General features: G+C 36.1%; 6 protein-coding genes and 1 pseudogene across 11 annotated transcripts in view; 4 read left to right on the top strand and 3 right to left on the bottom strand.

Moving 5' to 3' along the window:
* Positions 1-1,748, top strand: part of LOC129874085 (uncharacterized) — a 1,957-nt gene extending 209 nt beyond the window's left edge. The window contains exon 2 of the mRNA XM_055949310.1: positions 392-1,748. Within this exon, the coding sequence (XP_055805285.1) occupies positions 421-1,536 (1,116 nt within the window). The 5' untranslated portion in view covers positions 392-420 and the 3' untranslated portion in view covers positions 1,537-1,748. The remainder of the gene's footprint in view (positions 1-391) is intronic.
* A 2,138-nt stretch (positions 1,749-3,886) lies between these two features.
* Positions 3,887-10,357, top strand: LOC129872970 (DNA mismatch repair protein MLH3-like). Of its 6 annotated transcripts, XM_055947937.1 has the most exons (10): positions 3,887-4,246; positions 5,073-5,108; positions 5,216-5,263; positions 5,841-5,995; positions 6,083-6,137; positions 6,221-6,278; positions 6,563-6,710; positions 6,939-7,166; positions 7,679-7,724; positions 8,290-10,357. In XM_055947937.1, the coding sequence occupies exons 3-10, from the start codon at positions 5,248-5,250 to the stop codon at positions 8,346-8,348; spliced, it is 765 nt and encodes a 254-aa protein (XP_055803912.1). In that variant the 5' UTR covers positions 3,887-4,246; positions 5,073-5,108; positions 5,216-5,247; the 3' UTR covers positions 8,349-10,357. The 6 variants fall into 6 exon arrangements, 5 of the variants coding, with proteins under 5 accessions (XP_055803912.1, XP_055803910.1, XP_055803911.1 ...); XR_008762624.1 differs by having other exon boundaries at positions 3,887-5,263; positions 7,626-7,724; positions 8,290-8,341; XM_055947935.1 differs by lacking the exon at positions 7,679-7,724 and having other exon boundaries at positions 3,887-5,263.
* A 2,123-nt stretch (positions 10,358-12,480) lies between these two features.
* On the top strand, positions 12,481-21,082 carry LOC129873272 (DNA mismatch repair protein MLH3-like). The gene is made up of 12 exons (XM_055948333.1): positions 12,481-13,095; positions 13,191-13,560; positions 15,043-15,180; positions 16,328-16,495; positions 16,703-18,215; positions 18,314-18,362; positions 18,445-18,503; positions 18,613-18,686; positions 18,762-18,898; positions 19,010-19,025; positions 19,151-19,916; positions 20,452-21,082. Exons 5-11 carry the CDS (start codon positions 17,859-17,861, stop codon positions 19,188-19,190), a joined length of 732 nt encoding a protein of 243 aa, XP_055804308.1. The 5' UTR covers positions 12,481-13,095; positions 13,191-13,560; positions 15,043-15,180; positions 16,328-16,495; positions 16,703-17,858; the 3' UTR covers positions 19,191-19,916; positions 20,452-21,082.
* A 463-nt stretch (positions 21,083-21,545) lies between these two features.
* On the bottom strand, positions 21,546-25,132 carry LOC129874785 (uncharacterized). The gene is made up of 4 exons (XM_055950141.1): positions 24,694-25,132; positions 22,954-23,742; positions 22,654-22,701; positions 21,546-22,564 (listed from the first exon to the last, which is right to left on the bottom strand). Exons 1-4 carry the CDS (start codon positions 24,877-24,879, stop codon positions 22,244-22,246), a joined length of 1,344 nt encoding a protein of 447 aa, XP_055806116.1. The 5' UTR covers positions 24,880-25,132; the 3' UTR covers positions 21,546-22,243.
* Positions 25,133-26,685: 1,553 nt separating this feature from the next.
* LOC129872255 (uncharacterized) lies at positions 26,686-39,663 on the top strand. Its single transcript, XM_055947173.1, has 14 exons — positions 26,686-27,073; positions 28,819-29,935; positions 31,556-31,774; positions 34,850-35,076; positions 35,728-35,802; positions 35,984-36,055; positions 36,129-36,227; positions 36,354-36,422; positions 36,500-36,614; positions 37,369-37,437; positions 37,601-37,946; positions 38,033-38,074; positions 38,247-38,367; positions 38,563-39,663. The coding sequence occupies exons 1-14, from the start codon at positions 26,927-26,929 to the stop codon at positions 39,463-39,465; spliced, it is 3,621 nt and encodes a 1,206-aa protein (XP_055803148.1). The 5' UTR covers positions 26,686-26,926; the 3' UTR covers positions 39,466-39,663.
* Positions 39,664-39,891: 228 nt separating this feature from the next.
* LOC129872257 (amino acid transporter AVT3B-like) lies at positions 39,892-42,758 on the bottom strand (annotated as a pseudogene).
* A 3,946-nt stretch (positions 42,759-46,704) lies between these two features.
* On the bottom strand, positions 46,705-48,475 carry LOC129872256 (amino acid transporter AVT3C-like). Its single transcript, XM_055947174.1, has one exon. The coding sequence runs from the start codon at positions 48,212-48,214 to the stop codon at positions 46,937-46,939; it is 1,278 nt and encodes a 425-aa protein (XP_055803149.1). The 5' UTR covers positions 48,215-48,475; the 3' UTR covers positions 46,705-46,936.
* Positions 48,476-64,505: the final 16,030 nt, after the last annotated feature.

Raw genomic sequence — 64,505 nt, 5'->3', positions numbered from 1 at the left:
TCTAAGGAGCTAAGTTCAATTAGATTTGCATAATTCTCTTGAATCAACAGCTAATTATCCTTGATTATGGTGAATTATGTACAAATCCTCTGTTTCTGATATTGGAAGGTTGAATAATCTTGAACTGACCTGAATTGATTCATTTTTATGTCTGTTGGGTTATTTTTCTGCTTCTTGTTTGTGGGTTTGGATTGAATTTTGGATTTTCTGTTTGATTTGGATTGAATTGAATGAAGCAATTGAGTTTTTGGTAGTTTAGGGATAATAGCATGTGAATCTAATGTAGGGTTTGGAAATAACAAGCTGCCAGCTGTTACGAGGATGGAGTTTTTTTTTTTTTTTTTTAGCTTTGTGTTAATAAAGGTGTGATTTTTAATGTTGTTTTTTGTAGTTTGAAAGTGTGTAGATGTAGAAAAAAAGATGGAAGCTAATGTATGTGATATCAATCACTTGGATGCCGATGTGCTTTTGCCTCCGCGTAAGCGGCTTCTTGCTGGATTGAAGAAGCAGAATTCCGATGTTTACTCATCTACCCCATCCCCTCCAACTGTGGGTAGTCCTGGGTGTGATTTTGATATGCGTCTTAATAATCTATTGAAGTTTCATTTTGGAGACTCTAATCGATCGAATGAGGATATTGCTGAGGCCTCAAGATTGGCAGCTCTAGAAGCTGTGAAGGCTGCAAAAGCGGCAAGAGCCATTGCAGAAGAGAAGGCTGCGAAAGCAGCAAAGGCTGTGGCTGCTGCTAAGTGCGCTCTAGAATTGGTTGCTACTCTCTCTGATGAAGGAACCAGTAGGGAAAAACATTTGAAGAGGAATAAGATGAAAAAGCATGTTCCTGTTCAGATGTTGTACAGTAAGAATAAGAGAACTGATAATTGTAGAACAGATGAAGAGTTAGCTCGGACATTGCATAGGGCCATAAATAGCTCTCCAAGAATTTTGAAGAACTCAACCTCTGACTCGACAAATCAAAAACACAAGAGGCTGAAGAGGTCTTCTCCTTCTGAAAAGACTAAGCTTCAGAATGGAAGTACATCCATGGAAGGAAGCTGTCCTTCCACGAGTAATGGGAATGGTTTTACTAGAGAAAGAGAGTCAGATAGGCCTATCTCGGAGAAAGACCTTGTTAGAATAGATTTAAACACAAAATTCAATAAATCTGACCACACAAAGATGGAAAATGGGGAAGCATCACAATCTAGTAAAGCTGACTCTGTAAATACGGATAACAAGGAAAGAGAATCAATTATGTCAAAGGAAAAATTTGGGGATTCTGTAAATGATAGTTGCAGCATTGGGAAAAAGAAAGGAAGGCTTAAGCAGAAAAAGTTGCCCCTCAGCATTTGCAGCTTCAGGGATCAAGCAAGTCCTAAAGAGGATTTGAAATCTAAGAGTTCATTATCATTCAATGAGAACATCAGCAAAGGTACTACAAGTAATAATCCCATGTTTCCGCTTGAGAGGACAATGTGGAAGTGTCAAGCATTCAAGGCACCTACATGTGTTGAACAAAATAAGGTGATGCAGTCATAGTCTTGGTATTTTCGTTTCAAGAAGTGCGGCTACCATAATGGGACTTGTAGTCTGAGGTAGTGTCATGTATGTTTTCTTTCCTTCCTTTTCGAGTTAAGGCCTCTTCCGTTCAGTTTCATTTTTCCTTGTTATGGGCATTGTAATGTTTTGAACATACCATCGTGTATATTTTTGATATTTAATTGCTTAGCTATTCTGTATTGCACATGAAAGATGCCCACCTATACTTTTGTCTAGCAAGTGGCGGCACAAAAATAAGATGGAGAGACAATTCAGAATTTTCAGACAGCTTCCTGTTTACTCAAGTCATGTGTGAAAAAAGTCATCGAAGGGCCATGCGTTGTTTTAACCTTGTGTTAAAAGATGGCTAAAATAATCAGGGATGGCCTGGAAGAACTCTAGAAACCAACTTGACTTGTCATATGATATTGGATCTATCACCATCCAGATTACACATGTCCCCATAGCTACTTCCTAATTTTATGTTTTAGGGTCTCACTTTGACTCGAGAGTTTTGGTTGATGAATGAAATCAGATTTTTCTTTCATCACATTTTTGTCACAATTACAGAATGTTGGCGTCTTATTGAATGTCATTCCAGGTACTTGCTGTCACTGATGAATGTTTGGAGCCATCATCAGTAACTCTGTTTTTCTTGTTGCTTTTAGGACTTTGGTTAGTAAATTATCAACCAGTCCATTCGGCACTACATTGCATGCATAATGCCTTGAATTTTGTTTCAATTTGTTCAAAATTATAGAGTGGTTGAGATGTGTTGACCAAGCAAAACCATTATGAAAATGGCTAAATTTGGAGTACGTGAAAATTTTGCGCGTGATTGTTGGTCACGTATATTTACATACTTGTGTTTTCCCTGTTGAAAGTTTGGTCGTCTGTAATTCCTCTTCATCAGATCATTTGAATCCATAGAATGACTGTTCTGCTTCATGTATTTGGTTGAAGGAGTTACTCTAAGGTTAGGGGACTTGGACTTTGAGTTTTTCTGTTATTTTGCTAAGATAGTAAGATACCCCTGTCTTCACCTCTTTCAAAATGCACGGGATTAGGTGCAGAGTCTGTTTGGTCTTTTCTGTACATTCCAAATTTACTTGCCTTAGTTTCATTTTTTTTCCTTCAAAGTTGCTCATTTTAGGTGAATTGAACTTGCTCTTTGGTCAATTTAGTTGCTGTTTCTCATGTAAAAAGGATGCTAATCTTAAAAGGTCGTTATAATTAATTAACGTTCCCAACCATGTCTTCTTATCTGCCTAAGTGTTGGTAGCCATAATCACTCGATGTCTATGTTGGTAGGAGGTAGCAGGTAAAGGAGGTGCATGCAACTGTCCGGGTGCCACCCTTACAAAAAATTGAGAAATTCAGATATTTCTAGGGTTCAAATTCCAAAGTCCCAAGGTCTCATTCCCACCTTGAAAAAATATTGTTCTCACCCTTTTTCACTAAGCCTTTATGTCCTTTTAACGTTATTTTCATCAGTTCAATCTCCAGAGGGAAAGCAGGGAGAACTTAACAGTGGACAGAAAAAAGACTGGGCCAATTCAAATTGACTAAACAAATTTATATCTAAACAAATTGACAAATAGGATTCGAAACACAACAGCTTTGGCTTAAATTTATATCTTATTTTAAGAATTCTATTTAGTGTGTATAAAATATTAATTTATAACATTGTAATTTAGAATTAAAATTTCAAATCAAACCATAAATTTCATATTTTGAATCAACCTATGATAATTGCATAAGTTAAATAATTTAAGTTATATACGATGATAACATAACAAATTTCATATTATCAATGGTATAATTTAGTACTCTCTCCATTCCATATTAAGTGAATTTGTGAGACAGTGCACACATATTAAGAAAAACATTCAAGGACATAATTTGAATCATACTTTCTACTATTGCTCTTTGTAAAATCATAAATATAACTGTGCAAGTAGTGTGATTTATCTCTTAGAAAATATAAAACTTCAATAAATAAAAGGGCAAATATGACAAAAGTTTCAAACATTTATTTTGAGCTTTAAACAATTTAATTATTTTGAATAATAAAAAATTCCTTAAAAATTTACTTAATATGAAATGGAGGGAGTAGTTATTTGGATTGATTTATTTTAAGTGATTTTTGACTTCAAAACTTTTATTAATTTTCGAAGTGTTTGAAAAACAAAAAAGTGCTTTTAAGTGATTTCATTTATGATTTTTTTTCCCGCGTGTATTAACCAGTTTTTTTTCTCTTTATTTTCCGCGTGTATATTTTTTTTCGGCGTGGATTTATTGACACCTATAAAAGTAACACCCACTCGTTCATTATAGAACTTACCACTATCATCATACACAACCGGCGCAAATTGGACTATGTCTCTCCCGGTGACGATCAATCTGCCCAAGTAATGCTTCCCATTGTCTTGGTATTCTTCCATCCGTTAAGAAAGAACGAAGTAAAATTCTTGGAACTCGTTGAAGTTGATATTCTTGGAATTGTCAGATTAACTTGGAATTCTTTTTTAATCAAGAACTTGTAGTTACATTGCTATTCTTAAATTCATATTTTTTTTTAAGGAAATCAAAGAAATTGTAGTTTTCATACGCTACCGGCGCATCTTAGAGTACTCCACCGGATTGCTGCTCTTAACTGTCCCGGTGACGATGTCCGATCAAAACCCTAAACCCTAAATCAATTATCTTGGTATTCTACTGCTCTTCCCATTATCTTGGTATTTAATATTGTCAGATTTTCTTGCAATTCTTGCGTGCATTCTCTTTAAGAAATATTACCCTTTCAAATTTTCAGTACTCTCTATGATTTTACTAGGTATTGAATGGAAAGACGTTGAGTTGTTCTTGAAGGCCCCACTCGCACAACTCTAAAAAGATTTAAGTATTGTAATTTGTAGTATTTTGAATGAAGTCGCCCCACTCAATTGGACAAACTTTTGTAAACGCCCTCACTGACAATTTTCCTTTACATGGTCTAGACTCTAGACCTTTTTTCTGTTGTTGATAAAGCACATGGTCTAGACTTTCTGACTTTGATTGCTTCATAAAAATGGAAAATAGTGCCATGTAAGAGAATGGAGAATTATATGGTTCATCTTTTCTGATTTTGTTAATGTTTTCACTTGAGGATCAATAGAGGTGGGCTGCTGAAAACATCATAGTTAAGTGACTAACGATGGCAAGTCGTGCTTTCATGCAGTTTTAATCATTTAGACTAATTGCACCTGCAAATTTGTGTGTTGCTTGCACAAAAGGCAGTGACCGGTGAGGCTCTTCAATGAGTTCTTATGTTCCTTTGTTTGCTACTTCTGATGACGAGGGCATATGCTTTATACAAAAATTGATATTATTTTTTCTCCTCTTAGTATGATGCTCCATTCTAGAATCATCATTTTTTTCCAAATGGATATTCTTATATCACAATTCTATTTTCTTTTCCATGAGATTTACTTCCTTATAGGACTGTTCTTTTTATGTTTGTTATTCCACTTTCCACCTGGTATCTGTTGTTATAGGCATTGGGACCTGCTATTTTAAGGTGGATGACAATGGTAAGTATTAGTTTCTTTGACATTGATCTAATGCACTTTGATGTGCAGAAAGTTCTGCTCAATTTATTATTTTACTTCATCACCTGAAGTTGTACTTTCTTTTGAAGGATATGGTATCTCACGAGATGGACTGGTGCTGATGGGAGAAAGATATGGTAATCTTTTTGCAAAATGCTGGACCGACATCATCTTTTCTATTGTATTGATGCTGCTGTACATAATTTATTTAGCCTGATGTAGGATATTCATAACTAGGAATGGTTGTTGTAGTCTATAGGATTGCATGCATTACTCAACTGATAAGTTGTTTGACAGTTTGTGTTCATTAGTATCTTTTAACAGATGTTCTTTTATTTATTCTTTTGTGGTTTTGCTTGTTATTGGGAAAACTGGTATGCCTGTACACAATACAAAATATTAATGCTTACATTCGTTTTGCTTTTGTTGTAAAATGTTTATGTACATCGCATTCTTGGTGCTTCATTTACAATAAAATACTTTCTTTTCATGTACTGCATCCCAAAAATATATTTTTTGTTGATCACTATTGTATGTTGAGTTATTTTGATTATTTATTCTAGCTGAAGTTGAGTTGGAACATACATATAGGTGCTTAGGTACTTATAGCACAGCTTATGGGACAGTATATGTGTCTGTTTCTTTCATCTTCTGTTATGCTTCATTTTGGTCGTGCCATCTTAACTATGGTTGCGTATGCTTGCTTTACACCAGCGGCATCAAAATACTGCTATTCAGGCGATATGCATGCTTTCCCAGCAAGCTTTGGCCTAAAAGGAGAGGCTCTGAGCTCTACTTCTGACGTTTCTTTGTTCGAAATTGTTACTAAAACTCATGGGAGGCCAATTGGATATTGTAAGCTTTTGAAGGTAAAGTTCTTTTGAGTTTTAGTTGGCAGGACCATTAGGATAGGTATAAAACTACTAACTGGTCTTTGTTCTTGCTATTGTTTATAGCGGAAGTGTTTGCACCTTGGAATTGATGATTGTAGACAAGATGTTGGTACAACAGGTAATTCTGTATAATCCTACCTGATACAACAGTTGACTATTGTTTGCTAATAGTGAATTTTTTTTGGATTTTTCTTTTTGCAGTCATTGTTCGTGAAGTATTTTACAACCAACCAGTTCGTATGAAGCAAATGCACTCCAAGTACTTCTAGTTTTCTCACAATTTAAACAAATAAAAAATATTGATTTACATACTTTACTTCTAAAGCTGTACTCTGTCCTGATTGATCTTTTGATTTTGCATATATAATCTGGAAGCCCACAGAGGGTCTTGCATTCTCTTTAAGAGTCTCGCCTAAGAACCGCCTTTGTGCATCACAGTGTCTCCTTCAAAATTATTGATATTGATAGGTCCGTATTTGTTATACCAGCTAACTTAAGGATATTTCTTGTCTGGTTTCTTCGATTTTGTTCGTTTGTGTGCAGTGAGGATGACCTGTTTTGCACAAGTGCTTCTCCTTCTCCATTGCTGCTATTGTCCTGTGGGTTTGGCATTCATTTGAGTTCCCTTAACAAATTGAATGCAAGTGATGGTTCATTCAAGCTCTCAGGTCCTGATGTTTACACAGTGAAGGTATACAGGCCCATATTGATGTATAAGAGTGTGATCAGTTATCTTTTCTTCACATTGTTTCCCTAAAACCACTGTTCTATTTGCTGGTCCTTCAATATTTATGTATCCACTTATTTCAGTATATTTTCCTGAACAAAGATAACGTAAAACCAATCTTTGGTTAGCATTTACTATATTGGGTGCTTGTTTTTACGGTGTTTTTGTTTTCCTTGACCCTTCATAGTGCAGATACCAGTTCAAGATTCGTTTCTTGCAGATACCTGTTCAAGATTTGTTTCCAAAGGACCAAGACATAAATTGCCTAATAACATAACGATGAGTTTTGACAGTGCTTTTGACATTGAGCAGCGAAGTAGATCTCAGATATATCCACTGTTTTTGTTGAACCTAAACTGCCCGATATCTTTATATGATTTGGCTTTGTTGGAGCCTTCAAAGACATCTGTGGAATCTAAGGTGAGATTTTTTGTTGGCATTTGTTATTTAGTTGCTTTGGGGTTGGGAAAGGAGTGTGAGCCTTTCGATTTATTTTTGTAGAATTGAGTTTGTGTTAGGGCTTGTTTTGTGAGAATTGGTTTGGGTTTTTTTCTGTCAAAAATATTTCAAAATACCTAATCATTTCTTGAAACTTTAATGTTATTGAAATAAATATTACTAGTAGTATAGGATTTTAAAGTATTAAAAAGGACCCCCTGACAGGCAAGGCCCTTGCGTCACAGTTGTTCCCGGAGAACAAAATAATCTCCCTTTTGTTATGGGTGAACAATGCTAACCCACATTTCTAGCTTCTTTTGGTTGCAAAACCAAACATGCCAATGGTAACAATGACATGTCATACATAGTTATTTTACTGTGGAGTGTTGTATTTCTTAATTACACTGTGTTTACTGCTTCTAAGACTAACAATTCTTCCAGTTTGAACTTATCTCCTGGTTTTTGCTTACCCAATCATTCCTGACCTGAATAAGAGCATGGGAGTCAAAAGAAGTACATGCGATGGGGAGTCAAAAGAAGGTAAACCATTCCTGCCATTTGTTCCTGACCTGAATGACAGCTGAATGTTTCTAGTGCATATTTCAGTTAATTAGTTTCATTTCTTTCACCCACTTTTCAAGATTATCTTAGATTGCATTCTTATTAATCAGGAAAGCACTAGAGATTACAATGTATCAAAAGGTATCAACTTACCTCCTTTAGGTTAGAGTTACTGAGTATCTTTTCTCCTGATTAAAGTAATAAAAGAGAGAAATATATTAATGACTTTGATCTTAGAGTAAGTAACTTAACTTGAACATTTAACACTACCCTAATGTTCTAACAGTTGTAGTAGATATCATTAATTAGAATGAGGGGATTAAGGAAAAGAATGAGGAAGCGACAAAATTCTCTTTTTTCTTTGATGAGTGGAGGAAGTGCGAACACATGTAATCAGAGGACTGCTTTTGGTTCCTCTTAGTTTCCGACTGCAGACCATGGACCAGTTCAAACTTGAGAACTGTTGCACTTTTTAGGATCAACTGATTATATTGTCTGATTCTGTAGACATTATTAATGACTGCAGTATCTTTGCATTTGTTAGTTTGCTCATGGGCAACCAACCGACTACTGTCCCTTTCGTCAACTTGGATGCTAAGTTAGGTTCGTGGAGTAGGAGTTGCTCCGAGGCATGGCATGGATTACATTGCCATGGAATCAACCTAGAACGTGCAGCACAGCGACTAAGATCAGCCGTATCCTAGTGTCGAAAGGTTTTTTGGACTCTGTTTTTCCATTTTTTTGGACTCTGTTTTTCCATCATCTACAACAACAAATTTTACCATCGAAATACACAAAACTTCATCTGAAAAAGGGAAAGATTCAAAGGCTCTCTAGGTCCTTGAGTTATCGGGAACCCGAGGTTTAGTTTTCTTTTGAGTTTCGGTGTCGATTCTCTGCTTCTCGAGTCGAGCCAGTCGTGGTGGAAGCTAGTCACAGTTGTCGTTCCGGTTCGCTGCCCAGAAAAAGGTAAACTCTCCTACTTAACTTTCTGTTTAATTCCCAGCTTTTCTTTACTGCTTTTGTCTAGCTGTTCCTAAGGATGAATGCTTAATCTTCGTATGTTAAAATTTGTTTGTAGCTAGATATTTTTCCATTATATCTACTTAGTTTCTTTATTATAAGTTTTCTTTATTTTAGCTTCCTTAATTTATTCTTGTTAAAATGTTGAAGATCTGAAGGCTTCGAATCATGAATAGCCATCTCGTTTCTGTTTTTGACATGTCTTCTACCTAATGATTCCCGAATTGGTCTCAATATCGACTTTAGCTACTGGCTTGTTGCTCTGCTGATTTTAAATCAACCTCGTTAATGCTGCAGCCTGAGTTTTCTTTTTGGATATTCATTTGATGGATGTTTTAGTTCAAATCTGAAATGGTGTTGCTAACTCTTTCCATTTTGTATTTTTCAAATCAGCCATTGTATTGCACCTATCTAGCTCATCAGATTCTCATGGCTTACCGCTTTGTTATAGTTTGAATTTATCTAAGTGCTAATTCCGGTGAGTGATTTTTACTACTTCTACTATGCTGCTTTGCTATCATTTATGTGAGCCTATGGTTGGGCATGTCATTTGTTTGTCTCTAAATTGGCCTAATTTCCTCTTGTTCATCCTTAGAGTTTAAAATAGTAATATGGCAAAGATGGCATTAAGCTCCTCCCTGCTCTTGGGATTTCCTAAAAAATGAGATTTAACTTAAATTTCTACGCTACTAAAATAAGTAAGTTTTAAACTTCTTGTGATACTCGTGTTATTATCTTAGTGACGTGTTTATTTGTTTGTTGTTGCTGCTCTATAAGTTCTTAGCAACACGTTATGATATGACATAATAACTTGAATACGGCTATAGCTACTGTTTTCCTTCTCCTTTGTTGATTGTTGTGCCATCGAGCTTGCCATACTGTCATTTTTAACTCATGATTCAGTGAATACTCCACTAATGTTTAAAAGGGATCATTTGGTTATGGAGGATTTTGTCCCATTTATGGGTATATTATTTGATAGTTCCAGAATCTAGAATTAAATGCTAGCTTTGCTTAATCATGCCATGCTTTTAAATATAATCTGAGCTGCAAGAATAGTTAGGATGCATTCTGGGTACATTTAAAATCAAGATTGTGCCTCTATTATAATTCTCATCTTTATTTTCTTCGTATGAACTCTCCATTTCGAGTTCATTTTTGGGACTCTTCCGGGTTGGGTTGAAACCCAACAACTCTCGAGTCAGCCTCGTCCGGAAATCAGATAAATGGAAGCTGATATACAAAGCAAAGGAAGCAAGCATACAGATCTTGGGAGCAAAAACGAGGCTGAATACACAGCTAGTATACAGAAACTATACAAGAATATACACTTATATACAGTGTGTATACATCCAGTATATACAAAATCAAAATTGGGCCGAAGCCCAATATGCAGCAGCAGAAAGAGCCCAAAAATCAGTTCAGACACACATAACCCGATTTTGGGTCCAAAATAATCCACTTTGGACATTTTTTAAATTTAGATATTTCTTTCTTTCTTTGTTTAATTGTTATTTGTCCAATTCTAGCTTTAGCTTTGGTTTAATTATTTTTCAAATGATTTTCACTCAATCAATCCTTTTGGCTAAGTTTATCTCATTTTCAACAATTTTCAATTGTCCAAGTTAACTTCCCTTTTCAAATATCTCAAAAACGCTTTTCCTTTATCTTAAATTATTTTCCAAAAAAGTTAGTCATAAAGTTTTCAAATCATCAATTAACCGCATTTTAGCGAACATTTCAAGTGCGTAAAACTTTCTTGAGATGGAAATAAGAATTTCGTATCTCGATGATAATTAATTTAGCTAATAATTTAAGATTATAAATTGTACAAAACAATCAAAGTTATGGGGGTTTCAGACACGTGTTTTGAAGGCTAATTTTTTTCATTTCTATGCTTTTTCTCATCCTACTACAAGGTCACTATGCAAAATCTCTAATGATTTTTAGAATTTCAAATATAAAGTGTGAGTTAATCTTTGTTTATTTTATGTATTAAGACATTTTTTGCGCCATTCCGTAATTATAGTGATGATAACTTATTCTATAATGATTTGATCTGGTTGTATGTATATCTACTTTGTGGTGTATTTGGAATGATTCATTTATTTGGACTCAAATTAGTCATATATAACATTTGGATGTTTATTAATTACTACCCAAAGTTAAAAAAATAAAGTACTTGGATGCTTAAAAGAAATTAATTTGAAACATTAAAATACATCCTATTATTTTGTGTTTCCCTTTTTGCATTAAAAAAATTATTTGTAACTGTTACAAAATATTACTCATCTTGTACATGTTTTTATAGAATATTAATCATTCTAACGAGTTTATAAAAAAATATATGGGACATATTTGCAACACACGTGCTTAGAAATTAATTGTTTTATATAAATTACATAACATTAAAGTGATTGTAATACTCAAATATACAAAAGATATTTAATTTGTTGCCGTTCAATATTAAATATTTTAAAGGAGATTACAGTCACTAGAAATAGATGTATAGTTCAACTATGAATTTGAAATACAGTTGGACTAAATCTATATTTAATTAAGAAATATATTTAATATGTATAAAATATTAATTTATAAACTTATAACTTAGGATTAAAATTTTGAACCACAAATTTTATATTCTGAATCAAACTATAAAAATTATACAAAGTTAAATAATTTTAAGTTGTACATGATGATAAGAATTTTCACATTATAAATGCAATAAACACTTTTTATTTTTAATAAAAATTTACAACAAGTTATATATTTTGTATTAGCTAATTTTTTCTTTTTTCCGCGTGTATTAACTAGAAAACTATAAAAGAGTACGCTTATAACATACGTTAACGGCGCATCTTAGAATAAGTTTATTAACTATTTTTTTTCGGGCGTTCAATACCTACAAAAGCGATACCACCTGCGCGACTTAGAACTCACCACCATAAATATACACGATGACAAGAAATTTCACATTATCAATACCATAAACTCCTCATATTTTTAACTACACAAAATAGACCAAAGAAGTAAATTATTTATTTAAACTGAACCTATCTCAACTTAATTATCTTGATTGGACCAAAGGCCCAAAGTAATTAAAGCACTGTCTCGTTCCTTCTTTGCCCATGTCTATTTTCGCGTGACCTTCATGATATTGTCAAAGTATATATATATTATGATGGTATCAAAAAATAATTAAGCAGTATTTTTACTGCAATGTTTTCTCTTTATGATACAATCAGAATATATATACATTTATATATACTCTGGTGTTATCAAGAATTAATTGGATATTTTATTCAGTGATTAGTTATTTTTTGCTCCTTGATAACAACACAGTATATATATATTTTAAAGTATCAAGGACAGTTAAGCATTTTAACTGCAGTGTTATTTAGATTTTGATACATTCAAGATATTGTCAGAGTATATATATATTATGATAATATTAAGATATAATTGAGCTGTATTTTTTTCTTTATGATATTAAGAAAACGCGCGAACTTCTTTTTGGGGCATGAAAGTAATAAAATATCTAATGATAAATAGTTTATCTTTTTAGAGTATAACAATAATTATTTCACTACAACAAATAATATATTTTGTATTAACTAATGTTTTCTTTTTCCGCATGTATTAACTAGAAAACTATATAAGAGTCCGCTTTATCATATACGGACTCTTAATTATATAACAATAGTTATTTCAATACAACAAAGAAAACTATTTTTTTCCGCGTGTACAAAAAGCTATAATAGCGACACCACCTGCGCATTTTAGAACTCACCACCATCACATAAGCTACCGGCATCTTAGAGTATGCCACCGGATTGTTCCGGTGACGATGTCCGATGAAAACCCTAAACCAATTTTCCCGGCGATCAATCTGCTCAAGTAATGCTACTTCTCTTCCCATTATCTTGCTATTCTTCCATCCATTAGAAAAATCGAGAAATCAGATTATCTTGGAATTCTTGTATGCATATTTGAAGGAAATTCAAGAAATTTTCTAAAGAAAATTATTCTTGCGGTGTTAAGAATATGATTTCTTGAATTTTCTTAATCTATGGACCTTAATAGACAATGTGCAGAAATGGCACTTGAAAGGCTTAAACCCTCAAAAATCCTTCTTGCTTTCAACAAGATGGAGCACAGAACTGATATAAACTGTTATTGGTACCTCAGAATGGAATAACTAGCCAGAGAAGAAGTGCTTGTCAGGCTTTGTTTTCCACATTTAGACAGGCATATATCCTTCATAGGGAGGAATATGAAAGTTGAAGAGAATAAGCTATAAAGTGTAGTAAAAGGTTTGAGAATGTAGGTGAGCAACTAATCCTGTATTAACACCTTTCACTTCTAAGACTGATTTGCAAATGGTTTACATGTACTTGACTTTTTGAATGTATAATATGACAGAGACAAGTATTAGAGAATGTTAACGCAAGAAGTGTGACAGATGATAGCTGCTTGTGGATCAGATTTAAGTACCGGCTTTATGCTTTAAAGAGGCGATGATGATTTTTGCCAATTTTATTCCCTTCTGAGCTGATTATTCAGGCATTTGAGGTTATCCGACCCATATCTTGGTGGGGCATGCCACCAGATTTTCTGGTGATTTTTTCAGTCATGGCGTTGTTGGACTCTCTTTTTGCCTGAGCTTAACACAGATCTGAGCCTAAGTTTCTCTGTCAGTTTAGGGAAACTAACGGTTGGGAAAATGAACAAAGCAAAAGCTCAAAAGGGAAAGAATGAGGCTACAGAGAGTTGATGATTTTTCATTGAATGGGTGGGTGCTTCTCTCTCTATTCAGCCAATGATTTCTGCATTACTATAAGAATCCTAACTATCCTTCTATCAATTTTATTGGAGTCAAAAGGGTTTCTATGCCCTTCCACTCTTTTTTTTCTTTATTTTAATGCTTCCGCCAGAGCATTTAATGTTGACGCCAGTGGTACTGGAACAGAAAATCTTATGCATTTTGATGTGCAGAATGTTCTGCTCAATTTTATTATTTTACTTCATCACCTGAAGTTGTACTTTCTATTGATGATCTGGTGTCTTATGAGATGGACTGGTGCTTATGTAAAAAGATATGGTAATCTTTTTGCAAAATGTTGGACTGACATCATCTTTTCTATTATATTGATGCTGCTGTACATAATTTACCTGACAACTATGATGTCCATAACTTGGAATGGAATTGCATGCATTACTCAACTGATAGGCTGTTTGACGATTTGTGTTCATTAGTATCTTTTTACAGATGTTCTTTTATTTATTATTTATTATTTTCACTTGTAACTGGGAAAAGTGGTATGGCTGTACGCAACACAAAATATTGAAGTTTACATTTTGTTTTTGCTTTTATCTTAAGATGGTCATGTACATCGCAGTCCCGGTGCTTCATTTGCAACAAAATACTTTCTTTACCTCTGTGTTTGTGTGTGAGTGAGTGTGTGTGTGTGTGAGAGAGAGAGAGAGAGAGAGAGAGAGAGAGTACATCAAAATACAGCTTTCCCAGCAAGCTTTGGCTTTGAAGGAGATGCTCTGAGCTCTATTTCTGACGTTACCTTGTTGAAAATTGTTACTAAAACTCACAAGAGGCCAAATGGATATCGGAAGGTTTTGAAGGTAAAGTTCCTTCGAGTTTTAGTTGGTAGTATCCATAAGGATAGGTATAAAACTACTAACTTGGTCTTTGTTCTTGCCATTGTTTACTGGACGTCAAGTGTTCGTACCTTGGAATTGATGATTGTAGACGAAATGTTAGTACAATAGGTAATTCTATATAAGCCTACCTGATACATGAGTTGACTGTTGTTTGCTTATAAGGAAATTTCTTGGAATTTTCTCTTTGCAGTCATTGTTCATGATGTATTTTACAACCAACCAGTTCGAAGGAAGCAAATACACTCCTAAGTACTTCTAGTTTTCTCAAAACTGAAACAAATAAATAATTTTTATTTACATACTTCTTAAACTGTACTCTGTCCTGATTGATCTTTTGGTTTGCATATATAATTTGGAACCATAAAGAGGGTCTTGCATTCTATGAAAGAGTCTCTGCTAAGAATAGCCCTTGTGCATCCCAGTGTCTCCTTCAAAATTGTTGATTTTGAAAGGTCCGGCTTCGGGCATTTGAGGTTATCCGACCCGTATCTTGGCGGTGCATGCCACCAGATTTTCTGGTGATTTTTGCAGCCATGATGTTGTTGGACTTCTTTTTACCTGAGCTTAACACAGATCTGAGCCTAACTTTCTCTGTCAGTTTAGGGAAACTAACGGTTGGGAAAATGAACAAAGCAAAAGCTCAAAAGGGAACGAATGAGGTTACAGAGAGTTGATGATTTTTCATTGAATGGATGATTGCTTCTCTCTGTATTCAGCCAATGATTTCTGCATTACTGTAAGAATCCCAACTATCCTTCTATCAATTTTACTGGAGGGAGTATATTATTAACAGCTAGCTTGGATTGTTTTTTTATATCGTCAAAGGGTTTCTATTCCCTTCCACTCTTTTTTTTCTTTATTTTAATGTTTCCGCCAGAGAATTGAATGTTGACGCCAGTGGTACTGGAACAGAAAATCTTAAGAATCGGGATACTATACTCAATGTCACTTCTAGCGCCTTGCATTTTGTTGGTGATTCATTGGTTCCTGATACCATAGATTAAAACTGGCTGGAGAGTGCCAAAGTTCTCCAACAGGTTGATATGAAGTTTATTCCGATTGTGGCGAATACAACACTTTCTATGATTGATCAGGTCTATTCTGGCATTTGCATAATCCATTATGGCCATTCTTGGTTTCTCATGACTTTCCTTATAATGCATTTACTTTAAACGATTGTTTCTCTTATGGATCATTTCGTTGGACTCATTAGCAAATATAAATCTCAGCATAAACTTCCGGATAAATAATATAACATTTGTTGGACGTGTACGAAAAAGTAATATCCACATAACTATGTAGCATTCCGTTATCCGCATAAGAAAAAATAAGCTCGACATAACTAATGCAGCATTTGTTTGGTGGTATTTAACTATTCATTATTAATACCCTCATGACTTATGCAAGAATCTATGTATTACTTTATTCGGGATAGATTAGGGAATAAAACCATATTTCTCAACAATGCATGGATATGAGTATTTACAGGCAAAAATTCCCTTTAATGTAGATAGTCCCTGCATAGCATAACTCATTTATTATTCACTGCGTTAGGATCCCTACATTTTATTTACGCATAACAGCTTTTTACATTAGTATCACCACATAAACATTCCCTGCATGACTAACTTTAACCAAATAATGTCTTACTCTTCTGTATTGCAATTTTGTGATATTACTGAAGAGAAGGAGAGTGATATAGGGTGCTTTATCTTTTGTTCCATCACTTTGTGACCGTCTGGTGGAGTATATTCTTATATTGAAACTGAGGCCCATGTCAAAATAAATGTGCGTCGCTTTTTACATACTCAAGGATTATGATCTTTTGTTTGATTCTAGCATTTATGTTCGTTGAGCATTACACTCGTTGTTATGTTCTACAGCATGCTGCTGATGAGCGAATTCGTTTGGAAGAACTGCGTGAGAAGGCAATGATTGGCTAAAAACTCATTGATGTGTCGTTTCAACGTGGAGTCTGTAACCTAGTGAATTATCAGGTCCTATCTGGACAAAAGAGGACAACAACCTATCTTGATTCCGAGCAAGAATTGGTGAGTATAATCGGTAGCTTTAAAGAGGCGATGATGATTTTTGCCAATTTTATTCCCTTCTGAGCTGATTAGCATTCGAGGTTATCCGACCCATATCTTGGCGGGGCATGCCACCAGATTATCTGGTGATTTTTGCAGCCATGGCGTTGTTGGACTCTTGTTTTTCCTGAGCTTAACACAGATCTGAGCCCTAACTTTCTCTGTCAGTTTAGGGAAACTAACGGTTGGGAAAATGAACAAAGCAAAAGCTCAAAAGGGAAAGAATGAGGCTACGGAGAGTTGATGATTTTTCATTGAGTGGGTGATTGCTTCTCTCTGTATTCAGCCAATGATTTCTGCATTACTGTAAGAATTCCAACTATCCTTCTATCAATTTTATTGGAGGGAGTATATTATTAACAGCTTGCTTCAATTGTTTTTATATATCATCAAAGGGTTTCTATGCCCTTCCACACTTTTTTTTCTTTATTTTAATGCTTCTGCCAGAGCATTGAATGTTACCGGTGGAAGCGATGAGGGTGAGTATAATCAGACGGCTTGAAAGAGGCGATGATGATTTATGTCAATTTTTATTCCCTTGTGAGCTGATTAATCAGGCATTTGACGTTATCCGACCAGTATCTTGGCGGGGCATGCCACCAGATTTTCTGATGGTTTTTGCAGCCATGGCGTGGTTAGACTCGCTTTTTGCCTGAGCTTAAGCACAGATCTGAGCCTCAATTTACTGGACTCCATTACTGTAAGAAACACTATAACCCTTTTGACACTTTTAACGGATGGAGTATTCTAGCATCTTCAGGGTACTATGATGATTTGGGGTTCCACCAATGAGATTTATTGTCAAAAGAAACTCAGGGATATGTGATGGAGGCCTTTCTCAATATTTTGGCCTTGGGTCGGAGACCCGAAAAACAATCACCTATGTTCCAGACCCTTATGGAATAGAAGTCTGTAATCCAGTCGAAGTACCTCCCAGATACGAGGAGAGATGGTTGCTCAATCGACATGCTATTGATACACAAGGTGCGGAAGATAGATTGGGATGCACTGAATGCAGGTGTGATCTTTATAATGTTTCTAAGGACGAGCATGACCAAGATATAGAGCCAATTTACATTAGAGGTTTGAGATGTTGTTACGATGAAACAAGATGCAGGGTGAAAGACGGATTCCAAGGATCGAGGAGAAGCCTCTACCTGAAGTACACAGTGAAGTACATTGATTGGGATTCCTCCATTGTGCCTGTCAAAATTTATATACTTTACATCAATGATACATGGAAAAAGCCAGAAAAATCGACAGCCACTGTGGCAAGACATCACTGCCAGGTGTGCGCGGTTCCCTATGATAATCACAAGAGCGAATGATAATTCAGCTCATAACTCAAAACAATTTTGGCTCTTTGTTACTGCCTAAATATATCTGGCTAATATTCAGGCAATTTGTTTTACTTCAGATCGAATATTTAGGGATACAGTATATGTATCTGTTTCTTTCATCTTCTGTTATGCTTCCTCTCCGTCTGGCCATTTTAACTATGGTTTCGAATGCTTGCTTTACACCAGTTACATCAAAATACTGCAATTCAGATGATATGCATGCTTTCGCAGCAAGCTTTGGCCTTAAAGGAGAGGCTCTGAGCTCTACTTCTGACGTTTCTTTGTTGGAAATTGTTACTAAAACTCACGGGAGGCCAAGTGGATACCGTAAGGTTTTTAAGGTAAAGTTCTTTTGAGTTTTAGTTCGTTGTATCCATTAGGATAGGTGTAAAACTACTAACTTGGTCTTTGTTCTTGCCATTGTTTATTGGACGGCAAGTGTTTTTACCTTGGAATTGATGTTTGTAGACAAAATGTTGGTATAACAGGTAATTCTGTGTAAGCCTACCTGATACATGAGTTGACTGCTGTTTGTGTATAAGGAAATTTCTTGGAATTTTCTCTTTGCAGTCATTGTTCGTGATGTATTTTACAACCAACCAGTTCGAAGGAAGCAAATACACTCCCAAGTACTTCTAGTTTCTCAAAATTGAAACAAATAAATAATTTTTATTTACGTACTACTTAAGCTTTACTCTTCCCTGATTGGTCTTTTGGTTTGCATATATAATCTGGAAGCCCAAAGAGGGTCTTGCATTCTATGGAAGAGTCTCTGCTAAGAATGTCTCCTACAATTTTGTTGATATTGAAAGGTCCATCTTTGTTATTCCAGTTAACTTAAGGATATTTCCCGTCTAGTTTCTTAGATTTTATTCATTTGCATTCAGTGAAGATGACCTGCTTTGCATACGTGCTTCTCCTTCTCTGTTGCCGCTATTGTCCAGTGGGTTTGGGATTCATCTGAGTTCCCTTAACAAATTGAATGCAAGCGATGGTTCATTCAAGTTCTCAGGATACATCTCAGGTCCTGATGTTTACACGGTGAAGATATACAGGCCCAAATTGATGGATAAGAGATGTGATAAGTTATCTATTCTACTCTTTGTTTCCCTAACAACCATTGTTTTATTTGCAGGCCCTTCAATAGTTGTGTATCCACTTATTCAGTATATTTTCCTGAACAAAGAAATCGGAAAACTAATCTTTGGTTAGCATTTACTATATCGGATGCTTGGTTTTTACGGTGTTTTTGTTTTCCTTGACCCTTGTAATGCAGATATCAATTCAAGATTTGTTTCCAAAGGACCAAGACATAAATTGCCTAATAACATAACGATGAGTTTTGACAGTGCTTTTGACATTGAGCAGCGAAGTAGATCTCAAATATATCCACTGTTTTTTGTTGAACCTAAACTGCCCAATATCTTTATATGATTTGACTTTGTTGGAGCCTTAGAAGATATCTGTGTGTGGAATCTAAGGTGGGATTTTTTGTTGGCATTTATTATTTAGTTGTTTTGGGGTTGGGAAAGGAGTGTGAGCCTTTCGATTTAGTTTTGTAGAATTGAGTTTGTGTTAGGGCTTGTTTTGTGAGAATTTGTTTGGGTTATTTTCTGTAAAAAATATTTCAAAATACCTAATCATTTTTTGAAACTTTAATGTTGATGAAATAAATATTCCTAATCGTATATGATTTCAAAGTATTAAAAAGGATCCCATGATAGGCAAGGCCCTTACGTCACAGCTGTTTCCGGAGAACAAAATGATCTCCCTTTTGTTATGGGAGAACAATGCTCAACCACATTTCTAGCTTCTTTTGGTTGCAAAACCAAACAGGCCAATGTTAACAAGGACATGTCATACCTATTTGTTTTACTGATTGAAATGTTGTATTTCTTTTTTACAATGTGTTTCCTGCTTCTAAGACTGACACTTCTTCCAGTTTGAACTTAGTCTCCTGATTTTTGCTTACCCAATCATTCCTGACCTGAATAAGAGCATGGGAGCCAAAAGAAGTACATGCAATAGGGAGTCGAAAGAAGGTAAACCATTCCTGCCATTTGTTCCTAACCTGAATTACAGCTGAATGTTTCTAGTGCATGTTTCAGTTAATTAGTTTCATTTCCTTCACTCACTTTTCAAGATTATCTTAGATTGCATTCTTATTAATCATGAAAGCATTAGAGATTACAATGTATCAAAAGGTATCAACTTACCTCCTTCAGGTTAGAGTTACCGAGTATCTTTTCTCTTGTTTGAAGTAATAAAAGAGATAAATATACTAATGACTTTGATCTTAGAGGAAGTAACTTAATTTGAACAGTTAACACTACTCTAATGTTCTAACAGTTATAATAAATACTAGGTGTCATTAATTAGAATGAGGGAACCAAGGAAAAGCTAGAATAGGCTCTGAGGAAGTGACAAAATTCTTTTTTTCTTTGTTGAGTGGAGGAAGTGGGAGCACATGTAATCAAAGGACTATGTTTGGTTCCTCTTCGTAAACTTGAGAACTGTTGTACTTTTGTCGGATTCTGTAGACATTATTAATGACTGCAGTATCTTTTCATTTGTTAGTGTGCTCATGGGCGACCGACTACTGTCCCTCTTGTCAACTTGGGTGCTCTGCATGAGCAGATTGCAGAGTTAGGTTCGTGGAGTAGGAGTTCCTCCGAGGCATGGCATGGATTACATTGCCATGAAATCAACCTAGAACGTGCAGCACAACAACTAAGATCAGCCGTATCCTAGTGTCGAAAAGCTCTCCAAGTATAACCTAAATTGGTTCTGCTTGCTACCTACCGCGCAGAAATTTTGCGAAAAATTTTGCGCTGAAGATATCCAGTCTGCAATCATCACATTGAAGAATAATCTGGATCCTGGAGCACGGTACAACATCTATGCAGATTCAACAAATAAATGTATTTAACCCGAATTTAACACGACATTAACATATACCCACAAAATGAAATTTCCAAAGAAACTATTCTGTTGTGCTTCTTTATTAATTTTTTTCCCCAATTAGTGCTCCTTTGATTACTAACATTTACAAGAACCTCTACAGTGATCTGTGTAATGAATTCGGAAAAATTAGGAGGCATATGTTTTTTCCAAGAATTAGCTCAAACAATTGTACTTTTTATAGAGGGAAAAGAAATTCAAAATAAGTTTGCAAACTCAAAAAGTGCAAAATTTCAAGCAAATGCCACCCAGGTAACTTGATCATACAATTTCTGTGAGTTGTTACTTATTTACCTGGGTGGCATTTGCTTGAAATTTTGCACTTCTTGATCATACAATTTCTGTGAGTTGTTACTTATTTTCTATCCGTTAGTCTATACCTAGTTTGAAATACAATTAAATGTCAAAGACAATTTCATTTCCAAAGCTCAAACTCAATATGTACACTCCATGAGAAGCATTAATCACTACATCCCAATATTTGGTGGTGCTCAAATAGACATTGCTTTACATTTTCAGACTGGACCTTAACACTGCCCACCGACACAATGTGTACCTACTATAAATTATGCTTCTCTCTTTATTAATCACTTTATAACATTATTTTGTTAACCTTAGGTTAGACGAAGATCAAGCATGGTAAGTGATAACAATATAACTACTTTTTCATATCCTTCTATGAACCATACGAGCAAAACTAAAACCAAGCCTACTGAAAACAATTGTTTCATATCATTCTCTTTCGGTCAAAAAATACAAAACATTTGCTTCCACATTTTTCAAAGATACAAGAGATGTGGAATACATATGATAAAAAGTAGAGGGAACAACTTACAAAATTTCAAAATCGTGTATACAAAAATTTTATGTCCTGTCATAGGGGACCTCAACATTAGATAGAAATCCTTTGCCAGCTTTTGCATAGCTAGCGTCCATTAGAAAGTCGAGGCAAATAAATGAACAAGGGTCTCAGCTGTTCCCTTCCAATGTTGAGTATACAAAAGCAAACCCTTTTTATTTCTCCTATTCGTATGGTTCCTCAATACTTCTTCAGAGTGACTCATAAAGCTAACTTTCTCACGCAGCCAAAGTCTATTGCCTTGGTGGATAATGCTGAGTTCAAATGATGCCATACTGCAGTCATTACGGGCAACTGCTTTATCATGGGAAAAAAGGAATCATTCCTTCAATGACAGTTGACTCATTAGAACCATGAATCAGGAGTGAGGTGAAATTTCTCCTTCGAAAGTCATTTCCCCGTCATGATCATCCAAAACTACTAATACACAGCTAATGAATGAATCAAATCTTACTAAGAAACTAAAACAATCCAAAAGTTAAATCACAAGTGGCACTGATGCAAATGGAGAGTGGGACATAAGCTGTGAGAAGACTATTCATCCCAATATCACTTACCCACCTTAATTTGTAGCTTGCTCATACCGACATTGACCTTTTCCACACCTGATTCACTTTTCACCTCTGTTTGCTTCAAATTTTTAAAGTTGAGCCACGGGTGTTGCAAGCACTGCTCAGCAGTTGGCCGCTTTTCTGGCTCAAAATCAAGAAGAGGACCGAGAAATTCCGTGAACTCATGAGCATCACTTTCAGAAAATCTATATTTGTTAATAAGTAATTTATCTAGACAACCATATTTCAGTCTACGGATCCTCTTCAAATCTCCGTGCCTGTCAAAATAATCTTTGGATCTCGCCCCACCAACGGCTATCTGCTCCACCATAAGTTTGTAAAAGAATCTTTCAGCAGGTATTTTCAGAAATAGTTCTTAGGCAACAAAAAAATATATAATGTGCTCACCTTCCGAGGGATCTTTCCTAGAAGCTCCATCATCATAGCTAGATGATCCTGCAAACCGCCAAATAATAACAAAATATAGTCAAGTGAAGTTATAAAATATTTTCTCCATGAAGTAAAATCTGTTGGACAGAATTCTTTCAACACTAGGTCAACTCCACCTAACACCAGAAAACCAGATCTCAAATCAGAAAAACATAGTCCGTAATACTTATTCAGAATTTATTTATTTTTACTGAGAAACAGTTGCATTATGCAATGAAAGGACAGTTAAACAAAGAAACATAGATGAAATCGTCTTACCTCATCTTCGGTGAAACCTTCTCCGCCTTTGGGAGTGAACATCATCTCACCAGTAGCAAGCTCAAATGCAATACAAGCAAAAGACCACATGTCAGCAGAGAATGAATATCCAGATTGAAGAATAACTTCAGGGGATCTGTACTGTCTTGTTTGAATTTCTTGTGCAAATTGCTTATCTTCCCAGCATGCATTTCCAAAATCCACAACCTTGCACCTCAAGTCAATCCCATCAAGAGATCTATTTGGTTTTCGAGTCCCTCCTACCCCACCCATTGAAGCCTGTCCTCCTGATATCCTAGCTGCTGCTCTTCTTGCCCTTTGCTTCAGCTTTTTCTCAATGATATTCATTGTTACTCCTCCATTAGGGTTCCCCTCAGGCCTTTCAAGTACGGGAGTCATTCCGGATCTAATGGGATCTTTTGTGGTATTAATCGTTGAAAGTAAAAGAATATTTTCAAGTTTCAAGTCTGTATGAATAATTCCAAGCTCCCCATGCAAATAATCTAAACCAGTCAAAACACATTTGCATATTTCCCTAACTTTGTTCAGTTCAAGGCCCTTATAGTGATTATGCTTGATAAGCCGCAATAAGCTATCACCGAGAAATTCAAGAACCATGCATAAGTGCTGTCCATTAGGGCCTGTGTGCTTAAAATGGTCAACAAGCCGTACAACATATTTATTATTAGATGGATCACCATTGGCAATTGCAGAAAGGACTTCAATTTCATGAAGAGCTGCCTGAGCAAATTGTGGTGCACTTTTCTGGATCTTCAAGGCAACAAAACCCTAGGAGAAAACAAAAATAGTAACGACATAAGCTCCAGGTTTAAAGTTCTTAAAGATCCTAATGAACTTTCAAACCAATACTAAAAGGAAATCTAGGTAAATTATTGTTGAAGTTAATTTTCTAGAGAAAGGGCTTCTGAAACATTTCAGAGCTAAGAAAATGGTTAATTATCACTAAGAACTCAAAGCAAATAAACATGAAGAACAGCAATTGCACTTAACTGTTTCATCAAAATAAGAGGTTGTTCTTGAACACCTACAGGTACTGCTAATAGATTGATTTTCAATCTCGAAAAGTCACTATACCATCTACCCAACTGCCTCCAATTCCGGTCAAAATTGTTCTCAAAGACCAATGCTTTTCATCACAAAACAAAGTCACCTCAAGAAGCAAACACTCAAAAATTCTTGAACCGAGTCATGCCTTTATTGTGAGGAAAAGTGGAGAATGGAAGTCATCTCAAACAATTCATGACAGGTACCTCAAACATTAATTTAACTGAACACGGGATCATGCTTATCATCAAGGACCTAACACTTGTGGATGTGTAACGGCTCTCACATACTTGAAAAGAAGCCATGCATATTCATCGGCATGTCTGTTAAGAACATTAGCAATAGTGCTTAATTATAATACTATGAATATTCTTTCATCAAAAATGATTTTTCAATGAAGAGTAGATTGGACATAATTTCTTAGCATAACCAGAATGACAATTGCTGCTGGCTGAATAACTACTTGAAACCTTAATGACTAGAACTCAAAGGAGATAAACATCTATTTTTGTAATAATGATAATTTACAACTAGTATAAGTCAATCCTCAGCTAGCTGATGTCGGCCAACTTATTTATCAAAAAAATGAATAATAATGATAAACTAGCACTTCGGAAAAACGAAAAATCGAAAGAAGTAATGAAAACGAAGATTTGATTAAAAAAAAAAACTCACGGATGATCGAGTATCATAAGCGAGCCAAACGGTGGAAAACTCTCCCCAGCCGAGTTTTCGCTGAGCAATATATCGGCCACCGGAAAATGAATCGCCGACTCTCACCGCATGGTAACCTCCCTTCCGGTAAGAATCGAATCCTTCATCTTCATCTTCCGACGCCGACGACGATGATGAACACGACATTGTTTATGACTGAATCAAACAGTCGTGATCTGAAAATTCCAATACTACGTTCCCTTTGTTTATGAATTTGATTATTAGTTTCGAGTATTAACAGGAAGTAGCAAACTTCCGAGGAAATATCAAAATCAATATTATATATTTTGGGGAAGAGAAAAGGTTGATAGAGGCAACAAAGAACGAGACAGTGCGTTAATGAGGGAACATATGTGGCCTTCAATAGAACAACTCTCCCCACTTTTTGCTCTTTTCTCATTTGTTTACCCAGCTTTTCATTTTGGGCGAATTAATTATAAATTTTAGTATACATTTTATCTTTATAAAAAATGACATTGCTTTTTCATTTCAAATAGCAAAAAAGTTTCCTTTCTCTCTCTCATTCTTTTCTTTTTTCTCTTTCTCTTACTCTTTTTTCTTTTTTACTATAAATATGTTTCAATGCACTTGGTGAATATATAACTAAAATATTTTTAATATTATAATATATTTTAGTACTATTAATAATAGGAAAAAAAATAAAATAACTATAATATTTTTTTAATTCAATATATTATAGACATATTTTAATGCGCGTGGTGAATAAATAACTAAAATATTTTTAATACAAATGTATTATAAGTATTATATGTGAATTCCAAATATTCTAGTACTATTCAAATTAATTTACGTTATTAGAAATGTATTATATTTGTTGAAATAACAACAATCGAATTCATAACAATGTATAATATTGAACTCAAATTATAATATATTTTAAATGCATATTATGGACATGTTTCAATGTACGTGCTGAATATATAACTAAAATATTTTTAATACAATAATATATCCTGTTAGTGAGAGAAAAAAATAAAAAAAATTATAATAGATTTTAATACATGCATTTATCTGTTCAATACACTATGAAACGATTCCTTACTCTGTATGTAAATATGTGGAAGTTTCCCTTTGGTACATTGTGGACTATTTTGACTTATTTTAGGTCAAAATTTGAGTAGTTAGTATTTTAAATCTTAGATTCGAATTTTAAAAATAAAATTATATTTTATAAAAGACGCTTTATTTTTATTTTCAATGAAATGCTTTATTTGAACGCTGCAAAATAAGAAGCTAACTTTAAATAATTAAAAAAGAGAATATTGTGAGATTTACTATATTGGAAATAGTTTCATGATTGGTCATCGATGTGGTGGGGATGGAAAAAGGAAATGGTGCGTCCTTGTTGGTCCTTTCGTTGGGTGTAGAAAATAATCAATGCGGAGGGTGGGTGGGGTGGACGGAAGGTCCATATAAGTTTACATTAAATATCGTAATATATATATATATATATTCAGCTCACTTATGACATTACAATAAATTTACTATTATTATAATAAATCATAAACTTATTGTACGTTAAACATAAAGTATTTGTACTTTAAAACTTGCAATATTCTATTATGTTAGGATTTTTTTAAAACAAATTTTAGTTTGCTTATATTGTTATCCTTGAAATCATCATACCTCTCGGTTGGATTTGATTTTTATTTTTTTATTTTTAATTCATTTAACACGGAATTTTTTTTATTTTAATTAATTTATTTTATTTTTGATTTAATTTATTTAATTAAAAATATCTCTTTTTATCAAGTTTTTAATTTTAATTTTTCATATAATATATTCAAAATTAAAATATTTTAATATATTTATTTAAAATTACATGATTCAAAACTTTTTTTTTTACTTAATTTTGTATGAAATAAAAATCAAACAATCAAATTGAATATAAAGTTTACAGCACACAATGATGATATTGTCGAAAAAAAGCATATTTTTTTAAAAACAGAAAACGAAGGTGTGAAGGTGCAATCAAGAGAGAGAGAGTAATGCTATGTGGATTGTGCTGTCCGAAGCACAAACCCCATCAAACTTCTGACATCACCTTTCTCGATCCTCCGATCGATCCCACTAACCGGCGGCGGATCTTCTTAAACCTCTCAAATTCTCTGCCCTATAATTCCTTATCACAGATCTAATTCAGTATCGTCAAACTGATTGAATCGATTCAGTAATGGCTGCGCAGAACCAAACTCCGAATATGGATCAATTCGAGGCTTATTTTCGCAGAGCAGATTTGGATCAGGATGGTCGGATCAGTGGTGCTGAGGCTGTTGCCTTCTTTCAAGGCTCCAATTTGCCCAAACCAGTCCTTGCTCAGGTTCGTTCCTTCACTTCTGTCTTCTCTTCCTTCTTCATCTACTAGAGTGAAGGAGAAGTAAAGCAATTGATGATAGTTATTGACAGTTTACCAAGTTATCATAATTCGGCTATGTGTGAGTCCTTTTTTCTGTGATTTGAATTGTTGCAAGTTCAGTTGCTACTATTACTCGTTAATACATATTTGGTCAGAATTCCGGCTACAATATTTAGTGTGAGCCTATTTGCTCCTGACTTGCCCAGTGTCGGAGCCAGGATTTTCAACTATCTTGTAGTCAAGGGACACGTACTATATATACATAAAAAAAAATTAGTTTAACCTTGAATATACAATGTAATTTTCGGGAGAAGGGGGTTCGGATATACATAAAAAAAATAAGTTTAACCTTGAATATACAATGTAATTTTCGGGAGAAGGGGATTCGGATACTACCCCGGGCTCTGCTCCTGGCCTTGCCAAGTAGGTTTATCTGCTACCTCTGCTCGTGGGCTGTAGCAAGCTGCCTAGTGGATTTGTCGAGATGTAAGCTAGTTGGTTTTGGGTACAATTGTCAACTTAAAGGAAAAAGACTGTTAACCAAAATCTGTTTTTAAAAAAATAAATAGAAGTTGATCCAAATCTGCTTTAGTTTTTAGAATTATATGTTAAATATTAGTTGAGTTAGAAATTTAACTATATGGATAAGAAGGAAGATTCAGAGTGTTCAGTCAGAGTTGAGATCAGCCTGAGTCTATTTTTTCTACTGCTTTTGCTATTTTCAAGTGAAGGATTCAACCTCTATTAGCTTCGATTCAACCTTATGTTTCTGTGCACCATTCTACTTCTCCAACACAGTAGTTCTAGCAACTGCACACTTAGTAGAAACTTTCATTCACGGCCATGTTCATTAACAATGCACAACCATTTTACTCACGTGATGAGACATATTCTTCGCATGTATTTTCTGCCTACATGTGGATGTTGGTTTGCCTCACTTCTCATTGCAATGTCATGCCTTTCTACCGCTTCTTCCATCACTTGATTTATTGCTTATGATGGCCTATACCTGTTCCACGATGCTTGCTACAGTGGAGTGGTCTCAAAGCATCTTATTGTCAAATACCTTGAAGTGTTTTGGTCTTTTGAGCTTCCAAACATGTTGCTATACAGCTGAAATAGGGTGTTTGTGGTGGAAAGACGTGGTTTAATTCAGAAAAGAAAAAGCAGAGAAATTTACAATTGTTGCATTCAAAGAATATTTTGGAACTCAACGTAAACCATATGAAAATGCGTAGAAGATATTAGATACATGAGAAGTTTAGTCAAAGAATATTAACAAAATGGCTATGCAGATTTTAATATTTGAAATCTTTACGGTTAGGTCTAGTAATACAACAAAATGAATAGCAGTCTGGTAACTTAGAATTGAAGATAGTAAATAGTAGAGTATAAATTTGAAACTAGGACGACTACTAAAATGTGTTAGAGCCATTTGAGATGTAACAGAGGTGCAGATAGCTCTGTGGTTCAGGCTGCTTGAGTGGTAAGACTCAGAAATTATTGTCGTTGATACTTGATAAAGTAGTGCAACAACAATTATGATGCTTGCCAGAAGACAGGTCAAAAAATCAGATTTCAAGATAATTAGATGTGGAAGAAGTGGTAGTTCGTAAATAGTCCATTTGTAACTCCTGTCTAATGTCTGGATCTATCAATTTCCTCGTGTCTTCTTACGACAGTTCACGTGCTCTTTTGCCTTTATGCAGATATGGACATATGTTGATCAAAGTCGTACCGGTTTCCTTAGCCGCCAAGAATTTTTCAACTATCTTAAGCTTGTTACAGTAGCTCAGAAACGAGAGTTGACCCCCGAAATAGTGAAAGCTGCACTATTTACGCCAGCTTCAGCTAAAATTCCTGCCCCCCAGATAAACCTTGCAGCCGTATCAGGTCCTCGTCCAGCCAATAGAGTTGGTTCTGCAGTCCCTCGAGTCGCTGGTGCTGCAGTGCCTCCAGCTAGTCGTGCTGCTCCAACAGCAGCGCCAAGTTTTGGCATTAGGGGTCAACAGGGTTTACCAGCTCAGCAGAGCCAGTATGTGCGGCCTCCTCAACCCACCGTTCCGAGCACCAGTTTCCCATCTCAACCAAGTGTTTCTGGTCAAGGAATGCCAGGTGGTACCATGACAGCTTTTAATCCTGCCAATTCCTCTGATTGGCTTTCTGGTAATGGTGGCTCCCAAGCAGCGGTTACTTCCCAAGCTCCTAATATAGGTATCAGTTATAGAAGTCAGGATGGATTTGATCATGCCTCTCCACAGCAGAACCAACAAAAGACCTCTTATTCGGCAACACCAGGTTCATCTAATTTAAATGATGCAACTCTGCGTGGTAACCAGCAAGATGCTAAGGATCCTAAAGCCGTTCCAGTTTCAGGAAATGGATTTGCATCTGACTCGCTTTTCGGAGATGCTTTTTCAGTTGCATCAGTTCAACCAAAACAAAATTCTGCACCTAGTATATCTTCTGCTGGCAGCTTATCAGTCTCACCAGCCATGATCACTGCATCTGCAGGGCTCCAACATCCAGTAAAGGCCAGTCCAGTTGACTCACAAGTTACACTTCCACAGCAACCAGTAAACCAGCATCAGAAAGCTCAGTTGACTGGGAGACCAAACCAACAGGTCTTAGTGCCAAGTGCTGCTGCAAATCCTAATGCAGCTGGAATTTCTCGTTCTAGTCAGTCTCAGCTTCCTTGGCCAAGAATGACTCGGTCTGATTATCAGAAGTACAGCAAAGTATTTATGGCTGTGGACACAGACAGGGATGGACAAATTACTGGCCAGGAGGCAAGAAACCTGTTTCTAAGTTGGAAGCTGCCTCGAGGTGTGACTTGCTTACTGCCTTGATTTATTTATGAAATTCCATGTTCCTTCTGTTTATTTCATTAGCCTTGATTTATTTATGAAATTCCATGTTCCTTCTGTTTATTTCATTCTGAGACAGATATTTGTTTGGTAATTACAAATATCTATTACTGGTTTTGTGACGAACAACTGAATGTGTTATGTATCCTTTAGATATTACCAAGTGATTTGGGACATCAATATTTACTGCTGTTGTTGCAGTAAGAACCCTTCAATTTTGATGATTGGAACTCTGGGACATGGAATGATCTCTGTGGTAGCTCACTAGCCTGTAAATCTTAGAAATTTTGTCACGATTTTGTTTGATTCTTCTTTGTGGGAAGGGCGAGCTCATAAAGCCCCTTAAACTTGCTATTTTCCCTTCAACTTCTGTAGCTATGTTGTTCCACCTTCTTTTTTTTTTTTGGAGAAATTGTAAGTTTTATAAAATCAGCAGCGCTGGGGAAGTGCTGAGATATGTACAAGTGAACAACAAAAAGAAAACCCTGTTTTAATGGTATAGGGACTCTAGGAGGCTAAGTATCGATTTTGCTTCATTTATGAATTCCTCTTTACACACACAAAAAAGAAGAAGTGTACTCTCGGGCTTGATTTGCTAGATTGAGCATGTTTTGTCTTCGACATATCTGACATTCCTTTCATTCCATACAGCACCAAATACATGCCGGTATGTTTTTCCACCATTCTATAGCTTCATGTTTAGTCGCTTAGGTACAACTCTAAAAGTTGAGCTGTAAGTAGAAAACAGTTGGGTTGCCTTGGAACCCTTAGCTTAATAAGTAATTGTATTTCGTTTATTAACTAGAAGTACAAGTTGTCTAGGTAGGTGTTTCTTGATACACTTATTATTTACTTAAATTTGATTAGTGATAGAGACTTAAGAGCTCAGTGGATATGTTAGAATCCAATTAAAATACTGTACAACTGTCAAATGAAGATTATTTAGAATCCAATCAAAATACTGTACAAATGTCAAATGAAGATTATTCTTATAAAAAATAAATCATCTACCCTTAATTTTTTTTGTATTCATCTACAGTTTTTTAGAAAGTTGGTTTACTTCTTACAAACTGTAGTTCTTTGTTTTGAAGAGCTTAAACCAGATAAGTTATTTAGTTAATCATGATGTCTCCCTGTGAAATTGGCTATTTGAAATACTTCTGTTGGATACACCATACTATTAAATAGTGGAAATTGATTAGGTAGCTCACTTCTTGCCCCAAACATTTTCTTGCTTGGTAAGGGCTATGCATCATAGATTCTTAGGCTTACAGTGACTATAGTTTTTATTCAAACATCTATTAGCTTTTCTTTAAATTTGGAATGCGTGGGGACTCTTTACTTCTTATTAGTTCTGGTATGGCGCATCGTTATATGTTCTGGCGGGGCTATGCACTTCATACTTTTGTCTGGCTACAATTTTCTGACAGGTCCTTTAAGATATTGTTGTGCTGTCTATTATGACCTGTGGCACATCTTTCTTGCTCATTAGAACTCGCGCTGGATTTTCTTTGTATCTCCGAGCTGTTGGTCTTTTGGTCCTTCGAAACAATAATATGGTATGCTTTTCGTCTGTCAGAGGTGCTGAAACAGGTGTGGGATTTATCTGATCAAGACAATGACAGCATGCTGTCTTTAAAGGAATTCTGCATTGCCCTCTACCTGATGGAGAGGCACAGGGAAGGTCATCCTCTTCCTTCCGTCCTTCCGACCAATCTTATTTTTGACGAGTCATTATTTCCTGCTTATGGTCAGCCTATCCCACCACATGGTGCTGTTGCTTGGAGACACACACCAGGTAAACTTTTTTCCTCTGTTTATAATATTCATTATGCATGGCTCATGACCAGTGAATGCACATATGTGTATTAGCAAATAGATCAGCTGATTCTGTTTTGAGTTGTATAATTTCCCTCATGTAGTATATAAATCTTGACTCACTCCATCCATAGACTTAGGTTTTCTACTAGATACTTAGACTCTTTCCCATTCACATGACATCAGAGCCTAATATTCGGTAAGCCTGTTTTCATACTTGTAAGTTAGCATTCAAGTCATAGCGTGAAGCCCAAAAATCAAGTTACAAATGTGGAGGATGTTGAGTTGTATAATATTTCCATTCCTGTTTATGTCGCACACATCCTTTTTTGTCCATTCCGAAAAAGAATGACACTAGAAACAATTAACTTGACACTTCCCATTTTACCCTCAATGAGAAGCTTTTGTAACAACACAAATGTTATAGCATGGTCAAGGCAACAAGTTTCATAAATTTAGAGCCGCACAAATGCTATGACATGTTTTGAATCACGAGTGTCCCATTTTCATTTTATTCTTCAACTCTGTGTCGAGTCAAACTAGGTCACATAAATTGGAACAAAGGGCCTATCCCTCATTTATATATAAAGGCACTCGAAGTGGTATTTAAAGGTTTTGTTCCAATCAGTCATAACTTAAAGGTTCTTGAGTTTGATGCTAAGATTCTTTCGCTCTTCACATTATAAGCATTTCATCCGACGATAACTTTGTGTATGGAATGTGCGCAATTCACAATTTACTAAAATTTGAATCGCAAAGTATGAGTAGCTGTTTTTTGGCATGTAATAATGTTATTTGGATGTTGAGAAGTTATTTTTGAGCCTAAAAGAGCATGCCTCAGAATATCTCCGTGTAGACCAAGTTATATTGGATGAGAGGAGAGACTAAAAGTTGTCTTTCTCGTTTTCTTCCACATATTTGGGAGTTCATTAAATGGCCAGTTACAGGCTATTGTCATCTTTGTAGCTTGTAGAAATATATTAGCTATCGCACCCAAGAGTGTGGCCTAGTGGTCAATGAAGTGGATGGAGAACCATGAGGTCTGTGGTCCAAATCTCGACGGAGGCAAAAGCAGGGGCGGAGCGAGAACTTTTGACAGGGGTATTCAAAAAGTTAAAAAAGAATGTTTCTAGCCGTGTAGTGAGACACGAACCTGCAACAATGGGCTACACATTAAGTTCTTCGGCTGCTGAGCTGCAGTGCATATGGTGTCAAGGGGATTCAACAACAAACCCAGTGTAATTCCCCAAGTGGGTCTGGGAGCGTAGCGTATACGTAGACCTTACTCGGGAGGCTGTTTCCTAAGACCCTCGGCTTAACTAGGAACAACAACGTCATATATATATATATATATATATATGTCCTTCGCATACAACCAGATCAATCAATCAATCAATCAACCATGAGCAGCCTGTTAAGGGGATTCGAAACTTAATATTTATACATAGATTAATAAATTGACATTATATCTACAGTGTAATTTTCCGACAATAGGGTTCAGTTGAACCCCCTTGTACCCCCGTACTTCCGCCCCTAGGCAAAAACACTAGGTGATTTCTTGTGATCTGTCCATGCTTTAGTGGACAGAGTTACCCGGTACTTGTGTTGGTGGGTGGCAGTAGTTATCCCGTGGAATTAGTCGAGGTTTGTGCAAGTTTGCTGGACACCACAGTTATAAAGAAAGTAAAATATTAGCTATCAATGTGCACATATGTGGAAATCTGGTCCTATGATCAGAATCTGGGTCTTTTCTTTTCTTATAGAACTACATGATTAGACAGGCTAGTTGAAGTAGTAATATTTAATTTATATCCATATTGACCACCATTTTAACAATATGTTAACCATTTTGGATCCAACATCTCTTTCTTGAGACCCTTCTAAAAAAACTTCTCTTCTTGAAGTCTTAAATGGACAATTTCATCCCAAAAGATGTAGTATGCTTTTTTAATCATCATTATGGATCTAAACATGCAGATACATCCCTACTACAGTGGTTATATCACAATTATGGATTAAATTTGTCTGGACATACTCCCTTGTAAACTTCCTCTATCCCATTAAGTTAGACCTTGTTTCCTTTTTGCTTTTCTCAAGAAAGAATTCAAACAAATATAAATGCTTTTACTTCTATTGTAGAGGTATCTTTTTAGCTAACTATGCCACTGTTTTACGCTCCAGATTATTTTTCTAGATTCAGTAACATTATTCGAAGATTTGACTTTTTAGCTCCTTGTAGGTCAAAATGGTCCTAACTTGTTAAAAGTCTGGAGAATTATCAAGATTATTGTGTTTAGTACATCCTGAATATGCCATATCAAAAATTATTCTTAATAGCTACTACTTATTTGTTACTCTTGAAAGTTGAGAGAATCAGTTTAATATCGGTTCGGATACTTTAATCGATTATTTCATAATAACTAGAATCTCCAATTTTTTATATTTGATGTAGCTCAAGAAGAGAGTTATATCTCTTGTTCTTCTCTATCTTCATAGTTTAGGACTAAAGGTGTATATTTCATTAAACAATTCTAATAGTATAGAACTTTTCATTTCTGTTATATTTCATTGTGTTTTCTACTGGTTGATGTACAAAGTCTGTGTACATACACGGTAATTGCTGGTGCTGTACTGTACCACATTGACCAAACAAATTGTAAAACTAGCTATACTGGAAATATAGTTTGAACCTAAGCAGGGAGTTTTGGCTTTGTCACTTCTTTTTGAAGAGAGTGCACCAAATGGAAGAAAGAGAAAATTAATGGTATTTGGCAATCTACATCTTTCATTTGAACTACTCCTATTTTCCAAGGTAGGTGGCAGGTTCCCAATCAAACTCTTTTCCTCCTCAGTTCAAGAAGGGAAGCTAACATCATCTAAAAATTTGTCCTCGTATTGCACTATATAATAGATAGAATATTTTTTATACCAGAAAAACAAATGTCAATCTGTCTAGGTCTTTGCTAGTAGTTTATTTGGTATCCATATCAGTCTGGAGAATTTCCCTCCTGTTTCTTATCTTTTGATTTAGTCGCATGATTCTTTTGTTTTCCAGCCTCCCAGCAAACACAGGGGCCAAGGGGTCCTGGACAGATGGCTTCTGGTGCTCTGGGAAGGCCTCCACGTCCAGTTCCCATTCCCCAGCCCAATGAAGCTGTGCAGCCTGGTCAACAGAAGCCTAAAGTTCCTGCACTGGAGAAGCATCTTCTTGACCAACTTAGTCAAGAGGAACAGGATACATTGAATTCAAAGTTCCAGGAAGCAACTGATGCAGAAAAGAAGGTGAAATTAAACTGTTCTTCTCGGCTGCTATATCCTGTCTTCCTTACTCTTTCTCGGTTCTTCCAATTCTTTCTTCTTTTTCCATGATTATCTGAACAGTATGGATCTTGAACAGTATGTGCATTGCTGGAAACTTAACATGATTTGCTGGTGTGTTCTGTGTTCTTTTATTTCAACACTAAATTATGTATTTATTGGTTGGGTCTGATATACTAGAAGGCAAATGAATACTTTTCTTTCGGAACCAATTGACAAATAGTCTGTCTGATGTGTGAAACAACAATGCTACATTTAATTTGATTCAGAATGTGAATTATATGTATGGTTTGATAGTGTTGTGTCTGGCTTGTCATCATTTCCTTGGTTATCAGGTCAGTTGTAGCACTAAATCTTGATTATTTCTCAGTGTTTAGAGAACTATAATAAAGAATATTTGGCATTTCTGAATTTCCTCAATTGCTATTCTTTTTGAGATAAACTTCCTTAATTGTTAATTTTATGCTATGGAGGACCAGACACGGATCTTCATGTTTGAATTTAATTTAATTCTAGAGGAGCCTCTTCTTATGTCGGTAGGTGCTTGCTTTACAGTGCTTGTAACTGCCAAAATTGATTAATACAATTTCCCCCCTCTATGCTATAATATTGAAGGTCATGGAATTGGAGAAGGAAATTTTGGAAGCAAAAGAAAAAATTCAGTTCTACCATGCAAAGATGCAAGAAATAGTGAGTGTCTGATCTTTATGCACCTCACGTTCAATCAATTATATTCAGAGATCTCTGTCTTTTTTTTTATTTTTGGTTAAGGTAAATAATTTCATTAACAGTTGTGGAAACCCCGTATACCAAAAGAAGAGATCCTACAATGCTAAAATGGTCTGCTTTCTACTGTTATCTCTTTTACCAGATTTTATACAAGAGCCGATGCGACAATAAACTAAATGAGATCACTCAAAGAACTTCTGCTGACAAAAGAGAGGTAAAATATTTTCTGAACTTAGGGAAACCACGTATCATATATGTTGTTTAACTTAAAATGGAGAGTTTGACAGGTTGAATTATTGGCTAAAAAATATGAAGAGAAATACAAGCAGACAGGAGATGTTGCTTCTAAATTGTCAATTGAGGAGGCCACCTTTCGGGATATTCAGGTATTTGTGGATTTGTTTTGTCAAATGAATTGGTGTAAAGTTAGCTTCCCTTTCTCATACTTTCTTTGTAAATCATGTGAAATTGGCTTGCATTTAAATGTTGTTATGTTGCTGAACCTTTTATAGGAGAAAAAAATGGAGCTATACAAGGAAATTGTTAAAATGGATCAAGATGGCAAGAGTGATGGTATCCAGGTTCGAATATTGTTTCACTACTCCATTTGGTAGAGATTAGTAGAACTTTTTTGAAGCAAGACGTTTCTGTTTTATAGGACCGTGCTAGTCACATTCAGATGAACCTTGAGGAGCTAGTAAAATCACTGAATGAACGGTGCAAAACTTATGGTTTACGAGCTAAACCAACTACACTGCTTGAGCTTCCATTTGGTACTTCTACAAATCTTTTTGTATTTTTTGTGATGATATTAGCTTTCATTTGGTTGTCTCATCTATTAAAGAAGATTGTTTCGAAAATACAACTCCAATGCCGTGTTATTTTGTGTGCTGAATTGTGACTAAGTTGTTGTTCCTGAGAAGAATCTTGATGATAAAAAAATCGTTCCCGGGAAGAATTGTGGTTCTAGTGGAGATTGTTCTGTTTTTAGAAGTGCCATTTGAGTTTCACCTATCTTGATTCTTGGCTAATAATATAGTGAGCTGGACGGGCCTGCGAATTTTTTTTGCCATGAGGCACGTTAGCTGAACATTGTCTGCCTTTAACGGAGATCCAAGTCACTGGTCAATCTTAAGCTGAAGCCTTTCATTCTTCCAGCCAATTTGAGTGTATTCTTTGTTGTGGCATTAGAATTAACTTGTTGCTGACTGTTTATGGATGTGACTCTTTTGGCCAGTATTTCTCTAAAGAAACCTCCAATTCAAATACGAAGTATTCCCTCTTTATATTTACCTCATGTCCATTTAGTTCATGATATGATGCTGATTTTTTCTTTGGAGATCCATGTGTATCTCAGTTGGTCAGCAATTTGTAGTGCCAAGTAGGAGGTGCGTGATGTGTAACTTTAGCCACTGTCACAAGTGTCAAATTTGTGTTACTTAAGTTCAATGTGTTTCTGGTCTGTAATTTTCTTTGATGTAAATTCTTTTCAAATCCTTTCTCATACTATTAATTGTATTTTCGAAGGTTGGCAACCAGGCATCCAAGAGGTTGCAGCAGACTGGGATGAAGAGTGGGATAAGTTTGAAGATGAAGGTATGTTTTAAGAAGTCAGCTTGTAAAATAAAGTGCTGACACTCAGAATGCCTCCAGAGTCCATTGAATCAGTTCTATTTGTGTTTGGGTTGCTTTTGGATGTGAGGGCTGTAGAAATTTATTAAATTTGGCTCACTTTATTGTTGAATCTTCTTTTTTCCAGGATTCACATTTGTGAAAGAGTTGACACTTGATGTGAAAAACGTCATTGCCCCTCCTAAACCAAAGCCTTCATTGGTTCGTGAAAAAGCATCTTCTTTAGCTGAGCATGATTCTGGAAAATCATCTGCTGATGCCGACACTGATACAAAGGTGGATAAGTTGCCAAACCATGTACAGGCTAGAGAAGTTAGTGACATGGAATCTGCAAATGGACATCAGCAAGCATCAAGAAGCCCAACTGATAGTCCATCAAGGAGTAATGCAGTTACAAGCCCGTCCAAAGAATTCCAAGAGTTTATGTACGGAAAGGATGTCAATTTTGATGGTTCACCCCATGGTGCCCGAAGGTTTGTGGTGATTCTCTATTCTTTTGACCATTTAGTCTATCATGTCTTGTTTTCCAGATAAAGAACTCTGAGGATGTTCTGTGCAGGAAGGACACTAGTTTTGATGGTTCACCCCATGCTGCCCAAAGGTAATATGGTGGTTCTCTTCCTCTTTTGTGTGATTCAGTATACCATGTTCTTTTGTTTTCCAATGATGACAAACAGCCTAGAATACTCAATTGTAGAGGGATTCCACCTTCTACAAACTATTGTACAATTCCGTAGAAATCTGAATCTCTTTGTTTAATTTTATGATTGCAGTGAGCATTGGGGTACTGAATCTGTGTTCTCGAGGGATAAAGTTTTTGATGAATCTGGCTGGGGTACGTTTGATACCAACTTTGACATGGATGCCTCATGGGACGTCAATTCTGTTGCAAAGGTAAATAGATTATTTTGCATTTTCTTTTCACTCTTGCAACTGCTAGGTTAGATGAAGACCTTAGCATGTTGTAACATTATTGTCTAGGCAACCTTATACTCGTTCACAGAGTTTGTCTCGTTTGGAAGAATACCTTTGATATTATTTAAAAGCTGAAAGTCCACATTATATTGCTTACTTTCTTTGTTTATGCAGGATTCAGATCATGACAATCTCAAGGGATCTTCTCTTTTTGGAGATGACGATTGGGGCTTAACCCCTATTAAAACGGGGTCCAAACAGTCCATCTACACACTACCGAATCAAATGCCATCTTTTGATTCTGTTCCTAGCACCCCAAGTTACAATGCTGGGTTAGACAACACGTTCCCTAAGCAGAGCCCTTTCTTTGATTCTGTTCCTAGCACCCCAAGTTACAATGCTGGATTCAGTTATTCAGACAACACGTTCCCGAAGCAAACCCCTTTCTTTGATTCTGTTCCAAGCACCCCAAATTACAACTCTGGATTCACTCAGACTGATACCTTGTTCTCGAGGCAAAGTCCATTCTTTGATTCTGTTCCTAGCACACCAGCTTATAATTCAGGAGGCTCCCCGAATGCAGATAATATGTTCCTGAATAAGAGTCCATTTGCCTTCGGGGACTCAGTTCCAAGCACACCTATGTACAGTTCTACAAACTCGCCTCGAAGACATAGTGAAGGGTTTGAAGAAAACTCGAACAGCTTCTCCAGATTTGATTCCTTTAACATGCATGATAGTGGTCCTTTTGGCACTCGTGACTCTCTTTCAAGATTTGATTCAATGCGAAGCACCAGAGACTCTGACTCCGATCATGGTTCATTCCAGCAGCGGGACTCGTTTGCTAGGTTCGATTCATTTCGCAGCACCGCAGACTCTGACGATAATTTTGGGCTCTTTCCTCCTCGCGAATCACTAAGTAGGTTTGATTCCATCCGCAGCACCAGGGACACAGATCATGGTCATGGCTTCACATCTTTTGATGATGCAGATCCATTTGGTTCAAATGACCCATTTAAGACGTCAGCCGAGAGTCAGACACCAAGGAGAGACTCTGATAGTTGGAAAGCGTTTTGATGGGATGATGGAGTACTAGTACGAAGTCTCTTTTTATTCTATTTGATTTTTATCTTTTGGCCAGTTTGTTGTTCGTAGGTATGTAATGTTGTGACTAGATAAAGATGTGTGCGGCATGCGTTAGCATCACGATAAGCTGTGTTGTACTATTATTTTATTAGCTTGATTTTTTATTTTATTTTTCCTTGTGAATTTTGACCTTTTCTACCACATTTTTTTTTCGGACTTAAAGGTGGACACAACTTTTGCTGGTTCACCCATATTGAATGTATAAAGTGTATAATGAACATTTTTTATCAGTTGATATTGGAGAGTTGTTTTGTTTTATGAGTGGATTTGGGATACTTATAGCTGAGTGTTTTTTTTTGTGTGGGAAGTTCGTCTTCAAACTTTGGCTTGTAAAGCCAAGAATTTTGTACTCCCATCTTGTCGCTTATGCTCTATTGCTGAACTAAATTGAATTATGGATTGGTAGTAAAAAAAGTGAATCTTATGTTGTATTTTTAGTATTATTTATTTCTTGTTGGTTTGGGAGGTTGGTATGCTGTTTATCATTGGCCAAGTATAACCCGAAAATTGTATCACTAGTGTGGAAAGAACAAATAGATAAACCGGGTTGCATAATATGCATCTTAAGAAAATCTCTTCACAGGAAAAATAAAGAAAAAGCTAAGCCATTCCATAGACAGCAAAAGCTGTGCCCATGACAATAAATGCAGCATCCAAAGCCAAACTACACCAGCCCAGCTCATCCTTAAAGACAATTAAGTGAAAGAAAGCAGGCAACACATACCCCAAAACAACAGACACACTGCTCCCAACCAGTGACATGAAATCAGCAAAATTGGGTACTGTCAATGCCACAAAACAGACTGTCAAAACTACAAGCCATCTCAGCCACAAGCAGTATCTGCCTTCACAGAATCTCCTCTCCATCACTTCATAAACTGGATTCATCATCAGTGGGAAAGCCAAGAAGAGGTCTATGCAAAGGCCAAACTGTACCAGGCTGCTAAGCAGTCCCTACCCAAAATTAGTAGTAATTATATCCTTGGTCTCTTCCCCAAAGGCAAAGCAACCCAATTGTCACGGACTTAGACTTCAACTAAGACCTCCGTGCGACACTTGACAACTTACTCACGATCTTGCAAGCTCAAGTAAGCCTTTAAAACTAGATCGCTAAGGGAACGCTAGATTGTAAGAAAGACAAGAGAGATTTTACGAAGAAGGCTTTGTATTACTTGGAAGAATGCTTGATTTCTTGATGATTTGCTACAAATGAATGCCCCCTCTATTTATACTACTCCTTAGAAGCTTAAGTGTAAATAAAAATTACTATACAAGTCCTTCCATATTTACAAATTAATCCCTCTTCTAGATTTCTCTACACAACTAGAAGATTCTAAGGACTTTCCATGCAAATCCATGGAATTCTAAAGTCTTCCAAGGAAATTCTCCACATGTCTCTAGAACCTTCCACTATGGACTAGCATTTTTCCTATGTAAGCTTCCACATGGGCAGCTTTGTGACATGTGACACTTACGTAGCGCTTATGTGGCGTGATGATGTGGCGGGTCATCACACAATGCTCCAAAAGCACCATATAAAAATGCCACAAAGGACACAGACAAACCCAATATTTTCCCAAATTTGTCCTTCTCTTGTCTCAGATTCCAGAGGCAACACCATTCCCATTCCTTCAAAAGCATAAACAGCTACACCAAGACCATAGAAAAAAACACTGAATCCACCAAACATTTCTAAACTAGGCCTATTCTTGAGGTAAATTAGCACATCTTCAACCATCACTACACCCAAATGTCACGGACTTAGACTTCCACTAAGACTTCCATGCGGCACTTGACAACTTACTCACGAATCTTTCACGATCATGTAAGCTCAAGTAAGCCTTTAAGACTAGATCGCTAAGGGAATGCTAGATTGCAAGAAAGACAAGAGAGCTTTTATGAAGAAGGTTTTTATATTGCTTTGGAAGAATGCTTGATTGCTTGATTTCTGGATAGTTTACAAATGAATGGCCCCTTCTATTTATACTAATCCTAAGGGGCTTAAGTGTAAATAAAAATTACTATACAAGTCCTCCCATATTTACAAAGAAGTCCCTACTCTAGAACTCTCCACACACTCTAGAGAATTCCAAGTCTTTCAAGACTTCTCTACAAGCTTCTGCAAGAATCTAGAGTTTTCCACTAACCTCTCCAAGACTCTAGGTTCTTCTACCTTCTTCTAGAATTCTCTTGGACATTCTAGAGCCTTCTATTAACCTCTCCAAGACTCTAGATTTCTCTACCTTCTTCTAGAATTCTCTTGGACATTCTAGAGCCTTCTATTAACCTCTCCAAGACTCTAGATCTTTCCCCCGTCTTCATGATCAAGTGGCGGGTCATGACACAAAGCTCCTAAATAAATAATTTCAGCAAAAATACTCAAAGGGGCTAAAAGGGTTAGTGTTGGAACTGAATTCAACCCCAACTCGAATGGGAAACAACTCCAGATATACACTGATTTAGGTGAAAATCCCAAATCCCAAGATTTTAGGATTTGTTTCTGTGATAGAAGAATTGAACAAGTATAGTAAAGTATTAGCTGTGAAAATCATGTATCCAACTGAAAAATATGCTTGAGATAGAACAATCGTAGCATCAACAACAAAACGACCAATAGGTCCACATACAGCAAATCCCAAATCACCAAAAGATGAGATTTTTGCAGCTTCAAATTAGGATTCAAGCTTACGCCTAGTATAAACAAGAAGCATCATATAGTAATAGGAAAGAGTGACTACTGAGATGATCAAGAGAGAACCCATTACCCATCCTGTTCTCTTGAATGTGTACGGAAGTCCAAGAACTCCTGCACCAACTAAGGACATGAAAATATTAGCAAAAGTCTTTGAAGGAGAAGAGAGTTCTTGATTTTGGCACAAAAATGGAGCATCCTCTCCAGGGATTTTCAGTATATGGGATGATGAACTCCCTTTGTCTATCTTAAACCCCATTGTTGTCTAATCCCAATCAAGAATACAAAAAAAAAATGATAAAAATGAAATATTTTTTGCTGTACATAAAGAAAATCCATTTGTGGAGCATCCCCTATATAATTGGACTGATAAGACTTATCCTTAATTTATGTATACACATTCTTCACGTTTGTCTAATGTCCACTTTACTTTGGTAATCTCGATTTTCGATTTTTAAAATTAAAAACATCTCTATTTTCTTCAAATACTTTTTCCTAATTTGGATGAAGTATTATTAATTTATAATAGTGGATGAAATTAATATGTGTATTAATGTTTTGACTCTGAATTATTACTTCATCTTCAAATTTTTCTATTTATGTGCTATGGACATGTTTGGAGCTAAAGGTGTACCTGTGGCATACATTAGGGTGATCAAGGACATGTACGAGGGAGCCAAAACCAGGGTAAGGACAGTAGGAGGGGACTCAGAGCACTTTCCAGTGGTGATGGGGTTGCATCAAGGATCAGCTCTTAGTCCTTTTTTATTTGCCTTAGTGGGTTAAAGGAGCGTCTAGACTGAGAGTTGGTTCTTGGAACATTGGAACGTTAACGGGCAAATCCATAGAGCTAGTTAAGATCCTAAAGAAGAGAAAGATTAATATAGCTTGTGTCCAAGAGACCAAATGGGTAGGTTCTAAAGCTAGGGAGGTAGACGGGTATAAGCTTTGGTTTTCAGGTAGATCGAAATATAGGAATGGGGTAGGCATTTTAGTAGACAATGATCTAAGGGATCAGGTGGTGGAGGTTAGGAGAGTCAACGGTAGGATGATGTCGATTAAGGTGATCGTTGAAGGAAGCACATTCAACATTATTAGTGCTTATGCGCCACAAGCGGGCTTAAGAGAGGAGGATAAGAGGCGCTTTTGGGAGGATTTGGACGAGTTAGTGGGAGGTATACCACCTACTGAGAAGCTTTTCGTGGGAGGAGATTTCAATGGGCACATCGGGTCTATTTCAGGAGGGTACGATGATGTGCATGGAGGCTTTGGCTACGGGGACAGAAATGGAGGAGGCATTTCACTTTTGGAATTCGCAAGAGCTTTTGGGTTGGTCATAGCCAATTCGAGTTTCCCAAAAAAGGAAGACCACTTGGTAACATTCCATAGTTCGGTGGCTAAGACTCAGATAGACTTTTTACTCCTGAGAAAGGTCGATAGAGGTCTGTGCAAAGACTGTAAGGTCATTCCGATAGACAACCTTACAACCCGACATAAGCTTTTGGTGATGGATTTAGAAATCAAGATGATGAGGAATAAGAGGGTCGGGGATGATCGATCTAGGATTCAATGGAGGAGTTTGACCACTGCAAATGCCCTGGAGATGGGAGAGAAGTTGAAGGTCATGGGGGCTTGGGATAGTAATGGGGATGCGACCAGTATGTGGGATAGGACGGCTAGTTGTATTAGGACTGTGGCAAGGGAAGTGTTGGGAGTCTCGACTGGTAGTCGTAGTCGGCATCGAGGAGACTGGTGGTGGAACGAAGAAGTGCAAGAAAAGGTGGAAGCAAAGAAGATGGCGTACGCAAAGTTGATAGAAAGCACAGATGAGGTGGAGAAGTGGACGAATATGGAACTTTATAAAATAGCGAAAAAGGAGGCGAAGTCGGCGGTTTCAATGGCAAAAACAACAGCTTTTGAACGCCTTTATGCTGAACTAGAAGAGAAAGGTGGGGATAGAAAATTGTTCAGGTTAGCCAGGGCGCGGGAGAGAAGGGCACGCGATGTGGACCAAGTGAAGTGCATTAAGGACGAGCATGGAAAAGTATTGGTAGACGAGACCCTCATTAAACAGAGATGGCAGTCCTATTTCCATAAACTCTTGAACGAGGAAGGGGACAGAGACTTTGTGTTGGGAGATTTAGAACATACAGGGAGGCGTCGCGATTTTGAGTATTGTAGGAGTATTAAGGTCGAGGAGGTTAAGAGTGTCGTTCGTAGGATGCGCTGGGGAAGAGCAACCGGACCTGACGAGATTCCTGGGGAATTTTGGAAGAGCACGAGCTCGGTAGGTTTGGAGTGGTTGACTAGGTTATTTAATGTCATCTTTAAAATGACAATGATGCCCGAAGAATGGAGGTCGAGCGTAATGATCCCTCTATACAAAAACAAAGGGGATATCCAGAGTTGCAACAACTATAGAGGTATTAAACTACTAAGCCATACTATGAAACTGTGGGAAAGAGTGGTAGAGATGAGGGTGAGGAGAGACGTGTCTATTTCAGAGAACCAGTTTGGATTTATGCCGGAACGCTCAACTACAGAAGCCATCCATCTTATGAGGAGACTGGTGGAGCAGCATAGGGAGAGGAAGAGGGACTTGCATATGGTATTCATCGACCTAGAAAAGGCTTATGATAAAGTCCCAAGAGAAATACTATGGACATGTTTGGAGGCTAAAGGTGTACCTGTGGCATACATTAGGGTGATCAAGGACATGTACGAGGGAGCCAAAACCAGGGTAAGGACACTAGGAGGGGACTCAGAGCACTTTTCAGTGGTGATGGGGTTGCATCAAGGATCAGCTCTTAGTCCTTTTTTATTTGCCTTAGTGATAGATGGATTGACGCGACAAATTCAAGATGTGGTGCCATGGTGTATGCTTTTCGCGGATGACATAGTCCTGATCGATGAGACTCGCCGCGGAGTTAACGCTAAGCTGGAGGATTGGAGACATACCTTGGAGTCTAAAGGATTTAAGTTGAGTAGGACAAAGACAGAGTACTTAGAGTGCAAGTTCAGTGAGACACCTCAGGAGGTTGGCGTTGAAGTTAGGCTTGGTGCTCAGGCCATCCAAAAGAGAAGTAGTTGCAAGTATCTTGGGTCTATCATGCAAGACAGCGGGGAGATTGACGATGATGTCACACATCGTATTGGGGTAGGGTGGATGAAATGGAGGCTCGCTTCCGGAGTGCTGTGTGACAAGAATGTGCCACCAAAACTTAAGGGCAAGTTCTACAAAGTGGTGGTTAGACCGGCTATGCTGTATGGGGCGGAGTGTTGGCCAGTTAAGACTTCTCACATTCAAAAGATGAAAGTTGCTGAGATGAGAATGCTGAGATGGATGTGTGGGCACACCAGGAGCGACAGGATTAGAAATGAGGCTATTCGGGACAAGGTAGGAGTGGCTTCGGTGGAAGACAAGATGCGGGAAATGCGACTGAGATGGTATGAACATGTGAAGAGGAGAGACACAGATGCCCCAGTGCGGAGGTGTGAGAGGCTGGCCATGGATGGTTACAAAAGAGGTAGGGGTAGGCCGAAAAAGTATTGGGGAGAGGTGATTAGACAGGACATGGCACAGTTACAGCTTACGGAGGACATGACCTTAGATAGGAGGGTGTGGAGGACCCACATTAGGGTAGAATGCAAGTTCATAGTCTCGTTATTCTTCTCTATTCATAGGCGTAGTAGTGCATTACGATCTCTTGCGCTGTGAATTCTGATTTCTGTTATTTATGTTATTATTTATTACTTTCTATGCTTTGATTACTCTATTGAACCTGTGACGCTATCATTATTTATTTAATCGTTATTTGTTATTTGTATTTATTTATTTGTATTTATTTGTTATCTATTCGTTATTTATTTGTTGTTTTTCTCATAAAGCTTTTAATTTCCTACTCTTATCTAACATTTTTTTATGCATTTATGCTTTTACTGAGCCGAGGGTCTCCAGGAAACAGCCGTCCTACCTTGGTAGGAGTAAGGTCTGCGTACATTCTACCCTCTCCAGACCCCATGTTGTGGGATTTCACTGGGTTGTTGTTGTTGTTGTGTGTATAACATGTATTAATGTGTTATATTTTGATTCATGAACTAAGTATCTGTCAACTTATTATACTAAAGTCATTGAATGAAATAAAAATCTATTAAAAATATTTTAATTAACCATAGTAAAGTGAAAAACGTCAATATGCAAACATATGTTATGCATCTATTTATTTTAGTTCGAGTGTTCCTTAATTAACGTATCAAGTCTTTCGATCACAGTTGGATACACTTGGAAAAAGATCCATATGTTCACAAGAGCTTCAAATGATCATGTATTTTGATAGCACAAGAAACCTCAAAAACTAAGTTCATACATAGATTAGGCAATTCAAGAGTCTTTAACTTCATTTTTAAAAAGTGAAGATGATCAAATGTGGTCAATCAATTCCCAAAGCGTATTATAATGCATAACATAACAAGTGGAGTATAGTATAAAGAGGAGACAACCAAATTGGCCATTTTTGAGTAATTATAGCTTCTTTCAGTATAAATAATCATACATGAATATGACCCTCACACCCCTCAACATACTCACAAATAATAGCTTAACAAATTTATTACTAGTAGGAACAAAGTGTGAACTTACTTACCCTTTGATTAGGAATAAAAACAATCTCTTTAATATACATCTTATGAAATGCTATGAGAAAAAAAAACTTAAACCTTTTTTGCTAAGATCTCCATCAGGGAAGAAGAGGTTCCATAGGCTGCAAAAACTGTGCCCATGACAATCAATGCAGCATCAGAAGCCAAAGTATGCCATCTCAATTCATCTTTAAACACAATCAGGTGAAACAAAGAAGGTAACACAAATCCCAAAACAATGCACACACTGCTCCCAACAAGTGACAAGAAATCAGCAAAATTGGGCACCACCAATGCAACAAAAGTCACTGCTAAAACCACAAGCCATCTCAACCACACACAATACCTGCCTTCACAGAATCTCCTTTCCATCACTTCATAGACAGGATTCATCATAAGTGGGAAAGTGAAAAACAGGTTTATGCAAAGGCCAAGTTGAACAAAGGTGCTGAGCAATCCCTGCCCAAGATTAGTAGTGATTATATCTTTGGTGTCTTGCCCAAATGCAAAGTAGCCCAATACTCCAAAAGCACCAAACAACAAAGATATGAAGCCCATTGCCAATCCCAAGATTTTCCCAAACTTGTCCTTGTCTCTTGTCTCTGATTCCAGAGGCAAAACCATACCAATCCCTTCAAAAGCATACACAGCCACACCAAGTCCATAGAAAAACACATTGAACCCACCAAACATTTCAAGAACAGACCTGTTCTGGAGGTAAATCATCACATCCTCAACCATCACTACACCCATAGCTCCTAGTTCAACAATATCAGCAAAAATACTCAAAGGGGCTAAAAGAGTCAGTGTGGGAACTGAATTCAACCCCAACTGGAATGGAAAACAGCCCCAGATATACACTGCTTTGGGTGAAAATCCCAAGATTTTAGGATCTGGTGTTGCAATTGAATAATTGAATAAATATGCTAAAGTATTAGCTACAAAAATCAAGTAACTGATACAAAAACCAGCTTGAGAGAGAATAATCATAAGATCAACAGCCAATCTACCAACAGGTCCACACACAGCAAACCCCAAGTCACCAAAAGATGAAATCTTTGCAGCTTTGATGTGGGATTCAATCTTACGCCTGGAATAGACCAAAAGCATCATACAGTAGTAGGTAAGGAAGGCAACTGAGAAGAGCATGATAGAACCCATGACCCATCCTGTTCTCTTGAATGTATAAGGAAGACCAAGAACTCCAGCTCCAACTATGGCTATGAAAACATTAGCAAAAGTCTTGGAAGGAGAAGAAAGATGTTGATTCTTGCCTAGAAGTGGTGTATCTTCTCTTGGGATGCTCAAAACATGGGATGATGAACTTGCTTCATCTTTCTTAAACCCCATTGTCTTTCTATCCCAAAATCAAGAATCCAATCAAAGTTTTACACAAACCCCAGAAATTAAAAATCAAAACTTTGATTTAATTAACAAGAACACAGATCAAGATTGAATCTTTAAACTTTTTCTCCCTTTTCTTGCTCTTTGTGAATCTTCTGGGAAACAAAGTATTTAAGCTGCCGACGGCTGTGGAGGCGTGTTGAAATGTGGTGGGGCAGAGCTGTAAAATTTCCAAATCAGAGCAAGTTGAAACTATCAAAAAATGACAACTATGAAATAGTGATAATTGTGTTAGTTATTGACTTATTTCAAATGGTACATAAATACTCGAACCATTTAAACATCTACTAGGTGGGAACTAATTGTTTTTTGTTTTTTCGACCGATTAATTCGAATTCTCATGGAAAATCTTTCCCCAAGAATATTTGTTCCAGGTATCCAAGTGTATTAATTAGTATTCTGATAAAAATAGTTCACATTGATTTATGGAAAACTATCCAAAATGAATCTAATTATGAAATTATTTATTAAAAATGGACAACTCAATCTATTTAGGCTTAATAGATCAGCGGACTAAATTATTTACCGATTTACTCACTTTCTCCTATTTTATTTTGCGTGTGATGTTAGTATGACGTCAACATCACTATTATAAATTAATTCTATCTGATATTTCGTCGGTATATTGATATCATATCAGTATCATATATGACTAAATTTAATCCTTTTTGATACTTCATCGGGGTATTGATATCCTATCGGGATCATATAGGATTGGACTCTTTTTTTAAGAAATAAATAAGAAACAATTAAGAGAAAATTATTAAAGTTACAATCTTATTTATTAAACTCTAAATTAGTAGAAAATATATTTTTATATAAAAAAACTCCTTTTGCAAATTTTTAAAAAATTGTATCCAAATTTTATGACTCTTTTTTTAACTGTTCTTAAATTAAGATATTGAAGAATTGAAACATACCTCATTGATACAATGACAATATGTAGATATATCGTAATAGTATCATGGATGATTGAGTAATCTCATCAAAAGATTGAAGCAAAGCTCAATGAAAATACTATTCAGTTACTCTTTAATACCAACAGAGTAAATTATATTTTTATGTTATCAAAGAGGAAGAAGCAGTGCTTCAATGAGGACACCGTTCATTTACTTTTTGATACCATCAGAGTATATTAATATACTGTGATGGTATTAGAGATAAAAAAAAAGGGTGGCGCCAATGTTAGCATGACGTCAACGCGCGAAATAAAAATAGATATATGTCATTTTAAAGTAAATAGGGTTATGAAAGTAATGAAATATTTAAGGGTAAATATTTTACTTTTTTGGATATAAGTGTTCTTTTTCCTTGACTTAACATATTTGACTTGGCACCCTCTTTTAAAAAAAAAATCATAAATAAAATAGTAATTTTACTATATCATTTGTACCTATTATAATTCATCTAATTGTTGGAAACGAATAATACTTGGAGTTAATATCTTAGATAATCACTCAATTTTAAATAATTCACTTAGAAGGTCATTCAATGTTGTTTTATAACCAAAAGTAACCCGACTTCGAATAGTTCAATTAGAAAGTCACTCATTTTATGCCAAGTATATAACATTAACTAATTTAAATATACTCTAAGTTGAGTGTCTTTCTAAGTGAATAAGTATAAAAGATAAATTATCTCTTATTTTCTAAATTGAACAAGTAAAAAAGTATATTTATTTTTTAGTATAATGAACAAGTCAAAGTGGACGAAAGGAGTAACTAATATACTATCAATTGTTAAAATTCATGATAATATATAAGAAAAATTATATTGTCAATACATATAACTTAAATTTTCTTTTTCAAAATGGGGCATTAATTTAGACATTAGTTGTATGTTAGTAATAACTTTTAAGTAAGAGAGATTTCTGTAATATAGGAAACATTAAAAAGTACATACTACATAACCAAACGTTAGAGAAAGTTATTTTATTTTCTTTCTTTCTCTTTGGTTTGTTTGTGGTCGAAAAGGAAAGATGATAAGATCATAAGAAGGTCGTTTTCCCTCTATTTTCTATTATTAGAAGAAGAAGAAAACTTTTGAATTGGTCATTTATGGAGGCTCTGCCAATAAGTTTTCAAGCATCATTTAAATAAAGAAAAACACTAATTATTGTTTGTGGTAGGGACCAGATACCTTGCATATATATTAGGTACAAAAACCTTCATGGAAAATACTTAATTTTCCTACTACTTTTCATGAAGAGAGATTGAGCAATCTAAAATACTTAGAAGAGAAAATAGCCTAAAACCCTGTTACTCCTATGTCAAAGTTAGCAAATCAGAAATAATAAAAATGAAAATAAAAAATAGTATCCGAGTTCACAGAATTCACTATGTGTCCTTAAGAAATTTAATTCCCTCACTGCACCCGAGGTTATAGATTATTTCCTCCCAAGATAAAACGGATAAACTATTAAAAAAATAGCGGTACGTCAAACTTCAATAATTTCAGCAAACTCAAAAGACAGCAACAAATTCACACAAAGACTTAACTTTTTTTGTAAGAAAATATATATACAGAAGAAGTAGAAATTCGTTGTTTTAAAAATGAGAGGAAAATCCTCTATTTATAGACAACAAAGGGTAGTGTGGACAAGTGTTTATTGTGGCTTATCGAAAAAGTCACAACCTTTCAGAAAAGTCGCAACTTTTCAAGAAAGTCACAACTTTTTCGAAAAGTCACAACCTTTAGGAAAATCACAACCTTTAGGAACGGTCACAACCCATTGGAAAAGTCACAACCTTTCGAAAAGACACAACTTTTCGTAAAGGTCACAACCTTTCATTTCTCATTCACGCCTTTAAAATCCAACAATCCCCACATAAATGGGGATTGACTATTGTTAAAACATATGCATGAAAAACTGTGTGATTTGTTAGTAAGGATTAATTGTATCTGGATAAGTAGATTTCCCTTTGAACTTTCCGTAGTGAACATATATCGGATATACTCAGTCAATCGGTATATTTGATATTTTTGAACCGTCAAGCTTTGGTGTATAGATAGACAACATAAGTCACACAATCAACCCTTTAACTGTTTTTGGTTCTCATTGTTTTGTCCGTTTCAGCCATGAACACTTCTTGGTTCATAAGTGCAGAGAAATGGCCTTACCAGATTCTCCTTGAAGCAACTTACACTTCACACTTACATAGATAATTTTTAAATGTGTTATCCCGTAGATACACCATTTGATATACCCCATATCAAACTTAGAAATCATTAAAATGTCTTAACACCTTTATCCTTGTTACTGAACATTGTCTCATCATGAGAATGGACCATTAGAAATTATTTTGACAATGTTGAACCCTCATCAATGAATTTGTTTGATCTCCTTCAACCTAGATCTTGGGAAATTCGGTCTTCTATGTAGAGTTATCGCCACGATGATTTGTTCTCGCCCATAGTCCTATTCTCATTGATGATCTCTTCATCTTCCTCTCTAGTTAGGTATTTTGTAAGTGGATCCGACATATTATCCTTTGACTTTACATAGTCAATAGTGATAATTCCACTAGAGAGTAGTTGTCTAACGGTATTGTGTCTGATGAGACTTTTCGTTATATATTATGCTTCCTGCCCTACATATTGCAATTTGACTAGCACATCTGCATGCATACTGATGCCAAAGATTTGGGACAAAAAAATATCTTTCAAAAAATTTGGAGCCATTGAGATTCTTTATCGGCCTTATTTAGAGCGATAAGCTCAGATTTTATTGCAAGTGATACATGTCTATTTGAAAGATTTCCAAGAGACAGCTCATCCACCAAGAGTAAATACATATTCACTCGTGGATTTTACTTTATTTGACCCAGTGATCCAATTTGCATCACTATATCCTTTTAGTACTACTGGATATTTGTTGTAATGCAAAATATAGCTTTGAGTATGTTTTAACTACACCAAAACTCTTTTATTGTCATCCAATAAGTTTATTGAAATTACTCGTGAACCGACTTAGTTTACTAATAGCACATGCTATATCTGATCGCGTACAATTCATGATATACATCATACTTTTAAATACTCTTGAACAATCCAATTGTGAATTACTTTCACATTCATTCTTTTAAAGTGCAAAGCTCACATCTTTTTTTTTTTTTTTTACGGGAACAGACCCTACACGAGGCTTCCACCTCTCGTGCACAGTCAGGGGTTAAGCAACACCCCCAAGCCTTAACATAAATAATCAAAATAAAAATACAAGGAGGGGGACATAAACCTTACCTCCAATCCTATGGTGGTTCATAAGTCGGCTAACCTATTAAGGTCGGCTAACTCATCCCCGATACAAAAAAGAGACTAACTATAACTAAAAAGCATTAAACCTGTGAGAGGACTCCTCCCGGTACAATTCAACTATGAAAGCATAAATGAGGGAGACTCTCCCCTTCCATGAGAAAAAAGAAAAGTAACCTACACTAGTCCTATTCCAACTATGCTACGTACCAGACATAGCTACATTGAAGAAGAACAAGTATACGAAACTTCTATTTCGCATGGGATGGGAAAATTCTTTTCATCTTTGCTCATTTTAGTCTTGTCGTACCAAGTAAATCCAGGTGAAATATGCCATTGCATCAGAATCATGATTATCAGCTATGGGGGCTGAAATGAGAGGAAATATATGGAGCTATAGTATCCAACAGCTTTGGAGTTGTTGTGGAGGAAATTGAGAGCTTGAATTAGCCAAGGTTGTGTGTGTGTTGCAGCCCCTATAGCAGTTTCAGAGAGGATCTGCCATCCGGATGAATGTGAGGAGTGCATCTGTATGCAGCTCCTTGTTGCTTCCAAAGACCAAAGGCAAAGAGCTGTAAAATTCTTGTGCTGCTGAAATGTTGCTGCAGGTATTTCATAAGAAAAATTGGCCTGGAATGAAAGTTGATGCATATTCCTAACATGGTTGTTGCCTTCCTGTGACCAGCTCCTTGCTGCCTCTCTAGCTTCATTGATACTATGCTTGTTGTTGCAGTTTAGGTTCAGTAGTAGATTCCTCTTTTGGATGGTGATCAAGTCCTTGGGGTACCTGCACAGGCATCCAAAACCAGAACAATACACAAGCAAACACATCTGGATGTTGCTGTACCAGGTACTAGTGACTTGTAGATGCTCATTGTATGTTGCATATGCTGCATACTGCTGCTGCTGTGCTGCATATGGGAGGTACAGAAGGTGGGTGGTGATGGTTGCAGGTTCCCTGAGAAGCCAAGCATTCTCAACTTTGAAGTTGTAGTAGGTGTGCAATGGGTTCTGTGAACCTGCATTAACAACCAACAAAAGGGGAAGCAGTTGTGGGAAGTGAAAGGGCTGGTGCAGGTTTGTGTGCAGCTCCTTGTTGTTGCCATTGTAATTAGGCTGTTTGTTGGTCTTTGTTTGGAAGTGGTTCAACTTCTTGGAGTACCTGCACAGCCAAACAAAACCAACAAACCACACAACCAAAGAAATCTGCAAGCAATAGGCTACTACATAATGCTGCTGCTGTGCTGTATACTGCTGCTGCTGTGCTGCACAAGCACAAATACAACAACCAAAGAAATCTGCAAGAAGAGGGTCTGCATGTTGTTCCAAGCTAAGTTGCTGACACTCTAGCACCATCCCTTTGATGTAAGTTCTGGTTCCATTGGGGAGTTCCACAAGCTGCAAGCTCCAAATGGTAGATTGTTCCATCTTGACACTGCTGTAGTATGCAGCACACATGGCTGGCCCTTCAACTGTGGATTGATATGTTGCATGTGTACAAATTCCTGCACATTCAAAAAGTAGAAGGAAAGGAAGGAAGGAGAAAGAGACTACTCTAATCCTAGGTAGGAAATAGCCAAACAGCCAGTAGGATGGTCCTTGTGCAGTGGTCTTGGATATTCTATTTGATTTGATGGTTGTATCTGTGATGTCTTCTATGTAGTTGTTGCCAGTGCATGTTAATGAATCAATCCAGCAACCTGCAACAATACAACAAACAACCAAAAGCCAAGAAGAATTTGCAGCAGCTAGCAAAACAATTAACCAAAAAGCCACACAAGTATGGGAGTGAAGTTGTTGAAGTTGTTTAATGCTGCTGCTGGGACTGTTGTTGTGGAAGAAGAAGGACTGAATCACAATGCTGGTGATGCATCCCTGGCTTAAAAGTTTGACTGAAGGTGGCTTGCACTTTGGAAGGATCCAGTGTTGCAGGTGCTGCATCATGGAATTTGGCATGAGAGTATTGTTGGTGTGTTGGGGAATTCCCAAGCTGCCAGGTTGTTGTCTCCTCAGTTCAGTATGTGAAATGGGGAATAAGTTGGTGGGATTATATGTTGATGAATCAATCCAGCAACAAACAACCAAAAGCAACAAAGAATTTGCACCAGCTAGCAAAAAAGAAAGTTCTTCCAGGAGTGTTTTGAATTATGTCAGAATTTTCAACGACGCTCGACTAACGTTTCCAATTATCCGATTGAGTTGAAACTTCTTGAGATATATCCAACCAGCCCTTTCTTTAGTTCTGCAAGTTTTGGAGATTTTTTGCCCAAGTTGGAAAAAAGGACCTCTCTTTAGGCTTAAGGCAGCTGAAATTTTCAATGTCGCTCGCCTAACGCCTCCAATTGTCCGTTTCGGCTGAAACTTCTTGGGCCTTGTCAATATATTATTTTCTGAAACCCTGCAAAGATTGGAGCCATTTGGACAGGTCCACATGCTGCATCTCACCCTGCTCATGCTGCCCTGCTGAGGCTTAGATGTTGCAGGGTGGTTGGAAGTTGTATTTGTGCTTTTCTCTATGTATTTGTTGTTAAAGGATGTTGATACATCACTCCAGGAACCTGAAATAATACAACAACCAAAAACAAACAAAACAAGGCTTGCACAAACTAGCAAAAAGGAAGGGGGCTCAATAAGATCTTTGGAGACTCTTATCTTTTTCCAAGTCGCTCGACTAACGTCTCCAATTATCCTTTTGACCTGAAACTTCATGATGTTTCCATGTATGGTCTTTTCTTTATCCCTGCAAATTTTGAAGGCTTTTTGCCCAAGTTGGAAGTTCCAAAAAGCAAAATGCTTTCTCTTTAGGCTTAAGACAGTTGAAATTTTCAATGTCGCTCGCCTAACGCTTCCAATTGTCCGTTTGGGCTGAAATTTCTTGAGCCTTGTCAAAATAATATGATCTGCAATCCTGCAAAGTTTGGGGGCCTTTGGATAAGTCCACAAGCTGCACCTCACCCTGCACATGCTATTCTGCTGAAGATTAAGTGCTGCCGGGTGGTTGGAATTTGTGTTGGTGCTTTTCTCTATGTATTTGTGGTTAATGAATGTTGATATATCACTCCAAGAACCTGAAATAATACAACAACCAAAAACAAACAAAACAAGGCTTGCACAAACTAACAAACAGGAGGGGACCTTAGTAAGAGCTTTGGAAACTATTAACTTTTTCCAAGTCGCTCGACTAACGTCTCCAATTATCCGTTTGACCTGAAACTTCATGATGTTTGCATATATGGCCTTTTCTTTATCCTTGCAAATTTTGAAGGTTTGACTCCCAGGATGAAGCTTCCAATTACCAAGTTTCTCTCTCTTTAGGCTTAAGACTGCTGATTTTTTCAACGTCGCTCGCCTAACGTCTCCAATTATCCTTTTGAGCTGAAACTTGTTGAGCTTGTCCAAATTAGTATAAGATGCAATCCTGCAAAGTTTGGAGGTGTTTGGACATGTCCACTTGGTACAAATCACCCTGCACCAACAAACAGAAAAACACAAAGGCAAGTAATTCTGCAGGTTATAATAGCTACTACTATTGTCTTGTATGTGTTCCCTGAAAGTTGCAGTTTTGTGACTTTGTTGCTGCAGGATGTTGTTGCTGAGGAAGGTAAGATGCAGGCTGAAGTTGCAGTACAAAGGGCTCCTTATGCATGATCCTGTGGTATTGCATCCTCTAGCAGCCTTCCAAAGATGAGTTGCAGCAGTTGGATTAGGCAAACTTCCACTTGTAGTTTGTTTCATCCTGCTACTGCTGCACCATGGGGCTAAGTTTGTTTCTCCAAGGATCCATATGCTGCTGCTCACCTTGAAATTTTCCAGACCTGCAACTACCTACATATGCAAGTGGAAAAGAAAGGAGGAGAGAGGTACTCTAAATCCTAAATCTATTGGTAAGGAGATTATCCTATTAAAGCAGTAAATTAGGGAGACTCTCTCTTTTTCAATGGACCTGATTATCATTATTAAAATCAGTAAATATTTCAAGGTATGAAGAAGTTCCTTCAATATGGTTGATTGATCTTCTTCATCTTGGTTCTCCTGAAGCTAGCCATGCCAGCTTTGTCCATTTTGTAGTGTCCCTTGGTCTCTCTTGGAAGCTGCTGAAAGCTGTAGTAGTGTTGTGTATAGCTTTTCATGTGGCTTTCCTTTGAGAGTGAATCTGCAGTGTAATTAGCTTCCCTAAAGATATGCCTGAACTGGAAAGTCTCCAGTTTGCTAACCAATACCTGCAGTTCAGTAGTATAAGCAACAATGTTCCATGGAGGTTTAGCCTCTTGTTTGAGCCACTTGATTAGAAGTTCAGAATCAACTTCCAGGGCTACCCTGCTGTATCCATGTTGTAGGCACCACTGAATACCAATAATTGCTGCCTGCACTTCAGCTTGGTTATTAGAACCACAGCCTAGTGGAGATGCAAAAGCATATATTAACATTCCATTATGGTCCCTTAGAATGCCCCCTGCCCCTATCTTCCCTGGATTGTTAAGGGCACTCCCATCTGTGTTGAGCTTGATCATTGTAGGTTGTGGTTTAGTCCAGCATACTTTGGTTATTCTCACTTCATGTTGGATTTTTTCAACCATGGTAACCAAATCTGCCCAATTACTTGGCAAATTAATATATGGATACACAGTGGAGATAAGCATGTACAGATCTTTGGATATAGAGAATATTACTCTAGTAGCATTAGACTTCTTGCCTCCATACTTGCATGCACATCTATTCTTCCATAGATTCCAACACACAAAAATGGGGGTGGCCTGCATTACTAACTTATGTAGCTCATTGTTAGTTTTGGTTAGCCACCACCTCATCAATAGGTTTTTTAGAGGAGTGTTGCTGTGTTGCAGACCCCAGTACCCTGAGAAGTGCCTCCATATGTGTTGTGCAAAGTAACCTGATACAAAGATATGCTCTATATCATCAAGACCTGCTCTATAACAACAGGAGCATGCAACAGGATCCTGTCCAAAGGCTACTATTCTGTCATTTGTGGGGAGCTTAAGTCTGAAAGCTCTCCAAAGCAGAAAGGAGGCCTTGAAAGGAATAGTATTGTGCCATATGTTGCTGTGAGTGGTTGATCTTGTCTTTTTCTTCCTTACCAACTCCCAGGCTGATGAACAAGTGAAGTTACCATGAGAGTTAGGCTTCCAGTAAGCTTGATCCTGCATATTTGGAATGTAGCTGATGGGAGTGCTGAGAATTTTGTGCACCAGCTGAGGGGGTGCATGTTTTCTTACTTTCTCTTCATTCCATCCTCCATTTTCCATGAATTCTGATACATTAGAGTTATTCAATCTGGGGAGCCTTTCATTGTGGTAAGCTAAGGGACCTACCCCTAGCCAATCATCCCACCAAAAGCTGCTTGTTCCAGACTTAATCCACCACTGTATATGAGGTTCTATATCCTTTTTGTTGCTCATCATATGCTTCCACATTAGGGACTGTCCTGTGTTCCACTTTTTAATGACTGGATGAGCCCTTTGGCAGTATTTTGCTTTAAGGAATTCCCCCCATAGTGTCTTCTTTGATCTGAAAGTCCACCACTGTTTGTATTGGAAGGATAAGCACACATCCTCTAATTTTTTAACACCAATACCACCCTCCTCATAAGGATAACTGAGAGTATCCCAAGAGGCCCAGTGATATTTTCTTCTTTCAGTATCCCATCCCCAAAAGAAGTCAGCAATTAGTCTTCTGATCTGATTCATGGTGGTCTTGGTTGGGCTGATAGCTGACAGCAGGTGTATAGGAATGGATTGCAGCACTGATTTCACCAAGGTGACTCTACCTCCATAGCTTAACATTTTAGTCTGCCATCCCCTAATCCTGCTTAGAACCTTAGAAACCATACTAGAGAAGTATATGATCCTTTGTCTTCCTATATATAGGGGGCAGCCTAGGTAAGTGATTGGGCCATGAGTGCATTTGTATCCTGTGATTATGCTGACCCTATCCACCACACCAGAGGGAGTATTCAGTGGCATCATGGTTTGACTCTTATCTTTTTTGATAAGTTGTCCTGAAATAGCTTCATACAGTTTAAGAGTTTTGGTAATCAGTGTAAGTGAGAAGTTGCTGGTAGATGTGAAAATGATCACATCATCTGCAAAGCTCAAGTGATTTACTTGAGGACCTCTTCTTTCCATCTGGAATCCTGTGTATAAATGATGGTGATGAAGATTGTTGAGAAGCCTAGACAGAACTTCAGCTCCAATGATGAATAAGGTAGGGGATAGGGGGTCTCCTTGCTTGAGTCCTCTTGTAGAGTGGAAGAAGCCATGCCTTGCACCATTAATGATGACTGAGTACCAATTGTTTGACATAATCCTCCAAACCATATCAATCAACACTTCTCCAAACCCCATTTTCCTCATGACCATACAAATGAATGACCAAGAGACCCTATTATAGGCCTTGGCCATATCCAGCTTTATCACCACATTATCCCCAGCCTTTGGTCTCTTAATATTGTGGATGATTTCTTGAGCTAACATTATGTTCTCAGCAATACTCCTACCTTTAACAAATCCAGATTGGTTATCTGAGATTAGCTGAGGCAATATAGGAGCAATTCTGATGCTTATCAACTTAGAAATGATCTTGTTAGTGAAGTTGCTGAGAGAAATAGGCCTGTATTCTGATAGACTCCAATAGTCCCAACAGCCTGTATCTCTCTAAAGAACAAAGCTCTCTACTAAGGCACTATTGTCATCAAGACGAATATGGGGTGGGCCTATTTCTCGAAGATCAACCAACTCTCCCTAGTATGACTACTCAATATTGAACAAATCTCACTATTGACAGCCTCTTTTCAAAAGTATAAGTCCGTAGAGGACATAGCTTCTTTGAATGTTTAAGGCTCATGTTCAAGAAGAAATGTTACAAAATCAGATCCAAAGAAAGTAGATGTCCTTTGACGTTTACTACGCCTTGAAATCTCTTTATTAGGTACATTCTTATTTGGTTCTTCTCAAAGACGTTTAGACCCTTCACTAGGCAATTCAAGTCTAATTTTATACGGATAGATATGTTGAAAGAATTCAACGTTATCTGATTCAATTACCATATTGTCATGAATTTTCGGATGTTCAGACTTATGAATGAAAAATCAACATGCTTTACTGTTTATAGCATATCCAATGAAAACACAATCCACTGCCTTAATTCCTATTGTGACCATTTTATATTTAAGAACTTAAACTTTGGATAGATAACCCACACTTTAAAATATTTCAAGTTGGACTTTCTTCCTTTTCATTTCTCATATGGAATAGATTCTATTTTGCTGTGAGGATGGCTTTCCCCCACAAGTTTTGTGATAAACCTGAACTTATAAGTAACGCATTCATCATTTCCTTTAAAGTTCAGTTTTTCCTTTCTGAAAATCCATTAGATTGAGATGAGTAAGGGGAAGTAGTTTGATGGATGATTCCATTTTCCAAACATATTTCTGCAAAATGAGATTCATACTCTCCACCTCTATCACTTCTTATCATTTTTATCTTTTTACTCAACTGAATTTCAACTTCAGTTTTGTATTGCCTAAATACTTCTATTGATTCATCATTGTCATTTAGCAAATAGGCATAACAATAGTGCAATCGTCAATAAAAGTTATGAAATACTTTTTTTCATCACGAGATAGTGTTGACTTTATATCACAAATATCAATATGAATCAACTCTAAGGGATCATTATGTTCAATAGATTTATAAGGATGTTTAGCATACTTAGATTCAACACAAACGTGACATTTTAATTTATTACACTCAAAATTAGGTAAAACTTCTAAGTTGATCAGTTCTCACAAGATTTTGTAATTGACATGTCCCAAATATTCATGCCATAAATAATTTGACTCAAGCAAGTAAGAAGAACTAGAAATAATGAGTTTGAAAAGACCGTGCGTGAGGTTAATCTTTTCCTACAAATATTTTATTCTCACTTATTGCAACTTTATCAAATACAAACATTGTTTAAAGTCAACACATTGTTAGATGTCCTTTCCAAGAGGACCTTTCCATAACCTTCAATTTTGGATGTTGTAAAATTATCCATGAACACAGTCTTATCGAGTCCAATAAGAACATATGAACCAAATGCTTCTTTATAACAGAAAAAATGACATATGTTTTTTTAACCAATATTAATGGCTATACAAATAATTATATTTTAATAGACATGTATTTTCATGAAAGATCACAACATTTTAAGTAACACGTTTTCATAAGAGAACACAACAATCTTTCAAACAAATATATATATATATATATATATATATTTAATTTGATAGTTTCATACTAGGCATATCATATTATATAATAGTAAAAGAGAAACTGAACGACTAAAATATACTCCAAAAATTTTGTGGTTCTAACACAATACAAGAATGTCATTCAATTCCATATCTTATGCTTCAATATTTAAATTAGATACTAAGTCTAATTTTATGTTTATCACAAGCAAAGAACCCCGCATTTTAAATATGATCTCAAAAATATTTTTCAAATATTTGAAAATAATTTTCCAAATATTTGTTTTTTCATTCTTTCAAATGTATACTATCAAATTACATATTGGCAGCATAAACCTCTTTTAAAGATAATATTCTTCAAAAGAATTGTACTGCTTCCATTTTTTCTGACAATCTTTACATATTGTCAACGTTCAATTCATAGAGACATCCATTACAGGCACAAAATCATTAATTTTATGTCACTAATATATTTTTTCTTCTTTCTGTCACAATTAGACATACCACTTAGTATTGAAAATACTAATACTAAAGACTACATCTTTGTACGACTTATTTCTACTTAACAATGAAGATTTTATATTTTTCAAACCGTCAACTGAATGAAATTTGAATGTTGATGAAGGATTTATGACTTCAAATCAGTTTCAAATTTAGACAGAGCAGAAAATCAAGAGGTTTTAATCTCTAAAAAAACAAAAAACAACATTGTTTCTAGATAATAATGAAGTTTTTATATTCTTCAAATCGCTTGTCCTTTATATTATTGATAAAAAATTTATAATCTTTAAGTCGTAATATTCATTCAAACACAGTGTTTAATAAACTGGTGAAATTTTTATATTCTTCAAACCAAAGGAGTAGAAAATCAAAAGATTTTAGTGTCCAAATAATAAGACACAATCGAATACCAAACTGAATAGAAAACTACACAAGTTTTAGTCTCCAAAACAGAATTAGAAAATCATAAGGATATGATTTTCTTTTCAAAAAACTCTCTCTCATTACCAAGTTTGTTGTACTGACTTCAAATCTATAAATGATAAATTCTACAAAGCTTTCACGTAGTCAGACCAAATAATTTTTTCTTTTCTGGAATAAATTTAATATTCTGTGAAGTTTTTACTTTAGTCAAATCGAATATTAAACTTTTCTTTTCTTCTTCTTTTCTGAAAAAAAAAATGTCTTGCCATTTATGTTCTTGGATAAAGATCCTTGAAAGATGCCTGCAATATTGAATGTAATACACACAAAAGTATTTCTCTACCCAATTTTATCACAACAGATAATAAACCTTTGAAAATATTTTGTGAAAACTATTAAGATCATAACACATTATTTAACTTAATCATCTTTAATTTGACCATGGTTATGGTAAGAAAAAAAATATTTTTTAGTATCAAGTCTAAGATTCTTTCATAATGTATTTACTTAGACATAGCGAAATCATACAAATACCATATTAATGGCTTCTAAGATCTGTCGTGCTCCAATCCAAAAATTTCAAATACAGGAAAAAAAATTAATTCCTTAAGCTTGTTACTCCTATATCAAAATTAGCAAACCAAAAAAATAAAGATGAAAATAAAAAATAGTATCTGAGTCCACAGAATTCACTGCATGTCCTTAAGGAATTTAACCCTCTCACTGAACCCGAGTTTTTGGATTATTTTCTCCCAAGATAAAACGAATAAACTATTAAAGAAGTAGCGATACCTCAAACTTCAATAATTTCAGCAAACTCAACAGCCAGCAATAAATTTACATAAACACTCAACTTTGTTTGTAAGAAAATATATATGCAGAAGAGGTAGAAATTTATTATTTTAAAAATGAGAGGAAAATCCTCTATTTATAGACAACAAAGGATAGTGTGAACAGATACTTATTTTGGCTTATCAAAAAAGTCAAAACCCGTCGCAAAAGTCATAATCTTTAAGAAAAGTCGCAACTGTTCAAAAAAATCACAACTTTTTAAAAAAGTCACAACCTTTCAGAAAGTCACAACTCTTCAGAACGGTCACAACCTTTCGGAATGGTCACAACTCTTTGAAAAAGTCAAAGCCTTTCGAAAAGTCACAACTTTTCGTAAAGGCACAACTTTTCGTAAATGTCACAATCTTTGATTTTCCATTTACACCTTTAAAATCCAACAAACCCTACAATCGATATCCAAAATTCCAACTACACACTCCAACTATACGGGTGTCCTAGATCCATTTCACATCACCCATGACATCAATAGTCCTTCATTTGACATCATCCATGAAATCACAATCCTGCATTGAATTTCCATGATCATCCTTTGTAATTATTTTTATTTATTGTTAGGTCTCTCCTCCACACCTATAAATACCCAGCTTATTTTTCTCATTTTATTCATCAAGTTTTCTCAACCAACTCTTCTCTCTATACATTTATTTATTCATTCTCAAATATAGTTTTAGTTTTAAGTAGTATAGAAATACTATTTCGGTAATTCTTATACTACTGGTAGTACACAAAATACTCCAGTGAGGAGAAAAGGATAGGGGTTCAAGAGTGTTCATTGAGTTCTTCAATTCGAAGTAAAGCTTTGGATTTCAGGTATGTAAGGCTATTCATAGCATTGGATTGAGTTCGTCCATGCGCCCAATATTTAAATTCATTGTAATTGACTTATAGTTGAGTTTTACCCTAATTTTTGAATTCTAAATGAGTTAATTCTTCTTCTCTTGAGTTAAATATATTTATGCATTGAGATTATTTAATATTTTTATCTCTCATATTATTGGAATTATTGTTCGTGGCTACTTTTCCATGAACCCTAATTGATTTGATGTTCATAAATATTTTTTATGCATGTTTTGAGTAAAGATGTTGTCTTTTAATATTCATTGACAAAAAGAGTGATTTGAATTAATATTATATATGTATTTTTATTAAGTTTTGAAAGAGCAAAAGAATTGAGTTTAAATGAATTTGATTATGTGGGATAAATGATGTTTTGAGTAAGATGTTTTGAAGTATAATGATTTGATGAAGAGGTAATGATGATGATGATGCATTGAGATGAGTTTGATGTTTTAAATTAATGTCTAATGTAAGGATTATTTTTTTCTTTGATGTTGATGATAGCGAGCCCACATAATTATTCTTATTTTCACTTAAGTCTTCCGCCGATGAATGAATAAGTAATGAGATCAAGTGGTTCTCTCGGAGGCCAGAGATGGTTTCTGAGTGTCGGTCATGACTGGGGTACCCTCTCGGGGCGTGACAGTTACAAGAGTCAAAAATGATCCAAGTTGCCCAAAATTATATACACGTGTATATCCACTTAATTTTTGGGGGGAAATATTCCCAAAAGTCATTTTCCCCAACATTAAATATCATTGCTTCTTCACCACCACTTTCACGATTTTCTTCTTCAATTTTTCACAATTTTCTTCCAAAAATAGCTAGGGTTTAGTCGTTAATGCTAATTTCTATTTCAAATCTTGAAGTTAGGGTTTGTAATCAACTCCAATTTCTTATTTAGGGTCTTTAATTTTAATTTTATTTTTTCTCTAAATTCGTTAAAAATGGAGAATGAAAACTTGAATAAGCTTTGTATGGATGAATCATACCCAATGCACAACGGTAGAGTGAGATGCAAACACGAAATTTTGCTGAATTTGCAAACTTATTGGTCGAAATCAATGGGGAGAGGGAAATGAGAAAAGAGAAATGAGTTGGGTCTGATTTTTTAGAAGGGAA

The sequence above is a fragment of the Solanum dulcamara genome, chromosome 11 (genome assembly GCF_947179165.1).
Source record: "Solanum dulcamara chromosome 11, daSolDulc1.2, whole genome shotgun sequence".
Lineage (NCBI taxonomy): Eukaryota > Viridiplantae > Streptophyta > Magnoliopsida > Solanales > Solanaceae > Solanum > Solanum dulcamara.
The sequence above is the reverse complement of the archived record's forward strand: the minus strand, read 5'-3'. Positions and strand labels throughout refer to the sequence as shown.

Excerpts from the sequence above, each read along its gene's own strand:
- LOC129872970 (XM_055947935.1), top strand. The coding sequence starts at position 5,149 with ATGTGCAGAAAGTTCTGCTCAATTTATTATTTTACTTCATCACCTGAA. Across the intron at positions 5,264-5,840 it reads GCTGATGGGAGAAAGATATG|CGGCATCAAAATACTGCTAT; the intron begins GTAATCTTTTTG and ends GCTTTACACCAG. Across the intron at positions 5,996-6,082 it reads GATATTGTAAGCTTTTGAAG|CGGAAGTGTTTGCACCTTGG; the intron begins GTAAAGTTCTTT and ends TATTGTTTATAG.
- LOC129872255 (XM_055947173.1), top strand. The coding sequence starts at position 26,927 with ATGGCTGCGCAGAACCAAACTCCGAATATGGATCAATTCGAGGCTTAT. Across the intron at positions 37,438-37,600 it reads GGATAAGTTTGAAGATGAAG|GATTCACATTTGTGAAAGAG; the intron begins GTATGTTTTAAG and ends TCTTTTTTCCAG. Across the intron at positions 38,075-38,246 it reads TCACCCCATGCTGCCCAAAG|TGAGCATTGGGGTACTGAAT; the intron begins GTAATATGGTGG and ends TTATGATTGCAG.
- LOC129873272 (XM_055948333.1), top strand. The coding sequence starts at position 17,859 with ATGATAATTCAGCTCATAACTCAAAACAATTTTGGCTCTTTGTTACTG. Across the intron at positions 18,216-18,313 it reads GATACCGTAAGGTTTTTAAG|TGTTTTTACCTTGGAATTGA; the intron begins GTAAAGTTCTTT and ends TTGGACGGCAAG. Across the intron at positions 18,504-18,612 it reads GGAAGCAAATACACTCCCAA|CCCAAAGAGGGTCTTGCATT; the intron begins GTACTTCTAGTT and ends ATAATCTGGAAG.
- LOC129874785 (XM_055950141.1), bottom strand. The coding sequence starts at position 24,879 with ATGTCGTGTTCATCATCGTCGTCGGCGTCGGAAGATGAAGATGAAGGA. Across the intron at positions 22,702-22,953 it reads AAGGTTTCACCGAAGATGAG|GATCATCTAGCTATGATGAT; the intron begins GTAAGACGATTT and ends GGCGGTTTGCAG. Across the intron at positions 22,565-22,653 it reads TAGGAAAGATCCCTCGGAAG|ATAGCCGTTGGTGGGGCGAG; the intron begins GTGAGCACATTA and ends ATGGTGGAGCAG.
- LOC129872256 (XM_055947174.1), bottom strand. The coding sequence starts at position 48,214 with ATGGGGTTTAAGAAAGATGAAGCAAGTTCATCATCCCATGTTTTGAGC.